General features: G+C 34.0%; 1 pseudogene; it reads right to left on the bottom strand.

Moving 5' to 3' along the window:
• Window positions 1–19,955: 19,955 nt before the first annotated feature.
• LOC124962849 (BUB3-interacting and GLEBS motif-containing protein ZNF207-like) lies at window positions 19,956–52,137 on the bottom strand (annotated as a pseudogene).
• Between the last annotated feature and the right edge of the window lie 19,952 nt (window positions 52,138–72,089).

The following is a 72,089-nucleotide window of genomic DNA, read 5'->3' as shown; positions in this document are numbered from 1 at the left end:
ACACACATTGGTGCTTGTGTGACAACACAATAAATGTGCTGTCCCTCATCTCCAGCCCAGTACTCTGGCCTTGGGATGCCCTGGCCACAGACTCGGCTGTATCAGTCCCCACCATGGAATCTGGGTTCTCCAATCTGGCAGATCCAATGCTGGGAACCCTTTGTCTGACCCCTGGTACTTAAAGCCATCAAAATCCGTTTGTGTAATGGCACACAGCTTCCGTGAGCAAGCAGGCAGATGGAAAGGGATTCCTTATCTTCAAATCTCTTCTTTCTTGCTTCTTAGCTCTTCCTACAGGTTCAAGCACCTCCAGACGCTGCTTCTCTGTCTTCCCCTGCTTCCCCATGTAATATAAGCAGCCCCATTCCCCACAAGTAGTGGGAGATAATTATTTGACAGTTTTCTGCGTCCAAACCTAAATTAATTACTAATCAGGGAAAAGGGTTAAAAGGACCTAAGCATCAAGTTTCTGCTGGAACATTTTAGCCCCTTTCAGATTCAGATCTCAGTCAAGGCTTACTTTGAAATGTAAATGGAGGAAGGTGCACTGGGAGACCAGTCTCAAACCCAAGGAAAAAAAAAAGTGTCCATTTTAAATTTCTCCTGGGCTACAACTCAGAATACTTTTCTCCCTTTCACCTTTTCTCTCCTTCTCATTTTCTCATTGCTATAATTAATGACCATTATCATTTTTCTTCTAGGACTTTTGTTTTCTTAAATGCTATATTTTTGAGCTCACAATTTTGATTCTACATACCTAGGTTAATAATTTTTGATCAGTTCTTTTTATCCAACTCTAGAGTTATTTTTGAACATCCGTTACATTGCAATGGAGATAAGCATTACAAGGCCTTTGCTTTTGTGTTAAATATAAGTGCACATAAAAATTAGAATGTTAAAAATGGATCCAAATATTTTTAATTCACATGATTTAAAGAGGTTCGATTTAAATTGGGTAAACTAATGGAAGTAAAATGTCTTTAAAATTAACTCACAATCTCTAGGTGGTCACACTAATAAAATATTGATGTTTATAAAATGTCTAACATCAATTTTTCTAGGACTTTTCTTCAAAAGGAAAGAGACAGCAAATACTGTTGGTACACTTATCTGATATCTTGGTTTTGTTACAATAAGATGAGTGAATTAGAGTTGACATGTATGGGATTACTCAAATGTGCTTGTTAGGGACATCTAATTAATTTACAAAGTTATTCCATGGAGTAAGTAACATACTTAAAAACATTATTCTTTGTATATTAAATGTGTTCATATTTTCCAGGTATACAAGCCTTTAAAGCAGAAAATTTATCAAGCTGCTATTCTCCAAATTAAACTTGTCTCTAATGGTAAACCTACCATTTAATGTTCTATTATAGGATCTGTCATCAATAGCGTATATGTAAAATTTGTTAAATGTATTTCTAAAATTTATTGAAAGCCTGATTTGTTTAAAGGTTAAGCATGAAAGCATTTTACCACTTTGCCACACAAAAGGAAACTTAAAACTCTCTCAGTCTTTCTTTAATTCATGTTTTAGATAATAATGTTAAATTGTGTCAACTAATGTTCATATAGACTCAGGAGTCAATATATGTAAATTTCTTAAAATGACATTTAAGAAAGAGTGTAATGCGCAGTAGCAAAAAATGGGACAACAGTGACTGAGATTGGGGTCTCTGATGACCTCATGGCTGTGGCATGGCTGGTGCCTGGGAGTGCTCCTGTGCAGGGGCATAAGATGCCTAACTGCTGTGGCAGTACATTGATCTCAGGCACACAGCTCTTGGGCAGGAAGGAATTCTTTTGCTAGCTAACCAGTGTTTCATCAGTTCCCTTCTCTGGTTCCTGCCCACCTTACAGTAACTTTGGAACCTAACATTGCACATACATAAAGATTGCTGACATAACTCTTTAGATCCGCATTTCCATCAAAGAACGGAGCTCCATCTGATCTCAGCTTAATCTTCAAAATCTGTGTTTATAACCCTTTATTTTCTAATACTCCTTTGCCCCTCATTGAACTTGAGAATTTGGTCATGCTGGTCATAGTAAAAGAGGAAAAATTAGCTTCAGGATTAGAACATTTTGCCTAAGATTTGTGAAAAGCCCCGCCTTACCTGAGATAAGGCTCTGCCTCACTACCCTGCTGAATGTCAGAATGGCTCCAAAGTAAGCCAGACTTTAACTTATTTAAAGTTGTATTCAAAAGTTTGATGTTTGTTGTAAAGATTACTGTGATCTCAAACGGGAACTCGGCCAAAATTCAAGATAGCTATTGCACAAACTGAATGTTTTACTGTTGGTGATTCCATTTTGCATTTTCCTTGTAAACTCTAATTGTTGCCTGATCAATATTTTGCAGAAGTACTGCTTCAAGAGCGAACACCATAAATTAACTTGGAATAGTAAGCCATCACCTATAGGACAGATAATGTAAACCCCAATTAGATAAAAGGGGTTAAATAACTGTAAAGTCATACACATTGAAGTTAAAGCCCAGTACTCTTGCTTTATGACTGGTGAGACTGACTTGCTTGATGGTTAAGATCAAACGTAGAGATTGAGATTAAATTCAGAGGTCGAGAAAAGTCCATATTTGGTCTTGCCCTCAAAGTCAGCCTGAACCCAGGGAACAAGAGGACTTCTCTAAGGAGATTTGCAACTCTGGGTCACACAACCTCCTGTGTAAGGTTTAAAGTCACCCATCTCTCCCGTTACAGAAATATTCCGCCTCCCAACCACTTGTCAATCTGCGCTCCGCCCGCCTCTTCCATTACAGGAATTTCCGGCCTCCCCATCACCTGTCAGTCTGCGTTCTGCCCGCCTCTTACGTTACAGGAATTTCCGGCTTACGCTGCCATCATCTTCCTGCCTCCCACGTTACATCCTAACATGTTATTGGTCCATCAGTCAGTCTGCAAGAATTCTCCTCCGTGATTGGTTCCTCCCAGTCCATGAAATTCCAATATCTGTGAGAAGCCGAATGCCATCTTTTCTCTTTCTTTTCTTTTTTCCACCCCGAGTGGACCTTATCCATCCGCATAAATAAAGTCTTTTGCGTGAGATCTCGTGTCTGAGGTGCATTTTTTCTGGGAGCTACCAGAGAGCCACAACTGAGCCAGCGACCCCTAACATCCTGATCAAGGAGATTGATGAGGCCACTAGAGGAAAAGCCACTCAGTGCACCTGCTGCAGAGGAGAGTGAAGGAAAAAGGAAGACATCCCTGGTGCTTTCAAGGGAAGCCACCTCATCAAGGAGACCCTGCCTAACCAATGGCACTAATGGAACTAAGAACCTGCTCTTAAGTTCTCTATGAGTGACCCCTGTGGGAACTCAGCTGACTCTTTAACAGACAAGAACAGGTCACTTTGACCAACTTGATCTTAAACACCTAGCAAAACAGTTAAAACCAAAATATAGCCATTCTTGGGCATTTAAAATAAATAATAGTTAAATGTAACTTAAGATGTACACTTGTGTTAGCTCACTAGAATAAAGACTAAAAGTTACAAAAGAGATTCTTAGGCAAATGTGCCTGATAACTATCAAGAGAAACTGCCAGAGCCATAAGTTTAAGGCCTACAGACAACAGGTAGTCTTAATCTATGTTTGCTAGTAACAGAAGTATAGAGATCTCTACTAAATGTTGTGTTTACATTCCTGATAACCTGGACAATGTTAAACTTCCCAAATAAAAGCCTTATCCTGTCCAGTCTTTGCTAGGTCTTGTTATGGGAACAACTTCTCAGTTCTTCCACCTCCTGGTGAGGAATTATTGACTTCTGTCATCTTTATGATATGCACTGGCATGTTCCAGATTCTGCAACATTTATATTGTATCAATCTCATTTCAGTACTCATGTTTTTTTGTTCTTCTCTCATAGAAGCACCCATCCCCAGATGCCTTTACAACCTGCGCTTCCCCAACCGGACTTCTACCTTGGATCCCTCAATTGTCCCGATTTCTAAAAAGGGAACTCCAAACTGCTTGCCCCACACTGCCCGCTTCCAGCTTGAAGAAGCCAGAGCGGTCATCGATCCCCTTTCCCTACAGTGAAGGAGTTCCTAAAATTAGAAGGGTGAATGAAGTCAGAATTGGGGACAGGCAGATAGTGTAGAAATAGGGGATCAGTCAAATCAAGGAAATGAAGTCCATAAAAACTATCTGCCTTTGGAAGTCTGGAAGGAGAATGGACTTTTTTACATCTCACCTGCAAAACCAGTCCCAGTCACTTAGGCAGGAAGGAGAGAGAAGGCTTTGGAAAGAACTGGAGAGCAAAAGATTTTCTTATAAAAACAGAAATGGGGGAATGTAATGTATAAAGCTGCTCTCCCCACCCTTTCTGATGCAGCCATTTCCCCGCCTCCATCTACTGTTAGTTTGTGAACATCCTAGCTAGTTATTGGTTCATCAGTCAGCTTGCAAGTATCCTTCTCTGTTATTGGTCCTGTTAGCCTGTTATTGGTCCCATTAGCCCAGTGGGATTCTTAAAGATAGCTTCACCGCCATCTTTTCTCACTTGCTTTCCACTCTCTCTAACGTGTGTCCTTTCTCTTTCCTTTCTCTTTTCCTCTCTTACCCTGCAGGGAGACACTCTGTTTGCTTAATAGATTCCCTTATGTGATTTCCCGTGTCCGGCGTGGTTTCGTGGGATTTCCTTACAATTGCAATATTTGGAAGAACCACACCTTCATTCGTTCATTCATCTACTGGATGTTTCTCAAGTTGCAATGATTTTTACTTTGTTAGGTTTTGGGAATTACTTCGGAACCTCCATCTTTTTCTTCCTTCTGACTTATCCCTTTTGGAAAGTAATATCTGTTTTCTGACTGCTCCATTGTGGTATTATGGGAGCACACAACTTGTGTATTATCACCTGTTCACAAATAATCTTTTGTGGAAAACTTCTAGTTTCTAGCCATTTAGGTATGAAAGTATAGAATGAAGTGCTTAAATTAGGAAAAATGAAAGCTATTAATAATAAATAATTTCCTCCCACAAAAAAACACAAAAGTACGTGTGTAACAGTGGTCCATTTGCCCCTTTGAATATAGCTCTGATGCTTATTTTTAAAAGGGACAAGTTTTCCTTTTTCTCTTCTCTCTCTCCCCTCCCTAACCTGGGGGCAGGGAACAAGATTACCCTGAGCTATCTGTGCTCCACAGGGAGGAGATGCCTGCTGAAGATCTGGGATATTATTACCTCCCAAATTAACAAATGAATCTTAGCCCCCCATAGAGGCAGGTGCCCTGGGACTCCCTGTCAAGGCACACCTGGAATATAGCTCTTGAAGAGCTCCTTTAAAAGTCCCCTGTTCCTCCTGTTGAGGGGAATCACAGTCCTTGGGATAGGAGTCCCCTGTATTTCTCCTTTGCTAGCAAAGCAATAAACCTTCTTTTTCCTTTTTCTCAAAACCGTGTCCTTGTTATTGAATTGGCATCGGGGAGAAGGACTGAGCTTTCTGCAACACCTGCAACTGAAACCCAAATCAACATAAGGAATAAAATAATAGATAGGAAGCTGGCCTTCCTGAATGTATAAATAGCACTATTGTGAGTGTAGGTTCTTCAAAATAAGTGTAGCATGTTTTTCTCTCTGTTGTGTACTAACCTGATCTTGGTCATTTTATGCTGCAAAAAGAAGTCCTTTACCAGATGTGTCTTCCCAATATTGGATTTGCAAGAATCCAGAACCATGATTCAAATAACTTATATATTTTATAAAGTTTACCTACTGTTTGGTATTTACTTTACCATGAGAAAATAGGCTAACATGACTGGTTATTTGAAATAAAAAATAAACCTCTAACAATACTTAACAAAAGCAGAAATAGAGAAAACACAAATGATTAATTAATAGGAACATCACTGTGTCCTAGGCGGTTGATAAATCATTGCTTTGAATTATGTGAGCCCTGGACAGTGAAAAGCTGCTCTTGGGAACCCCCGGGTGCAGGGTGCCTGGGGAATGCCCACTTGCAAGGTGATTCCTGTTTACAGGGGAGATTCTGTATTTGCCATGAAACTCACTAGTTCAAAAAGCTTTGATTTCAAAAGCAGCTGCCCATGGGGTAGAGGAAGTAGGTGTAAACTGCTGAGCCCCAAAACAACTTGTTTTTCCCATCTTCATTCTGTTTTCTGGAAGAAGTTTTCCCCACTTAATCCCTTGAATGTACCTACTCTTGTAAATGATGGCGAGGACTCTATTTTTTTGTCAGATTCAGTCTCCATCTGAGCTGGTCACCCACCCAGCATGTCCTGTCCCTGCTTTCAGTTAATAAATGAGTCTTTATTTTATTTCTATAATTTCTGATTAATTTTTCTCAGTCAGTTCACACCCCCATGAGGTTTACTGATCCTTGCTATGTGAGATGCAGCAAGATCACTGCAGTTCGCAGTCATTAAGAAGTATTAAAGTATACTACAAACACTTGACACAAATTTGAAAACGGATGAAATGGACAAATTTGCTAAAAACAAAACAAAACAAAAAAAGACAAATAATATCTGCAACAACTAAACTCAATCAAGCTGAAGTACATAACCTAAACAATTCTCTAACTATTAAGCAAATTAAATCCTTAATTAAAAGTCTCATAAAATTAATTTCCAGGCCTCAATTTTAACTGGAAAATTCTATCACATATATGTTTTAATTTACACATTTTCATAGTCTTTTAAAATGGAAAATAATACTGTCCAACTCATTTTAGAGATCAGTATTACCCTGATACCAAAATTACAAAATGACTAACAGCAATCCAAGGAAAATAACAGACCTTGAACCTAAATGTACATCTAATACATTCTAATGTATTAGAATACTGGATAAAAACTTTTGTAAAATATGTGTACATTATGACCAAGTATGGTTTATTTCAGATAAGTAGAACTTTAAATCACTCTGAAAACCAATCAATATGAACTAGTCTATCAACTGACTAAAAACAATAATAGGATTATATTAATTGATTAATTGATTATATTAATTGATGCAGAGAAAGCTTTATATAATATCCAATATCCATTCATGTTAAAAAAAAAGTAGAAACATTTTCAGCAAGCTAGGAAAATAGAGGAACTAGCTTAACTTGATGAAAGAACATTTTAAAAGATCTAAAGTCAACATCATATTTTGATAGTGAAAAACTGAAACACTTTACTTCTAAACTGAGTTAAGTAAAAACATCTAATCTCACAATCCTTTTTCAATGTAATGCTCTAAGTTCTATTCATAGCAAGTATGAGACAAGTAAATAAAACACATATCAATGTGTCTGTTATACTCATTGAGCATGTATATAGTAATATCAATAATATGAGAAATTAAATGGTCCCTTTTTGCCAATTAAAAGCAAAGATAATATCAAGGAATCTTGAAACAAATCAAAAACAACTCCTTTATCTAATATGTGGTTGAACAAGCTTACAGGATATGTATCAACAGACAAAAATTAATCAACATTTTAAGTAATAACAATGGGTTTGTGAAAACAAAAGTTTAAACAACGTGATTTGCAATAAATTCAAAGAAAATATGAAACTAAAATGTAAATTTGTAGCATGGACAACAACTGTATACCAAGAATTCTTATAGAGTAAATAAAAGTAAATCTAAGTAAATGGGGAAATAAACAGTGACATGGACTGGAATATTCAATCCAAGAGTAAAGATGCAGCTTTTTCCAAGTGATAATTAATTACAAAATTTGTCAGAATTCTTATCATTTTTACATAAGGTCAAGATTATTCTAGTTTTTTTGTTCTAAAATTTATTTGAACAAACATAGACTTTAGATTATTGGAGACAATATTTGAAAAGAAAAATACAATGGAAGGAATCATTCAACCTTATATTAAGGTTTTGCATATAGCTTCCATAATCAAGTAATTTAGTTTGGACTTATAGATAGACCCATAAATTAATAGAACTGAATAGAGATCTCAGTTTTAGACACATACAAATATGCCTAACCAACTGTTTTTATTTAAGGCACTGGGCAGAAATTCACTGGAGAAAGAATAGCCTTTACATAAAATTATTGGAGCAATTGGACATCTTTCAGAAAAAGAGAAACAGAAAAAGAAGGAAGGAAAGAAAGAAAGAGAAGAAACCTTGACATATAACTTACACCTTATATACATATAAATTCAAATTCAAAACATGAACTTGAATGCTGTTATGGTTTAAATATCAGTTGTCCCCTAAAAGCTCATGTGTGAGACAATTCTAGAACATTCAGAGGTGAAATGATTGGGTTATAAGAGTCTGAGCCCAATCATTAAATTAATCCCTTGATGGATAATAACTGGGGGTAACTGAAGACAGGTAGGGTATGGTTGAAGGAGGTGAGCATTGGGGGTGTGCTTTTGAAGTGTATATTTTGTACCTGGACTGGAGTCTCTGTCTGCTTCCTGATTTATCACGAGAGCTGCTTCCCTCCACCACACTCTTCTACCGTGATGTTCGCCCTCACGTGGAGTCCTGAGGAATGTTGCTGGCTCTCTATGGTCTGAGACTTCTGAAACCATGAGCCCCCAAATAAACTTTTCTCCTCTAAAATTGTTCTTGTCAGGTCTTTTAGTTACAGCAGTAAAAAAGCTGACTAAAAGAAATGCCATACTTTACAATAGATAAAGAAAAATGTCAAAAAATTATTTATGTCTAGTGATAGGCAAAGGATTCATAAACTTAGCCTGAAAAGTATGACTCATACTAAGATAATTCCAAACCCAACTCCAAATTTGATGAGACTTTATATAAAACAATGTGAATTAAGAATGTACCAGTATTAAGAGATGTCTTGTTCAGGATTAATATTACTTAATTGCTGAAGCAATTTTATAGCTTTACACATAAAAGCATCTATTTTGGAAGTTCAATACAAAATATAATTGACTTGAGTATGTTCTTTTTTTTTTTTTTCTCCTAGAGAAAGAAGAAAAGATAAACTTTAAGAGATGCCATAGTAAATTTACTATAAATATATCCAGGTGTCATATTCTTAAAGAATGTCCGCTAAATTATGCCAACAACTGTTTTGAACTGAAAATAATTTGTGTCTTATTTTTAGACAATGCAGCTAAAGTCAGAGAACCTACTTGATAATGATATTTCAGGTAGTTTTCAGTGAACATGATTTGTCAGTCCGAAATACAAAAGTAAGATTCTAAAATGCTAGATAACCATCTGTTCTTAAGATGCTTTTATCACAAATGCATTAAAAGATGGGATTTTTAAATTCTCGTAAGGGTATCATATTATTTCTACTAGTATCATAATAATCTTTATGTTATGTAACAAATATATCATACATTATGGAAATATATTCTACTCATGACATTCTGAATATTTCCTATTGATTATATAAATATATGAGAAAAAACTAAGTAGGATATTTTTCAAGAAGGTCAATTACCATGTTGAATCTGAAGATAGGCAAAATGAATTAAGAATGTATAGGGATCATGAAATGGAATAATATAAGAATGGATGACAAAGGATATGACTATAAGGAAAGCAAGTTATTTGTTCAACTATTTCTTTAAAAAAATAATAAAAATAAAACCTGCTTCCTCTAATCACTTCATGAGAACTGATACACTGCAGTGAAAAAGTGAAGGAGAGCACAATAGCAGGATAAAATTGCACATCAATAAATGGGAGAAATTTGTATGATGAATTTATCAAGAAATCACTATACTTTTCTTTTTTCCATATTTGTATTGATGCATTATAATTACACATAACAGTGGGATTCATTATTACATATTTGTAAGTGCAACACTGTATCAATATTATTTGGTCACTCATTCCCCAGTTTCTCACCTTTCCCTTCTCTATACTATTGGTCTTCCTCCTACATGCATCAGATCCCCTCCATTTTTCCTCCATTTTTTTTCTCTCTTGCTTCCACATAGAAGAGAAAACATACAGTCCTTGACTTTTTTGAGTTTTGCTTATTTTGCTAATGTGATGCTTTCAAGTTCCATCCATTTTCCTGAAAATAACAATTTCATTTTTCTTTATAGTTGGTATATTTATATGTAGTTGATCTATAGTTGGTATATGTACACTGTGTATATATACCACATTTTCTTTATCTATTAATCTGTTGATGAACACCTAGACTGGTACCACAATTTGGCTATTATGAATTGTACTGTTATATACATGAGTATGTCTGCAATGACAATTCATTTTAAATTTTGGGTTTTATTGGTGAAAACATTTTAGTGTATATTTACTTAGATATATTGTAAAAAAAAATCTGTACTAATTTTCTCTCATGTAAAACAGGGATGTTTAAATTTTAGCAAATGATATCAGAGTGGATTAATAAGTAACATGGGGGAAATATAAGAATAAAAAACACCAAAGTATTCAGGAAAGTACATATTACTTAAATTTTTAAAAGTCCATTTAACTTCCATTTTCTAAAAAGAAGTTTGCGCTAATATTTGAAAATTATTTTGTTTTATTTTTATATATTATTGGAGTTTCCTTTGAACTTTTCAAGTCAACAGAAATTCATTATACTTAAATTCCCTTGGTAATTTTATCATTTCTCATACATTAGGATAAACACAGAAGAGGGACAAAGCAGTTATATAAGTGGTCAGTTATTTAAAATGTAATCTTGCTGGTAAAGTGTTTATAAATATATGTTACAGAAAATTTCATGTACTTATTTACATACATATTTCAGTAACCACTAATGGTATAACATTGCTCACTAATATTGTGAAAAACTAAGCACATTTGATCATAACATGAGAGATTCAGTTTGATCTTTTTCTAAGGGCTCTGACAGGTAATATTTGTGATCCATTATTTGGCAGATTGGTGCTGTCAACCTGATTTCATAAAAATAGGACTTTAAGTAGAGCACTTCCCAAGAGCAGATGAGTGGGCAGAAAAAATTTGAAATCATATGTCACTTTTTGTGGGGACATCTTAAGACTACCTACAGGCTAGAAGATAGCTGGCCAAGTCACACAGACTACATAGAGAGAATCCCAATACCCCTTTTTTTTTTAAGGTATGGATTACCATCAAAAGTAGGAAAGGCACAATTCTCAGTCTGAAAGTTTAAGAAGAGTTAATGAAATACAAGTCAGCAATTACAGATTAGTTTACTCAAAATGCCTTTTTTTAAAAAATTTGTTTTGAGCTTCTGAAAACTTCAAATACAAAGTATAAAATATAGTTTATCTGTATTTTTTTCTTTCCTTTAAGCCCCCTCCTGTTTGTCCTGCCTTACCTCATTAGCACATAACATCACCATTCAATAGCTCCAAAGTACACCTGTTACTGTTGTAGTATGCATTCTATGATGTCTGTAGTTATTACCAATCTTCATTAGACATGCATAACTATTAAGCAAAGATAAAGTGAAAAAAAAAAAAGTCCTAGATCTCTACAGGTTACTTTTATTAAGAGAAAGGGATGATTATAGGCGAATGAACATTTGAAGCCTTTATGCAATGTTAAACATTTCATAACACTATAATGATATTTCAGTGAAACTTCTAGTTTTGTCTTTCTTTATTAATTTATTTTTTTACTTTATTGTCAAATTCTGTCCCTCACATTGTTTTATAATGGACTAATATTGTTATAAGATTTCTCTGTATTTATAAATAATTTTTTAATTTGAATAATTCTTAAATGATTCAGGACTCATAATATAGGTATAAAATTTCCCAATTTCATATTTTCTATTAGGACTTTTATAAGTTAAAGTAATTGACCGTAGCATCTTTTGTATATATTTTATTAGAAAATATATTTCTATATCTTTATCTTAAAATGCTTTCTGTTTTCTTTCTCCTTTAGTGACTTGATGAACTATATCTTTTTATTTTCAAGTTTTATTTGAAAATTTCAGGAAATATAACTGTTAGAAAAAATAAAATTTTGTTCTAGAAGCAATGGAAAACATTTTCCTTTGGGCAACTAATCTGCCTTTATTTCAGCATACAAAATTATTGTGAAATTTTTATCTGGACCATTACAGGGTAGAAGTGTTCAATCATTATTTATAATAACTTACCAATAAGGAAATTAGAAGAAATAGAAAGGAGAAAAAAAGGAGAAATAAAAAATTGGTTAAGGCAAAGAATAATAAACATGATAAAAGGTTTAGACTAATTATTGAGTCAAGCAGTAAATTCTCTTACAGCACAAATATCCAACATTTATTTTTAAATTTTTATTGGCCTTTGTCTTGTCACTTTAATGCCTCTTTCTTAAACCTTCTGCACAATATGTTGAATTGGTGGTTCCTTAGTGAATTAAGGGTTGGAATAACGTCAGCATTCCTAAAGAAGGAACAACTTATTTAAGTTTAGAATTATAGAAATTATAGAAAAGGATGACAATTCCTTAATTCTATGTTATGACTAGGAAACTAGGAAAAAACATTTGATGTTCATGTGTGTCACAATTTTTCAGTGCATTAAGGATTCCATCTGCAATATTCACACTAAAATCAGAAGAGAGATTAATCCTTTTGAGATTCCCAAATGAGACTAGAATATGAAATTTTAATAACAAATAATATTATCTAGCATGATATCATAACATATGCCAACATCACCAAATGTGAAATTTCCTTTTACTTAAAATTCCCTTCCATTTCTGAGATTTTGCAATAAACTGGAATATATTTTCAGATATATTTTTTATTTTAACGGTTGATTTCCCAAAATAATTACCACCAAATGAATTAAAAAGGAGCATCCATCTTTTGCTTCTGATAATCATTGACCTTTTTTTTTGAAGGGGCAGGTATCGGGGATCAAACTCAGGGGCACTCAACCACTAAGCCACGTCCCCAGCCCTATTTTATATTTTATTTAGAGACATGGTCTCAATGAGGTGCTTAGCTGAGACTGGCTTTGAATTCGAGATCCTCCCCTCTCAGCATCCTGAGCTGCTGGGATTACAGGCATGTGCCACCATGCCCAGTCAATTATTGACTCTTATAAGTTCTTTTTCTGTTTTCATTAGTGCATTATAGTTATACATAATGGTGGGGTTCATTGTGACATTCATAAATGCATATAACATAATTCGTTCTGTTTAATTTCAGTACTTCTCTTTTTCCTCCCCTCCTCCTCTCCCTGATCCCATTCCTCTTATGTACTGATTTTTCTTCTATTTATTTATTTTTTAATTGGTGAATGATGATTTTATATAAAAGTGGAATTCATTTTGATATACACATATGCACATTGCATGTTTTTATATTTATTCAATTTCATGCAAATTTGTTTTACATTTGCTGAAATAAGTCATCGAATGTGAGAAATATTATCTATATAGTACAATACTGTCTTAAAATTTAACCATGTTCTGCATTCTGGGCTACAGGAGGTTTCATCATAGGAGTTAATTACCGTAATCTTTGCAAGAGCCAAGAGATCTACCTGACCATTCAGGGAAAGATGTATAGAATTCTCACAAGGACTAACTCTATCTTCAACCAGGTTGAAAGGCTATTTACCTGCCACTATCTCCTGTCTTTTTCATGGTGGATGCAGAGGGTGAAACTTCCTTGCTAGAAAACAAAATGACCTTGATTGTTTGGCAATATGGAGTTTCAGAAATCTATACTGGGGAGAAATAGCATCTTGCAGAAGTGAGGAGGGAATAAGAGGCAAATATTCATCTTTGACCACCTCTTCTTGGTCAAATTCGGAAACCAGCCTAACCTCTAGCCTTCACATATGTGTAAGATACACAAGTATTTTAGCAAGAATCTTAACTTTCACAATCATGGGAAACGATTTGTGTCTTCTCCAAAGGCAGAAAATTTAAGACTGTCATAGGTAAGATTGCCAGGTATAATCTGACTCTAAATCCTCCTTTTATATTGTCAAACTCATGATGGTGCTAAAAAGTAGGCATTAAATGAACAATTGAATTAATTTAAAATAAAATTCTTGCAATGTTCGGCATCAACATTAAATGAAAGGCAAGAAGGCCTGGTAGTACAATGTTTATTTTTTAAACTATTTTGTAATTCTTGGGAAATGAAATGACACTTAAAATCTTGGAAAAATATTGGTAATAAAAGAACTACTGAAGGAGCTTGGAGTCAATGACCCTCAGTTAAAATTTCTAGCTCCAATGCATAGTAAATAGCTTTAGCCCTTTCATTAAGTTAATCCTGTTGAGCTTCATTTCCCTCTTCTGTGAAATCATTATAGTGTTGGTACGTACCTTAAAAACTGATCACAATTTCTGATGCATAACAAATAAAAATAGCTATTATTACTTTAATTTTTGAGAATGGTATAAAATGAGAAAGTATAAGATGCTTTATTAATAGTCTTTCTAGGACAGAGTATTCATAATACTAGTAATTATTTTATTATTACTCATAATTAAGATAGGCATATAATAAAGGAGCTATCAGACGTAATATAAAAGATTAAATATTTTCCTATAAAACAATTTTAACTCCATTGCTGATAAATATATAAAATGCCTAGGAATAAATTTAGGAATAAATGTGCAAAATACTTATGTTTGCAAATGGAAAGTGATACTAAGTAATAAACAAAATGAATAAATAAAATTGCATAATTTTCAGTTTATATAGGGTATATTTTGTTTCAGTTTTTAGTCTCTGAGTTGTTTTCAATCCTAGAAAAAAGGCGCTCATGTGCTTATGTACTTCTATAATTTTAGATTGGAGTCACCCGTATGTAACGTCAAAAATACTCTCCTGCATTTTTACACCCCATATACCCAGGTTCAAAGATTATGAAAGAAAAAATAAAGCAGGATCTGAATGAATGACATCTTAAATCTTAAAAATAAATGTTCTGCTGAGTGGAGCAGCAGAACAGACCCTATAGGAAAGGTATTTGGTTTAAAAGTCAGAGCACTTGTGCCCAAAAGAGAGGAAGAAGAGAGGAGGTCAAAGAGGAGAATTCAGATCTATCAAAGATCGACCTCTTGGAAAAGTGATTCTTGGAGAAAATAAAGAAAAATTATGTACTACCTCTGACTTTGGTGTGTCTAAAGATCAGTTTGTTAGTTGGACTTTGACTAAATTAGTTGCAAAATAAAGAAATATTCATACAGAACATTGCTAGGATAAAATAATATTCTTTGTCCATTAATGTTGATGCAAGTAAGAGAGAGAATGTCTTTGTATTTTCAACAAGATTTAAGAGGTTATCACAACCTCAGTGGTAACAGAGCAGAAAAATACTTAAAAATACTTAAAAAAAGTATTTTAAAAGGAAAGTATATAATAAATCTGGAGGTAGTAATGGGCAAAGGAAACTACCATTTTCCTCAGGTGGATAACATTTAAGTTGTTAGAATTCATCAAGCACAAGAAAAATAATGAGATTTTCATCAAATTAGTGTAATGGACGAGGCGGCAGCTATTTCTCCCCTGATTCTGCCCCCTCCCCACACACCATTTTGTAATCTAGATTGTTAACTTTCTTGTCAGTCATTGATTCAATTAGCCTGCGGGCTTTCACTATTTTAGGGTGATTCCCCTGCTATTTGCTCCCTTTTCTCTCACTCATTCTCTCATTCTTTCTCTCTCTTTCATCCTTAAGAGCAGACATTCTGTTTGTCTCATAATAAAGTTTCTTGTGTGAGTTCCCGAGTTCAGAGTGCTTTCTGGGTGCTTTTAATTAGAATATCTCAAACTCAGGTATTTGCTTATCATTTCTCTAACATATAACTTCCAAACAGAAGAAAAGAGATTAGTTGCAGATTTATTTCCATTGATCAATATATATTGGATATTGGTAGTGTAATCATTTGAATTGTGGCCCTCTAAATTTGTTTGTTGATCCCCAGTTCATCAGAATGTGACCTTATTTGGAGTTAAGGTCTTTATAAATGTGATCTTGTTAAAACAAAGTCCTTAGCATGGACCCTAATCCTATATGTCTTATATAAAAAGGTTCAATTTGGAAACAGCTGTGCCTTCAAAAATGGACACCTGTGAACATAAAAACAACTATCTACAAGAACAGAGGAAAGGAACAAATCCTAAATCCATAGCCTGCAGAAGAAACCAGTTCTGTCAACACTTTAATTTCAGATATTTAGTCTGTAGAGTTCTGAGATAATAACTTTTTGTTATATTTAAGTCATCCGACTTGCACTATTCTGTTATGGCAGCCCTAGCAAAGTGATTTAGCTAGGTGGAAGAGAAAGATGCATAACTTAAAAATATGAAATCCATCTCTTAGATCCAAAGTAAGATTTTCTTCAGAAAATTAGACAACAAAATAGTAGAAAGTTTACCATATGTGTATCTTTGTAGATATTTTCTTGACATTTTCTTGACATCAGATCTCAAGAAATGCAAGAGTCACAAACTAAGGGATGAGGTAAGAAAGAAATGCCAATGAATATAGAAAATATTCAAAATATTAAAATGTTTTAGACCTATATAATTATCAATTTGCTATTTTTGTTAATATAGTTTAAAAATATGCAAAGGAGAGAATTCATAAGGATTCACAGGAAATATTTGAGAATGCCTGTCACTATTTTCTCATTGTGAAATTCCATTGAATTGATTTTCTCATTTCTGATCTTCTCACTACTTGAGAATTTGCATTTTTGATTTTACCTCTCTACAATATTATTTCACTTTGTTTTCCAAAAATGATGTGATATTTTTGTTTCTGCCATTTTCTCTATGTGTCATCTATACAGTATTTTTCTTATCACTTCAAATAATGACATGATGACTGATTTCCACTCGTTCATATTTCCATTTTCTATAAATCTTCCTCTCCTTATGTTGTCTCTATATTCTCTAAGTTCCTCTGTCCATTTATTTTTCTGTCTTCCATATTAATGTTTTCTTTTTTTCTAAAATGTTGTATAATTATTGACTGTCGATTCAGATAAGTAGCATAAAAGTCAGATTACAATAATTGGGTTCATCTATGACTTGAGAATAGGAGTTGAACACTTTTGTAATAGAATGATCTTTTCTTTTTGGTCAGTTTCCCCAGAGTGGAACCCTTTAGATTCCTACATTTTAACAAAGGCTGCCTGCTTGCTTTAGGTCCCTCCATTTGGAAGGAAGACATCAATTAATTTTCTTAAATTCAGTACAATATCTTTATAATGTGTTTGCCCTCATCTTTATCTAATGTTCCAAGATCAGACTACCTCTGGCCCAGCATTTTAAAGGAGCAAATATCTATTGCTGATTCTAGGTATCTGGACCAATCATTAAGACTAAGCTGAGGCTTCAATTAAATGACAGTTTTTCAAAAGCCCTCTTCTGTCTCACACCAACTGCATTCCCACCTTCACAAAACCAAGTACCCCAGGATCCTTGTCCTTAGGGCCTGCTGTGTTGTAAATGGGTTTACTTCTTGGTCTGGCTTTGGGCTCTCTCTACTCTACTGACATGCATCTTGCCTTCATATGCTTTCTATGTCTTAACCCGTTCGTTTGACCTCTCTCTTGCACTGTTGTCACCTCCCTTTTCATGTCCTTCTTATAGGTTTGTGCTATGTCAATTTGTAATTGCAAATTGTTACTTCTACTGCAAATTGTTACTTCTAGTGCAAATTATTACTTCTGCAAATTGCAAGAGAGGTAGTAACTTTTTAAGATGAAGTGTTGTTTAATCAGTATGTTTAATCCATGAACATCCTTTATACAATTTAAAAATATTTATTCTAAATATCATCAGTAAATCTTATTATTTTCATTCCTTTATCATTTGCTTAGCAATCTTTTAATTTTCTGTGAAGAACCATTATTTCTTTGTGCTCCTCAACAAAATACATATGTATTTCATTTCTTAGATATTGTGTGATGATCTGGGTTTAAATGCAGACATTTATATTCTACTCTATTATCCCCATTTACCAGACATTCTGGGAAAAATCATCTATGATTACATATAACATTCTTTAGTGGTTAAGACCATGAACTATTAAGTATCAAACTCCCTAAATTCAAGTCTTACCACTTGTTAATTGTGAAATACTGGCAAATTACTTAGTCATCCTACAGGTTAATATGAAATTTAATAAATTATTTCCATGCATAGAAAATCAAATGCAAGTAAACACTAAAATATTTAAGGTAAAAATGATAAAATCTGAAGCATGCATGCCATTGCTATGCAATGTGTGTGTACCTGTGTGTGTTATTTTTTCATGTAAAACACATGAGAAACACATGAGAAAAATGGATTCACTCTGTACCATACTCCTAGCAACCCTTGTCCATTCTCTAGAAGAAAGGAAATTAAAGTCAGAGACAAAACTGTTTAAAGTTTATTTTTACAATGTTCACCTTTTGTTTGAGGCTGTTTGCTTGCTAGTTGTTCACTAGATAATAACGATTTGACAAAATTTTAGAGCAAATTTTAAAATACAGTTTCTCAAATAAGAAAAGTAAAGTTTCCCCTGGATATTTCCATAGGTCTTGAAGTTTGCTTTTCAAGAGGAAAAAACCCAAAAAGTGGGGTTCATCGTTCTTATTTTTGTTACTGGAGGGATCCTCTGATACTAACAAAAGTAGAGTTGTAAACCACAAGAAAAGCTCTCTTTGGGGGACAGCACCACTTTCTTTGCAGAATGAACATGGGCTATTCCTGTGACTGCAGAAGCCCAACATCAAGCTAAGGGACGAAAGCTTCACGGGGAATGATGAGAACAGGGTGATATCTGTGCAGGTAACTGTCTTAATCACCAGGATGCAGGCAATTGCGACTGCACCCTCAAGAGCCAATACAGGACAAACAGGACTGCTGGGCCCCTGTGCTTATCAAGATTGTTAAGAGATATTTGTCTGAGGAATGTGCAGCTGCCTGGAAACCTTATCTATCAAGGACAGGGGGAACCAGCCCCGACTCATCTCCTGCATAGTTTATCCCTTCCCTCCTCCCTTCTTCCTCTAGGACCATTCAGTTCTGGTGGGACCCAATGAGAATCAAATAGATTGGTGGGACCCAACCAAAGGAGGACTAATGTTTAGCTGTACAAATGTTAACCAATAACGTACAGTCTTTGTGTGTGAATGCTTGGAAATCTCTTAAATAGAGGGTTTTCTCGCCCCTCAGAGTTGCTCCCCACTCAGCCATTGCAATGGTCTGAGAGGCTGGTTACGGTCCAGGCTCCAGCTTTCAATAAAACCTCCTTGTGTGTCTTGCATTACCATGTGTGCACTTTGACTCTCTGGGGATCAGTCGATATCGGGGACCAGTCGATATCAGACCCTAACAGGGAATACCTGAAGAAACTTTGTCTCATGACTAGTTAGAAGTTGGGGGAGAATAAATATTTTGACTATTTTATGTCTTCTAGCATTCTGTGATTTTTATTGTATGTTGTACAAAACAACAAAGTATAGTTTTATCCAGAAATTTTGTGTATTAATTTTGAATATTTTGTGCATTAATTTTGATGCCCTTAAATTATATATATATATATATATATATATATATATATGGAGAGAGAGAGAGAGAGAGAGAGAGAGAGAATTGTTTTATATTTACTGTTAGTATTTTGGACATACTTATAAATGCCTTTTAAAATTTTTATTTTAAAGTTTATTTTAAAAACTATTGTAAAGTTTCATTGTTTAGCTTCTCTATTGGAAGTTGTATTTCCATTCGATGAATTCCGTTTTTCAGTTCTTTTGTTTATTTCTTAGTCTGAAAAACAATACATATCTAAGTACTTTGTAAGAATTCTTTTTGAGGACTTTTTTTATAACAAGCATTTGAGTTACCAAAATGTTCTTGATACCTCCTAACGTTCTATATTTTCAACTTAGTCTTCTTATTAATCTTATAAAATATATAACTATTGTGAACAACCCAAATAAAATGATTGTCATAGTAACAAACATGGAGGGTGGGAGAATTGGGTTTTATTGTAGTTTGACCCTTAAGGGTCTTCCAAATGCCTATTCAAGGCTTCTTTGCTAGCCTGTGGGGCTATTAGGAGGTGGTGGAGCCTTGTAGAGGCGGAGCCAAGTGGAATCAAGTGAGGTCATTGGAGGCGTGGCTTTGAAGAGACTACCAGCAATCTGCCCACGCAAACCTCTCTTCTGATTTGCTGCCTGAATGTGGTGAGGTGAAGGGCCTCCTCCTACTTGAGCAGGGAGGTTCCTGTTGCCTGAGATCCCAGATGTAAATTCGAAACCCTGAGCCAAGGTAAACTCTTCCTCCTTTGAAGTTGTTCATATCCCATAGTTGTCAAAGTGAAGGGAAGCTGGGTAACCCAGCTTTCCACCTGGGAATCCCAAGTCCTTAGCTACAGGGCTGTAATACTGTATGTAAATTGATGATCACAGTTGTCTCCCTCTTTTGGGAGGTAAAAAGGGGAGGGGCATGGTAAAGTTTAGTTTCTTTCTTTCTTTCTTTCTTTCTTTCTTTCTTTCTTTTCTTTCTTTCTTTTTTTTTTTTTCAACTTTATGGGTTACTTGTAGAGATTCATTCGAAACATAAATTTTACTCCTGAAATGCTTTGGGTTTCTTTCAAGTACGTTGTTTCTTTTTGTTAGAGAATATCCTGTTATACTTTATTACTTCTTTTTTCGTGAAATCTTTTTCTCCTTCTTTTTTCTTTTTCTTTTTTTCCCCAAAAATGCGTATTCACAAATTTTAGAATAATTTACTTCTACAGAGTTTATCATTAAAATGTATCTGAAGGACTGGGGTTGTAACTCAGTGGTAAGAGTTATTTCCCTACCATGTTAGGCCCTGGGTTTGATCCAGCACCACTCACACAAATATATATAGTTCCCAGCTTGAACCCACCTCCAATTTCCTAGTCCTCAAATATATATATATGATTATTTAGATATTTAATTCCATGTTTCCTCAACATGATGTTTTGTATTTCTTCACTGTTCCATTTAAGTTTTTCTTGTTTATTAATATTATTATTAAGTTTCAAATATTGTGGAAGGTCAGGTTTCTTCTCTTTTTCCTTCCCTTCCCTTTCTGCATCTCTCTCCATTTTTTTCTGTTCTTTATATATGCCCATATTGATATATAATATTTTTTCAGTCAGTACTAAAGGTTTTCATAATGACTACAGATAATGTTCAAAAATGAGCCATGTAACAAACCCTAATTATGTTTACCATATCTTCCTCAGTTTTAGTTTTTCATGATATTCAAAATTGTCTAAGATTTAAAGCTTTTAGCCTTTTTTTTTTGGATTAGATTTTTAGGTACTGTGTGTTATAACTCCTAGCTGAAGTGGTTGTACTTTATGAATAGCACACAACTATCTGGAAATTCTTTACCTCTGTTTTTTCTGGTACTTCCTGTTCTTTCTGGTTCACTTTATCAACATTTCCAATATCCTCCTACAAAAATATTCTGGGAAAGTAAATTTACCGAAACATTTCATGTAAGAAAATGTTTTTATTCTGCACTCACACTTAATAATTTTGTTAGACAAAGAATTATAGTCTGACATACATTTAGTTTAGAATTGTAAAGGTTTTTCATTGAATATGTATCATTAAATTAAGAATTTAAATTAATTATAAATTCCCATTGTTCCTAATGCAAATGTTTTTACCTCTTTTATACAACTTCACTAGTGCTTCAAGTGAGTTCATTATCAATCATTTTGCTGGATATATTTAGGAAGCTTTTTATTTAGGTCATTTCTTCTTGGAAAACTTCCTTTAATTGTTATTTTTAAATGATTATCCCTTTCCATTTTTTTTTTTTTCCCCTTTACTAGTTCTGAAGCTCCTGTTTCATTTGTAGTACCTCTTGAACTGGTGGTGCTTTATAATTCATTTAAAGCCTATTTTCAGTGGCCTTTGCTTTTGTGGATGCGTCATGTGGGCTTACCAGGAGCCTAGGTGGTTCAATTCAGAACCTTATAGTACACTACTTCCTCACCTCCTAGCTCCATTTGACCCAAAGATGCACAAGTAATATAACTAGCTATCAGATTTATAAGTGAGCTTAGTCAGAGACCCACCTACAGAAGTCAGTCTAGATGTCTCCAATCCATTAGAGGTGTGACAAGTTTCATGTCCATTTCTGAGAGGTCAGGTTTGGTACTTAACTAATATTCAACAATACTGAAAAAGTTAAGCAACACTATTAAATGATGATTTGAAAAATCATCATTCTTACATAAAAACCTCTCAAACTGCAATATAAAGAAGAAAAAAAACAAACCAAAAATAGAAAAACAACAAAAAAAAATGGACTGTTTACACAGTAATAAGAAGATACAAAATGGAATAAAAACTGCCATTTTCCACATAGACATGAGATATACTGCATCCCAGAATTGAGAACAAAATAGCATTTTAAAAAATGAACTCTGAGAGAATAAAAAGAGCTCTTGGACCAAATATATGAAATCTATATGAAAAAATTAATAAAATTATAGAAGAATTTTCTATGAAAATAGAATATGAATGAATATATGAATGAGCTTATCAATTTTGAGCTTTCCTGAATGGTTTTGTTGGTCATTTGTTCAGGAATGCTTTATGTTATCATCTTTGTATCTGTACTCTCAGCTGTTTTTCAGATTTCCCAAATAAGTCATTTTAAATTTCTCATCAAGAGGTTAAAGGCTTGACTCAAGCCCTTAACTCTGGTGTCCTACATTCATGAGTGCCTTTCTGTATAGTAAACTGTAAAGGGCCTGGAAAGGAAGAGTGAATTATTTGCTGAGACCATGAAGTGGGAAAGAGACTTATGGATCTAATTACTTCCAAACAGCTTATTAGTCCATATTATTTTAGGTCTTCCTCCTACCTCAACACTAAATCTGAAGCACATGGGATTTGTAAAAATCTGAGTCATTTGAGAAGTCTGTGGAATAAATTGAGTGGTTTCTTGGAGTTCCCTTCTAGAATAGATTTGGCTTTTTCAGCTCTATTATGTGAACTCTATCAGATCTTTGTTACCTCTTCTTCTGTATTTATAAACTTCATGAGTTGATGCTTTTTATAAGAAATAATTGCTGTATCAATGAGTTCTTGTAATGGAGTCAGGCTAGATAAGTGAATTCAAAACTAGATCAATGAATTCACCATCTTTACTCAGAATCCACCTGTTGGATATGTTCAGCTTTCAAGATTTTTAAAATCTCTTTGTAAAAAGATGTATTTATTCTAATATATTTGAGGTTAATCAATTTATACTATTTATAAGGCTGTGATTATTCCTGATTCCAGGTGCTCTACTTTTCCCCTTAACCCACATTTTCACCCCTATGGCTCCATGATATTATTCTCTTCACATTTCTACTTCATTTATCTTTAAGTAAAATGGCATTTGTCTAGAATTTCTTTTGATTTTGTAAGATGACTACACATGGAAGACTATTTCACCAACTTTAAAAAGTTCATATGGCAGAACAAGTGACAGATGCTGTTTCCTGTTTGTTATTATTATCCTGAAGGCAGTAAGTCAGCAGATTGATGGGACAAAGCTGCATCTTAGGCATTGTACCTTTAATAGAGCTCACTTTTTGTAATATAACCTTAGAAAGTTTTGTTTTATTAATCTGACTCCTTGAACATTAAAATTATTAATTCTGCCTACATTTTGACTTTGTCATGTTTAGTTTTTGAGATTATTGTGAGTTATTTTATTTATTGATTTGCTTTCCATTTTTATGTATCCATGAACATTTTCTTGTGAATTTCTGAAAGGCTACTTTAAAGGTAACCAATGTCATGGTGATTTTTCATAGGTATTTTTAAATATTTTACACTTGTTAATATGTGTAGTGCTAGCCTATCAAGTTGATACTTGTTTTCTGTTTCTTCCACAAGACAGTGCTCAAACCAAAAACACAATAAATCTTTAAAAAATTATCATAATTTTAATCTTTATAAGAAACCTTTGAAACAGGTAGGAAAATTATGATCTTTACTTTCTTGCTATCAAAAAAAGAAAACAAACCATCTGACCGTTTTCTTAATCTTGTATCCTAATCACGTTTACAGAGTTCATTTTATTTTAAAAAGATAGATGCATATTTATTCTTCTTTGACAACCATTTAGATTTTTATGAGATAATATTTGGTAATGTTCTGCTTTATTTGCATTTTTAAAATATTTTCTATAATGACACATTCCTATAGTGTATCACATATGGAATTTGACTTAAAATTACATTTTGTCTTGATTTTGCTTAACATGGAAAACTCATAGTTGTCATAATTCTGAATTAAATTTTGAGAAGTCAAATTATGATTTTTTTTCATGTGAACTTATTTGATTGATTGATTTTATTTGATTGGCTTTCATTTGCTGTTTCTTTTAAACAAATGGTAGACTGTAAATACAGGGTGATTTATAGAATCTTCTTTAGGTAGGAGGTTTAATGAATAGCAAATTATTTTGAAATATTGAGTAGAAGGGTTAAGTTCACTAATATTAATTTTTCTTTCTTTCTTTCTTTCTTTCTTTCTTTCTTTCTTTCTTTCTTTCTTTCTTTCTTTCTTTTCTTTCTTTTCTTTCTTTCTTTCTTTCATTGGGTGATTGAACCCATGGGCACTTAACCTCTGAGTCACATCCCCAGCCTTTTTTATTTTTCATTTTGAGACAGGTCTTGCTAAGTTACTAAGGGCCTCTCCAAATTACTGAGGCCTTCTTTGAACTGTCAATTCTCCTGTCTCAGCCTCCTGAGCTGCTGGGATTACAGGGAAGTGCTACAGAACCCAGTACTAATGTTAAATTTTTACTGAGGGTTTCTCATTCATTTCAGGTGTTGATAATATCAAATATTTAATGTGATGATTTTTCTCAGTTTACAATTTATCAGTTAGATTTCAATATTTAAACTCAACAAAATTCTGATACATAACACATAAAATACTACTTTTTTTTCTCTTTCTTTTTTTTGTAGGGGTGGGGCGGGGCACTGGGGATTGAACTCCAAGCCACTCAACCACTGAAGCACATCCCCAGCCCAATTTTGTATTTTATTTAGAAACAGGGTCTCACTGAGTTGCTTAGTGCCTAGCTTTTGCTGAGGCTGGCTTTGAACTCTGCTGCCTCAGCCTACCCAATCATGGGAATTACAGGCGTGGGCCAACGCACCTAGCATACTTTTTCCTCTTTTGATATGTAGAAATTAATCTTTTTCCTTTGAGATTGTTTAGTATTTGCATTTGAGAAAAATAAACCATTCTATTTGATTTTTTTTAACAAAGCCTTGTTCTAGAAGACAAAAATAACAGATTAACTTCATTTTCTAAAAAAGGGATAAATTTGTTTCCTCATGAACTAACAAAAATTTTTCCAATGATTATTCTCAGGAAACTTATTTCATTAGTTTTGCTTACAAAATGATGACAGTTTTAAAGATGAGAACAAAACTTTTTAAAATTTTACTTAAGAGTTTTCCATTTTTTTCATTTTGGAAAATAACCTCTGGTTCATATATTCTTATGCTAGATTAAATAGCACAAATTTTGTAAGGCTTTGACTCTGATTTTTAGTAACAAAATTTAGGGTCAGAAATGAATTAAAATTTATAATTCAGTTAATTGAAGGTAATGAATAATAATATTAGTGTATTATCTTCAATAAAAGTCTTAATTGTAGATAAAACATTTATTGTTCCTAATATTTGTGATATGACAGCAAAATAAATTTAAAATTGAATGTCTGAAGTCAGAAACAATTCTGACTTCTTCAATTTTACAGCTGATAATTGGGCCCTGGAGGATTTAAGTCATATAGTTATTCTCTTCACCTGTGGTACCTGTCGCTTCCATCTTTTCTCTTAGCAGTCTCATAGTCAGGATTTTTGACAGAAGCCCTGAGGACAAACACCTAAAAAAAGAAAATAAAGCTAACTTTTGGGGTCAAATTAAATGATCTGGGCTTCATTCAGTTAAGTTATCCTCTTGGGAATTTAATCATTATATGAAAGAAATTTCCATTTTGATTTGAAGAAGAAAAGTTCAGTTTGAACATTAGGCACACTTCTCCATAACTACCTTTTTTTTTTTTCCTCTTCAGAGAGCTTTTAATGCTTTCCCTCAGTAGTCTACTCAAGTTTTACCATGCCTTCTAACCTGGCTGCCCACTTTGTGAATTATAGGGGTTTATACTTTATTATCAGAAATCAGAATACTTCTCATCATCATATATAAAAACATACATCCAGTAGTTAAGACCTAGATATCTGACAACAATGAAACTATCCCCTTCAAACCTCCAGTAATAACTAAAATTAAAAAAAAGTGAAAACTAAGTTGATGAAGATGTCGAACGATCAAGATTTATACATTGGTAATAGAAATGTAACATGATATAGCCATTTGTAGAACTGTATGTCAGTTTCTTACAGAATTAATATCTTCTTTCTGACTTAGCAGTTCCATACAATGTTAACCTTGGAGAGAAGAAAATACAGTTTCACAAAATAGTCTTTGTGTGACAATGTTTAGAGAAGCTGTATTTGTACTTGGCTCTCCCGCCCCTCTTATCCTTTTTCCTCTCCCTACTTAAACTGCCCCTCCTCCTAAAAAGGGAAATGCCCACATGTCCAACATTACAAAAATGGATAAAGAATTGGTGTGTTCAAAAATGGAATACAAGTTTTCAGTAAAAAACGGATGGTCGAATACATGACAATATAGATGAAGCTTAAGAACATTATATTTAGTAAAAGAACCAGGAAAAAAATACTAAATATTGTATTTCCATTTATATCAAATTAAAGGACAGGCAAAACTAAGCAAAAAGAATGACTCCTTCCTTGGGAAAAGGAATTAATTATGGAAAAAAGGATGAAGGCACTTTCTGTGATGTTAGAGGTGGTCTACACCATAGTTTGAGTGGTGATTATGTTAATATCTATATAATTGTTAGAACTCATGGAAATGCCTTTTTACCACTTTTACTCAACATGGTACTGGAAATCTTAGCCAGAGCAACCTAAAAAAAAAAGAAATACAGAATGTCTACAGTGGAAAAGCAGCATTGTGACTAAGCATAACAGGACCTTATAATTTAGAAACACTGAGAACATCACTAAACAACTATTACAATTAGTAAATGATTTCAACAAAGTTGCAGGATACAAAATAACATTCAGAAACTTGTTGCAGTGTTATAAGTCAATAGCCATTTATCTGAAAGAGAAATTAAGGAATGAATCCAATTTAAAATAGCTATAAAAATATCTAGAGATAAATTTAAGCAGAGATGAAAGGTATACAATGAAATCTATAAAACAATAATACAAGAAATTGAAGATAATGCAAAAAAATTAAAAGACATCCTATGTTCATGTATTGAAATTATCAGTATTATTCATGTTATCCAAATGAGCAAAAATTTTTAGGTAAGACTAAAAACAGGAAACAAAATAAAAAATCGAGAAATAGAATTATCAAACTAAAAGATTCTGCATAGCACAGTAAATGACATACATAGTGAAGAGACAACCTACAGAATGGTAAGGAAGGGGCTGGAGATATAACTCGGTTAAGTGCTTGCCTAGCATGCACAAAGCCCTGGGTTCAATCCCCAGCACCACCACAACCACCACCAACAACAACAATAAAAAACAGAATGGTAGGGAATATTTTAAACTATACATATGACAAGGGTTAAAATTTTGAATATATGAGGAACTCTAAATACTCTAAATAAATGGCATAAATAAATAACCTGATTAAAGCACAGGCAAAAGATCCATGTAGATATTTTTTAGAAGAAGACAGAAATGGCTAACATGTATCTGAGAAAATGCTTAAATCCAATGAACATCAGGGACATGTAAATAAAAACCGCAATGATATATTATTTATTTCCAGTAAAGATGGCTATGATGAAAACACTAATTCTAATAGGTACTGGAAAGGATATGGAGAAAAAAGAATACTTGCACACTATTGGTGGGCTTGTAAGTTGGTACAGCCATTATGAAAACAGCTGTAGAGGTTCTTCAAAATATTAAAATAGAACTACCATATAACCAAGCACTACTAGATATATATCCAAAGAAATTAAATCACTATGTTGAAGCGTCATCTGCACTTTCATGTTTATTGGAGTACTATTCACAATAGCCAAGAAGTGGAAACAATCTAAGTGTCCAGCAACTGCTCAATGAATAAACAAAATGTAGTACACATACACAACAATTTTATTCATCCTTTAAAAATGAAATTCTTTCATTTTTCATTCAATATGAATGAAACTGGAAATCATTGTGCCAAGTAAGCAGGCACAAAAAGACAAGTACTGCATTGTCTCACTGATATGTGGAATCTAAAAAATGTTGATTTTATAGAAGTTGAGAATAGAATGGTGATTACCAGAGATAGGGAGAGTAGGGAAGAGAAAAGAATTGGGAAAAGTTCATCAGTAAGTTCACTATAAGGTGACTATAAATAAGGACAATGTTATATACATATATATACTGTATACTTCAAAAAGTTAGAAGAAAGAATTTTGAACATTTTCACCATAAATAATGAGAAATATTTGAGGACATAGGTATGTTTACCCTAATATAAGCTTTAGGGTGATTTCAAAATGTGTATATATATCAAAACATCATGTAATATTTCATAAATGTGTATGTTTTAATTTACCAGATAGAAAAATAAGTTTAAATAAAACACTCATTGAATCAAATAGTTAAGAATTATACATTTTAATATATATAAATTGTATTACCCTAGGACTTTAATAAAAAAGCTAGAAATCTAAAGTTCACTGGTCTGGATTAGAATTTATGCTGCACATCCTTATAGTGGTATGCTGTGGTAAGGTTTACTTAACTTTTCTGTCCTGCATTAAAAAGGTATAAGGGTAATACTACCTATTTAATAGGGTTATAGGAAAATCCATTGCTAGAATAGCAGTTTAGCTATTGTCAGGTTTTCTTGGTCTATTATTTTATTTCTTTAATTACATTTTAATACACAATACAAATTAAACATTATTAAACAAACTTCTGTGAATACTTAATTTTAAGATATAATGTTTTACTTTTAATAAATTTATTTTCATGTATTTTTATATGTGTAGAAAGAGAGAAATAATTTAATAAATTCAGAGTTATATGTTCCTATCTATGGATACAGAGCTTACTAAAAGAATTTAAATTATTTATCTAGATTAAGGTAAATATCAAATGAATAACTTTAGGCAGAAATATACCGCTATTTCATGTAATCTTGTGAAGACTTTTTGATTTTCCACACAATGAAAAGCACACTCTGAAAAGAAATTCCTGTTAGATATTACTGATTAGTTCACCCATTCATAGCATAATTTATATCACCTCTATGTATAGTCAACAATTGATCCTTCTAATTTCCAATCACTGTCACCCTCCCACGCACACACATACACAAAGACACAACAGTAAAGAAAGGCTGTCATTTTTAGGTCACATTTTAGATTTTGTGAACTGTACCATTCTTGCATATCTAACTTAGACATAAGATATTGCCATCAGTACTGCAATTATACCATTGATTCGACAAATGTTCTTTTTCTCTATAAATTTTCATTTTGTTTGGAATTCACTTAAATTAGCGTGTTAACTCAGGAAACAAGACATTTTACAATATTGATCCTTTTTGTATATCATTCATTTAGAAAGTAACTATTTGTCTTAGAATTGTTTGGTGTTTTAATGAAAGGTTTGTATATATTTTATTAGTTTACTTTGATTTTATTATGCTACTGCTGTTTTAATTTGGTTTTCATATCTTATTGCTGCTGATAAAAAAAGTATGTGTTGTGTGTGCACATACTTGTATCTATTGTACATGTTATGTATTTGTACATGAATTGCATTTTATTATATGTATTTGATATTTCTTACATTAGAGGAAAACATTAATAATAATGTGGCATGCTTAATGTACAATATGGGGTTTATATCCTATTGTGTACACATTATATTAACTCCTCTCTAAACTACTCAGATTTCTACCATTCTGCTCTGTGCTATTCTTTGTCAATGTGCATATATTTTATTTTGTAATGAAAAATAGATTTTACGTTATTTCATGGCATAGATTGGTTAATAATGTCATGGAGTGAAACAGAATATTAGCCAGAGTTAGTGGGGCAATAAGTGTATTTAACTCTAACTTTGGGAAAGTTTGGATCAAAATTAGCTATTAATATTTAAGAAAATGAGATCATGGTAGTTTTGATGTACATGCTTTAGCTAGAATAATTTTATACTGAGACTACTTGGAAATTCATTGTAACCTTGTTGATTGTAAATTACAGTCACTACCAGAGACTAGTAAAGATTCATAAATTCATATAGGCTTAATTATTCTGTGAGTACTATTGTCTGGAAGAAACCCCAACTCCAGTAATAACAAAGCAAGACAAAACAGGGAAAGCAAATTAATAATTAACTTTGATTTCAAACAGCATTCTTCAGGGGAATTGTTTCAGGTTTTTCATTTTTGACTAAGAAAATTAGGTGTTAATTAAATATGGTTTTCATACTTAATGTTTCATTTTTTACAAGATGATTGTTATTGCTATGGTAAGTTGAATTCTTCCATATATATTCTAATTTTAAAAATTGTCAGTAATTCAATGAAGTATTTATCACATTTTCTTTTACAGTTAGCTTCGTAGCAGGATATATATAGGATATATATAGGATAAATGCAAAATAAGGTCTTCATTTGCAAATAAGTAATATTTAAATCATATAATCAGTACAATAGAAAGAAATATATCATAATATTTACAAAATATAGGCGTCATAATATATGTCATGAACCAGTGATTTTAATAGTAACTACAGTTTAGTAATACTTCAAGGAGAATAGAGCTGATATATGTTGCAGCAATGGCTGAAGAATTCCTAGAGGTGTATGACCATGATGTTAGGTAACTTTTGGGTGAATAAATAACAGAATGTGTCAACAAAATAAATACACATGAAATTAATAATAAGAATCATATATGTTCATGGGTATTTGAGAAAACTGGGTGAACCAATGAGCTAATTGACCTGAAAGAGAGTGAAGGTGAACAAAATGGGTCTCAAATCCCTAGATCCCTTCCTCGTATTAGAATGTAAGGTGTATAGGTGCTGTTTTTTTTTTTTAATTTTATTTATTTTTATTTTTACAGACTGCATTTTGATTCATTATACACAAATGGGGTACAACTTTCATTTCTATGATTGTACATGATATAGTTCACACCATTTGTGTAATCATACATGTATATAGGGCAATGATGTTTGTCTTATTCCACTATCTTTCCTTCCTCTTCCCTGCCCCAGTTTCCTTATCCATTCATCTATTGAAGGGCATCTAGGTTGGTTCCACAATCTAGCTATAGTGAATTGAGCTGCTATAAACATTGATGTGGCTGTGTTACTGTAGTATGCTCATTGTAAGTCCTTTGGGTATAAACTGAGGAGTGAGATAACTGTGTCAAATGGTGGGTCCACCCCAGGTTTTCTGAGGAATCTCTATACTGCTTTCCAGAGTGGCTGCACCAATTTGCAACTCTACCAGCAGTGTATGAGTGTGCCTTTCTCTGCACATCTACACCAACACCTATTATTGCTTGTAATCTTAATAATAGCCATACTAATTGGAGTGAGATAAAATCTTAGGGTGCTTTTGATTTGGTTGCTAGAGACATTGAACACTTTTTCATATATTTGTTGATTGCTTGAACATCTTATTCCATGAAGTGTCTGCCCAGTTCCTTAGCCCATTTATTGATTGGGTTCTTCGTATTTTTGGTGTAAAGTTCTTTAAGTTCTTTATAAATTTTGAAGATTAATCCTCTATCTGAAGTGCAAATGGAAAAGATTTTCTCCCACTCTTTAGGCTCTGTTTTCACATGATTGTCTCCTTTGCTGAGAAAAAGCTATTTAGTTTGAATCCATCCCATTTATTGATTCTTGCTTTCATTTCTTGCACTCTGGGGGTCTTGTTGAGGAAGGCTTGTCCTCAGCCAACATGTTGAGTATCCTGATTTAATTTTGCTTCTCTTTGGTGGAAAGTCTCTGATCTAATTCCTAGATCCTTGATCCATTTCCAGTTGAGTTTTGTGCAGAATGAGAGAGAGGGGCTTAATTTCATTTACTGCATATGGATTTCCAGTTTTCCTAGCAACATTTACTGAACAGGCTATCTTTTCTCCATGGTATGTTTTTGATTCCTTTTTCTAGCATGAGGTAACTGTATATTTGTGGGTTTGTCTCTGTGTCTTCTATTCTGTACTGTTGGTTTCTCTGGTCTTTTGGTGCCAATAACATGCTGTTTTTGTTACTATTTCTCTGTAGTATAGTTTAAGGTATGGTATAGTGATGCCTTCTGGATCACTCTTCCTGCCCAGGATTGCTTTGGCTATTCGAGATCTGTTATTCTTCCAGATGAATTTCATGATTGCTTTTCTCTATTTCTATGAGGAACATCATTGGAATTTTAATTGGAATTTCATTGAATCTTTGTAGGGCCTTTGGTAGAATGACCATTTTGACAATATTAATTCTGTCTATGCAAGAGCATGGGAGATCTTTCCATCTTCTAAGGTTTTCTTTTAATATCTTTCTTTAGTGTTCTGTTTTCATTGTAGAGATCTTTCACCGTTTGTTAGATTGATTCCCAAGTATTTTTTTTTTTTTTGAGGCAACTGTGAATGGAGTAGTTTCCCTAATTTCTCTTTCAGAGGATTAATCACTTATGAATAGAAATGCATTAGATTTATGAGTATTGATTTTATATCGTGCTACTTTGCTGAATTCATTTATTAGTTCTAGAAGTTTTCTGGTGGAGTTTTTTTGGATCCGCTATATATAGAATCATGTCATTGGCAAATAGTGATAACTTGAGTTCTTCTTTTCCTATTCATATCCCTTTAGTTTCTTTGGTCTGTCTAATTGCTGTGGCTAGTGTTTCAGTTGAATAGAAGAGGTGAAAGAGGCATCCTGTCTTGTTCCAGTTTTTTTTTTAGAGGGAATGCTTTCAGTTTTTCTCCATTTAGAATGATGTTGTGTCGGAGTTTCCGGGACCCCCAGCCTCGAGCACGGTCAAGATGGCGCCTGACGCTGAGCCAAAAGCGGCCAGCTATACAGTAAACAACCAGCGAATTCCAATGATTGGCTAGTTAACGATGTGATTAGAACATGCCCCCCTCGTTTACCTATTCTACACCTGCAGCTGTCTGCGCGTTTACCTCGTGTGCTCTCCCCTGATTGGTTGAGGTGTATATAAGCTTGATGGGCGGGGGAGTAGCAGAAGAAGCTGGGAGTAGGAGCAGAAGCTGAGGGCAGAAGCTGAGGGCAGAAGCTGAGAGCAGAAGCTGAGAGAAGAGGCTGAGAGAAGAGGCTGAGAGTAGGGGTAGAAGCGGAGAAGCGGAATGACCGGCGCAGGCGAGAGTTAAGCGGAGGGAAAGAGAGCAAGAGAAAGAAAAGAGAGAAGAAACTGAGAGTAGGAGTAGAAGCTGGGAATAGAGGCGTGCAAGCGGGCGTGAGCCGAGCGGGAGAAACGAAGCGGCCGGAGCAGGCGAGAGCCGAGCGGGAGAAGAGTGAAGTGCAGGAGAGGGAAAGAGAGCGAGAGAAAGGGATAGATAAGAAGGAAAGAAAGGAAGACTGTACGCAATATACTTCCAAAGCTTCAGACGTTTGTCGTGTCTCTCTCTGCGGGCAGAGGGAATGCGATAACTGGTGCCGAAACCCGGGAAGATGAAAAATAAGATATCTTAAAAAATTTTAACAAGCTAAACCGGTTATAAAAAAGTTAAAGGGTATCAGGATACGCCATCAGCGGTCCTGGGGACACGCGGAATGCGGTCCAGTTAAAAGGTATCGGGATACGCCATCAGCGGTCCTGACGCGTGGAACGCGGGTTAAAAGGTATCGGGATACGCCATCAGCGGTCCTGACGCGTGGAACGCGGGTTAAAAGGTATCAGGATACGCCATCAGCGGTCCTGACGCGTGGAACGCGGGTTAAAGGGTATCGGGATACGCCATCAGTGGTCCTGACGCGTGGAACGCGGGTTAAAGGGTATCGGGATATGCCATCAGCGGTCCTGACGCGTGGAACGCGGTCCAATTAAAGTGAAAGTAGAAACACACTTGAAGCGGTCCAATTAGGGTATAGGTAGTACGTGAAAAGCCGCTATAAAAATTCTAAGGCACACTTGATAGATAGTTTTCCTTTCAGTAATCTCGTTGCTCCTGGCAGCTAGGCCACTGTTTGTTATTGTAACTGCCATAACTAAAGCTATTCAAATTAGTAACAATGGGGTCTGAGATGTCTAAATTCAGAATGCAGCAACCCCTCAGGGAGCTATTAAAAAACCATGAGACGCCATTAAAGGAAAAAAAAGCTAAAGTATTTCTCGATACTGTGAAAAGGGTTTCCCCTTGGTTTTTGGATGAGGGCTTTTTGAATACCCTACAGTAGAAACACTGGGGAAGGACTAGAAAATAAGGAAACCACTGTATGATCATATGTTCAAACCCTAGTAGAAATAAGCCCAGGGTTTATAGAAGAAAAGCTGCTCAGTGTGCCACAAGGGGGATCTTCATGAACAGGATCTAATAGCAACAGAAAAGAACTCTTAAAGAGAATAAAGTGAGGAAAAATTGAGTGGTGGTGACCTAGAAAATAATTGCTCAAAAAATCTAAGAACAAGGGAAAAAAGAGAACTAAGTCTAACACAAAGAACCCCCAAAAGGAATAACCAAGTGGTAGTGAAAACTTAAGAACAAGGGGAAAAGGTAGGAGAAACCTAAGCCTAATAAAAAGAGCTTCAAAATTTGTAGAACCTGCCCGTATTTGAGGAGCAAATGGAGATACCATCAACCATTAGAAAAACTTTAAAGAGGCAGTTAAGACTATTGGAGACAGCTATGCAGAGCAGTGTTATCTGGAGGACAATGTCTAATTGGAGAGCTCAGTGGCAAGAAATAGCTGTTGAAACTGCTTGCAGAAACATAGTGGCAAGGTTTCCCGATAGAAATGTTGAGATGAGAAGGCCAATATGCTTCAATAGATGCACAAAATCGGCAGCAAGGAGATAATGCCCTAACAAAAGACAAGAGACAACTATAGTAAAATCTGTTACACCTCTTAGCTGTTCACTGACTGTGTGCTATCTCTCACAATGCTGGAATGGTTCTTTTGCCACCCGTGCAATTTGCACATTTCTATCTTCCTACCAGTCCTGGTTTCTGTTGCAGATGTAGAATTGCCAGTGCTATTATCAAGAAACAGGAGAGGCTTTGACATTGCAACAGCCATGATCATTGCCATCACAGTCCTTGCAGTAGCAGCATTGACACAACCATAACAACGATCATTTGGCCGAAAATACAGCTGCAGCCTTACAGACCATAGAGACTCTATCAGAGAGTGGACTCATTATAAGAACAAGTGGATACCTTGCAAGAACTTTTGGGACTGGGATGCGTTTATTCCCTGAGAGCTGTTTGTGTTGCCCGTATTGTAACTCTACTGGGATGTATATTGTTTCTGTATTTAATATGGCTATATGGTTTTTCTTCTGTTTATAGATTTGTCAAACAGTGGGCAGGCTTAGGAGCTATGGTGGTACTCCTCTGCCTTGGCCTCCTTCTCTTCATTCGTTTTGGCATGCATCTACAAGCTAGCCAATAGAGAGATCAAATTATCTTTCATCAGGCCATGACCGCCCTAAAGGCCGACAGCCCCCCATTAGTATGGCTCTTGATGCTGGACCGGTAGTCAAAGACGGGTAATGAAGGAGGTGGCTGTGTACCAACCTAAGACAGGAGCTGCAGCATGCTCTGCAGGCTCTGATGACGGGTAAGGACATATGCTGACCACTCAGCCTAAGACAGACACGGTCCCGAGCCTTAGTTTAATAATAAAGAGGGGGGATATGTCGGAGTTTCCGGGACCCCCAACCTCGAGCACGGTCAAGATGGCGCCTGACGCTGAGCCAAAAGCGGCCAGCTATACAGTAAACAACCAGCGAATTCCAATGATTGGCTAGTTAATGACGTGATTAGAACATGCCCCCCTCGTTTACCTATTCTACACCTGCAGCTGTCTGCGCGTTTACCTCGTGTGCTCTCCCCTGATTGGTTGAGGTGTATATAAGCTTGATGGGCGGGGGAGTAGCAGAAGAAGCTGGGAGTAGGAGCAGAAGCTGAGGGCAGAAGCTGAGGGCAGAAGCTGAGAGCAGAAGCTGAGAGAAGAGGCTGAGAGAAGAGGCTGAGAGTAGGGGTAGAAGCGGAGAAGCGGAATGACCGGCGCAGGCGAGAGTTAAGCGGAGGGAAAGAGAGCAAGAGAAAGAAAAGAGAGAAGAAACTGAGAGTAGGAGTAGAAGCTGGGAATAGAGGCGTGCAAGCGGGCGTGAGTCGAGCGGGAGAAACGAAGCGGCCGGAACAGGCGAGAGCCGAGCGGGAGAAGAGTGAAGTGCAGGAGAGGGAAAGAGAGCGAGAGAAAGGGATAGATAAGAAGGAAAGAAAGGAAGACTGTACGCAATATACTTCCAAAGCTTCAGACGTTTGTCGTGTCTCTCTCTGCGGGCAGAGGGAACGCGATAATGTTGGCCATGGGCTTAGCATAGATGGCCTTTACAATGGTGAGGTATGTTCCTACCATCCCTATTTATTCTAGTGTTTTGATCACGAAAGGGTGCTGTTTTTTATCAAACACTTTTTTTGCATCTATTGAAATAATCATATGATTCTTAACTTTAAGTCTATTGATGTGATGCATTACATTTATTGATTGCTGGATATTGAACCAACTTTGCATCCCTGGGATGAAACTCACTTGATCATGGTGCACTATCTTTTTAATATGTTTTTGTGTGCAATTTGCCAGAATTTTGTTAAGGATTTTTGCGTCTGTGTTCATCAGGTATATTGGTCTAAAGTTTTCTTTCCTTGATGCGTCCTTGTCTGGTTTTGGTATCAGGGTGGTATTAGCTTCATAGAATGAGCTTGGAAGGGCTCCATCCTCTTCTATTTCATGGAATACTTTGAAGAGTATTGGAATGAGTTGTTCTTTGAAGGTCTTGTAGAACTCGACTGAGAATTCATCTGATCCTGGACTTTTCTTGGTTGGTAGACTTTTGATGACTTCTATTTCATTGCTTGAAATTGATGTATTTAAATTGTGTATGTCCTCCAGATTCAGTTTGGGTATATCATATGTCTCTAGAAACCTGTTGATGCCTTCCAGATTTTCTATTGTGTTAGAGTATAGATTTTTGAAATTGCTTCTAATTATGATTTGCATTTCAGTGATGTCAGTGGGATAATTCCTTTTTCATCACAAATTTTAGTAACTTGAGTTTTCTGTCTTTTTCTCTGTTAGTGTGGCTAAGGGTTTATCAATTTTGTTTACTTTTTCAAAAAACCAACCTATGGTTTTTGTCAATATTTTGAATTGTTTCTTTTGTTTCAATTTCATTGATTTCAGCCCTGATTTTAATTATTTCCTGTTTTCTACTACTTTTGGTGTTGTTCTGTTCTTCTTTTTCTAGCGCTTTGAGATGTAATGTTAGGTCATTTAGTTGTTTACTTTTTGATTTTTTTCCTGAATGTGCTCCATGCAATGAATTTTCCTCTTAGTTCTGCTTTCATAGTGTCCCAAAGATTTTGATATGTTGTATCTTTGTTCTCATTTACCTCTAAGAAATTTTTACTTTCTTCCCTGATGTCTTCTGTTATCAGTGCATCATTCAGTAGCATATTATTTAGTCTCCAGGTGTTGGAGTAGTTTCTGTTTTTTATCATTGATTTCTAATTTCATTCCATTATGATTTGATAGAATACAAGGTAGTATCTCTATTTTTTTTGTATTAATAAGGGTTGCTTTGTGGCATAACATATGGTCTATTTTAGAGAAGAATCCTATGCTGCTGAGAAGAAAGCGTATTCACTCCTTGATGAATGGAATATTCTACATATGTCTGTTAAGTCTAGATTATTGACTGCATTATCGAGTTCTGTGGTTTCTTTCTTCAGTTTTTGTTTGGAAGATCTATCCAGTGGTGAGAGAGATATGTTAAAGTCACCCAGGTTATTGTGAGTGGTCTCATTGGTTTCTTGAATTGAGAAGGATTTATCAAAATACATGGATGCTTAATTGGGGCATAAATATTTATGATTCTTATGCCTTGCTGATTTATCATTTCCTTAATCATTATAAAATGCCCTTCTTTATCCCTCTGACTAACTTTGACTTGAAGTTCACTTTATCTGAAATGAGGCTAGAAACCACCACTTTTTCACTGAGTTTGTGTATGTTGTATGTTTTTTCCCATCTGTTAGTCTGTGTGTGTTTTTTTCCATGAGATGAGTCTCTTGAAGGCAGCATTTTGTTGGGTCTTTCTTTTTAATTCAGTCTTCCACTCTATGTCTTTTGATTAATGAATTTAGACCATTAACATTCAGGGTTATTATTGAGATATGATTTGTATTCCCAATTTGGCTTATTTTCAGTTTTTAACTTGACTGTTTCTCCTTTGATTAATTTTTCCTTTAGGGTAGTTCCTCCCTTTGCTGACTTTCATTGTTGTTTTCATTTCCTCCTCATGGGATATTTTGCTGAGAATGATCTATAGTGCAGGCTTTCTATTTGTAAATTCTTTTAACTTTTGTTTATAGTGGAAGGATTTTATTTCATCATCAAATCTGAAGGTAAGTTTTGCTGGATATGATTCTTGGTTGTCATCCTTGTTCTTTCAGAACTTGAAATATGTTGCTCCAGGCCCTTCTAGCTTTTAGGGTCTGGGCTGAGAAACCTGCTGATACCCATATTAGTTTCCCCATATATGTAATCTGATGCTTTTCTCTCACAGCCTTTACAATTCTATCTTCATTTTGTATGTTAGGCATTTTTATTTTAACGTACCTTGGTGTGGATCTGTTGTAATTTTGTATATTTGGTGTCCTGTAAGCATCTTGTAATTTAATTTTCCATTTCATTCTTCAGGCTTAGGTAATTTTCTGATATTATTTTATTGAATAGATTGTTCATTCCTTTGGTTTATATCTCTATGCCTTCTTCAATCCCAGTAATTCTTAAATTTGGTCTTTTCATGATATCCCATAATTCTTGGAGATTCCATTCTTGATTTCTTACCATCTTCTCTGTCTGGTCAACTTTATATACAAGATTAAATATTTTGTCTTCATTTTCTGAGGTTCTGTCTTCCAAGTGATCTAGTCTGTTTGTGATGCTTTCTGTTGAATTTTATTTGGTTTATTTCCTTCATTTCAAGGATTTCTGTTTCTTCCCCCCCCCCCAGACTCTCTCTCTCTTTATTGAAATGGTCTTTTACTTCCTGCATTTGCTCTTTTAACTGTTTATTGGAGTGATCATTCATTGCCCACATTTGCTTTCTTATCTCATCCTTTGCTTCCCAGATCATTTTAATTATGTACATTCTGTACTCCTTCTCTGACATTTCTTCTACCATGCTGTGATTGGGTTCTATTAATATAGCATCTTGGTTTGTTTGGGACACATTCTTTCCTTATTTTTTCATGTTATCCATTTATCTTCCCCTCTAGCAGTGCAGATCTTAGGTATTGCAGTTTTCCCCCTATAAGCTTATAGTGACCCTGCAGGTTTCAAATATCTCACCTTTAAGGGAGAGATCCATATTAACAGCACTCAATATAAACAACATGTGGCCATAAGCCAAATAACCCCTATGAAAATGTCAACAGTATTGTCATAATCAAAAGAGAGGATGATTTTGATTATTATCTATAGTATAACCAATAGGTTTGCAATGAGGTCTATAATTTGTATTGGTGTACAAAGAGGATGGGGAGGGGTGTAGGATGTAACTGTTAATGGGATAAGAAGAGATATAGAGGTACTATATCATAGGAAGAGTGAAAGCAGAATCAAAAGAAGTTCCTTGTTAGCATGAGAAAAGGGAGAAAGACCCCAAGGAACAGGTAAATAAAAGGAAAATAGAGTGAGAAAAATGAAAAATTTAAAAATTTAAATTTAAAAGGAAAAAGAAAAAAATCTACAATATAACAGTCATATACTATTCAAATCCCAGTCTTCAGTAGCTTGATGCATGAGAGGTACCTGACAATGTGCTTCTATTCTACAGAAGGGTTCTCAGGATGGGAGTTGCCCCACCTAGAGATGGCAGCTTGTGCTTCAAGGATAATCCAAGATGGCTGCTGTGACTTCAGAATGGTAAATGGGGAGTCACAGTGTGGATGGAGTGCGTGAGCTGAGTCCTTGTGGGGTACAGGCACTGAGGTGCTGAAGGAGCTCTCAAAGTCCTGATGAAGCTCCCAGATGGACCACAGGTGAGCCCGAGTCCTAAAGAAGCTCCTGTGTGGTCTGTGTGTAGGCCAGAGTCCTGATGAATCCCCCCCTAATTGTTAAGCATACAGAAAAAGCATATTTATTTTCACTTGGGAAGATGAAACAATTGTACTATTTAGTAACTGAATTACATGGACTATGATGTGCCTCTGGTTTGTGTCATAATTTTGTGAAATTTTAAGTATTAGTCATAAAATAACAGCATCCAAAGTTGTGTGTCCCGACCCGTGGGACATCAACGCAGAACGGCAAACCTAAGAGAGAAGGAATGAAGGGACAAGAGACACAGGGAGAGGCAGCAAGACAGGAATTCTGATCAAGCTGCAAATTTTTATTGTTCACACAGGGGTATTTATATGCTCAGGGAATGAGGGGTATGACGAGGTGCAGCCTGGTTGGCTGTGTTCTTCTATTGGGCTCCTGATAGGCTGCAAGTTCACGCCGGCGGGAAGGTGAGGTTCGCAACGGCGGGAAGGTGAAGTCCCGGAAGAGAAGCAGGGACGGCACCATAGGCGCCATACTGTCAGAATTATCAGCCAGGAGGGGGGAGGGGCGCTGCTGCTTATTGTAAAGGTCAGAATGTTCTCAGAATGAGAACTTCTTGGTCCCTGACAGTTGTGGAAATAGTAAGAATAACTCCACATCCTTTATCACGTAGCTAGTTTTACAATGTATTGTTGTCACCAATGTTTATAGAACAATTTGTCTAGTTTGGAAAGATTAGTGAGAAAATGAAGAATAAGACTGAAAATATAACAGCTTATGGGTATTTATGTCTGTCGCTGTTAAGCAGCAAGTACAAAGTAAGAGGAAAACACAAGAATGATGCTCAACATTTTACTTCATAGATAGAAGTATCTACTAATGCATGTTAAAATTATAACGAGTTCTGGAATGGAATGATACAGCCTTCAACAATATTCACTTGTACTAGTTCTAAAATAAATTACATGTATGAGTTGATTTTTAATGAAAATGCCCTTACAACATAGAGAAAATGGAAGAAAGGAAGGGTAAAGAAAAAAGCACAGAGGGTGGTTTGGGGCATTCTCAGGGTTCAGACATGGCAGAAAGAGTGGGTGGAGTTCATGCAAATTATTATGGGCCAGAAGCTATCTCTTTTGTCCACACAACGTTTGCACAATGAGCTTTGTGACAAGTTGGGATTGAAGGCAGGGTTTGGTAACATAAAACAGGACTGTATTGTCCTTCCAAAGTTCCAAAAATAGCTTGGGATTTGTCAGAAATTGAATAAAACAACATTAATATGTCTCATGTTGACTTCCTTGGGTAAAAATCACAGAACTGTTTTCATATAATAGCATATTGAAAATACACAGGGCTTGAGAATGATTTGGTATGAAAAGTGGCCCATTTAAATGCAAATGTAAGGTAACATGTCAAATAGACCTTTGATATAAAGTAAATGTACCTTTTCAATGACTTTAGTAATATATCAAACCTTTAGAAGTAATCATTTGGTTCACTTTTACATGGATATATTTTTTAAATTATGGTATAAGTTATTATTAAGCTTAAAATTTCTGACAGGAATATACTTCTTTTAGAAGGTTGTATATAATTATAAAATGCAAAGAAGAACTTACTATCCTGTAAGAAAATAAGTTTAAATATCCAACTGTGTAGGTCAGATAAATCAAGAACCTATTATTTACATTTCAAAAGACTTAAGGAAGTATCTATTATGGTTTGGATATGGTGGATCCCTCTTAAAACTCTTGGTAAATTTTGTTGACAGTGTTATACTGTTGATTGATAATGGATCTCCAGGAGATAATTAGGTGTTTGGGTCCCGTTTTATGAAATGCTTAATATAATCTTATTTTCTTTCTTGAGAAACTGGGTTATGGCTCAAGATTGAGGTGGGTGTTTCAAGAGTGAATTGGGTCATGATATATATATATATATATATAGTATTTATAAGTCAACATAATGCATTACACTAATAACTTTATAGGAGAAAAAGTAATTGATAATTTTTCAGAATTTGCAAAGAAGGTATGTGATACAATTTTTTTTTTTTTTTTTTTTTTTTTGTGGTGCTGGGGATTGAACCCAGGGCCTCGTGCTTGGGAGGCAAGCACTGTACCAACTGAGCTATATCCCCAGCCCATGTGATATAATCTTAATGATATCCTTGATAAAAGTTCTTAATAAATACTTCTTAAAATAGAAAAGAACTACCTTATACTAATAAAGCATATCTGCAAAAAGTCTAAAATTAAACATCATAGTGATCAATACTGAAATGTGGAATCATGATCATTAAAATCAGGATAAAGATAAGGATGGCCACTATGATGATCTCCTTTCATCATTATAGGGGGGAGGTTCTGAAGTGCTTAGGAAGAAAGAAAATCAAGTGAATAGTTGTATAAATTGAAAAGGAACAAACCAAATTGTTAAAGTTGTTAAGAGAACAGTGTTAGATATGAAAAGATTAGTATCCAGATTTTCAACAATCAGTTGTTTCTCTATGCTTAGGGACAAAGAATTTGGTAATACAATAAAAGGATAGCACATTTAACCACACAAAAATAAAGGTTATATTCATCAAATTAATTTCTAGTGACCTACTTGAGAAAAAACACCTATATGAAGAATGCATAAGCAAGGGGAATAAAGTACATTCTTTATGTGTATGGAAAGTCCATATTTTGAATACAAATCTCATCATAATTATATGAAGATTTATGATGTATCATAAATTGTCAGTGATTTGAATGGAGCTTAACAAACTTACTCCAGAATGTGTGTGGAAGAGAAAAAGGCCAACAGGAGATAGGAGTCAGAGCTCTCTTGAAGAACACTGAATAAGCACATAGACAAGTTGACTGGTGGCAGTCAATACAGAGCCCAGAGGCACACTATGCCAATGTGGAACTTCAGGAATCACACAGATAGTATCTGAGAGGAGAAAAGAAATGACTATTCAGTATAATTTATTGTCTTTTAAAAACATAAAACTTACACACACACACACACACACACACACATATATCTTCCATACCGTACAGAAAAAGCATATTAATCAGATAAATTTAAAAGTCAAAATGATTGTTTTCAAGAAAATGTAACAATCTATTATTTAATTCATAGTAAATAATAATTTCTGAAATAAGAAACAAAGGAGGGTAAACATAATTAAAAGAATATTTATAATAAAATTTTCAAGTTAATTTAAGGGTAGAATATGGAAATACCAAAGTAATAGACACTGGAAATTTATACCTGACACATATAATTATCAAAGTATTTTTATTTAAAACATATAAACATGTACCTACATTCATATATTTATAATCTTATACAAATAAAAAAACTTAAGAAAATTATATGCAAATAACCAAAGTAACATTGTTTAGATACAGACTACAAATGATGAATAAATATGTAAAATGGCTATCAACCTTAGTGAAAATTCATTCAGCTATAATAACTAAGTTACTGCAATTTAAACAAATAAATAGTTTTATACCCATTAAGATGGCAAAATGTTTAGTCTGAACATTTAAATTATTGAAAGCTATAAAGAAACAAAAGAACCTCCCTATGCTGGCAGTGAGAATTGAAAAAAATTAATCTTAGAAATAATTTGTCAGAACTGCAAATTCCACAAGTGTCACTGTTTGGAGAACACACATTGAAGTTAGTTACTATTACAAAATTTAAGCTTATACAACAAAATCAAACATTCCAAAAGCAAAAGATTGTTTAACAAAAAATATACTGAACAAAATTCACTAAAAGATAATATTCACAACTATGAAAGCAACTAAAATAAGTATTGTAGTTTTATTAAAACCTCATGTATTGAAGAAAGTATAAAGAACATCAGGGAAATAAAACCTCAAGATCTGTCTGTAGTAGAAATGTAGAAATGAATAAGCTAAGGAAAAAAAGAAATGTATTAGGGACTTGGGTCATAATAGACTTGTTAAGTTTATCTTTTCATAAGGGTGTTCATGAGTTTCAGTTAACCACAAATTAGCCATTTTGTTTATTAAAATTTAGCTTATTTAGTTTTATATGGAGTGTGATTTATACATTTTGGAGTTTGTGGAGATTTCTTTCGTGACTTACTACCTGGTTATTTTTTTTGCCACTGTTCTTTTGTGTTTAGAAACAATGTTTTTTCCACAAGGAGCACACATTGTTATACAAGTGTTATTAATTGAATAAGAAATATTTCCAAATATTTCATTATTTTTAACTCATCTAAAATTTTAAAGGGGATTTGTTTTAGCTATGGTTATTGAATCTCTCACTCCCATTGTGAGATTTTTAATTTCCTGTCATTTTTTATCAGTCTTTATTTTTAGGTATGTCTTTATCCAGTCTTTATTCAGTGTGTATTTTAAGTAGGCTTTATTTTTCAGAACTGTTTCAAGTTTACTACAAACCAAGAAGGTAAAGGTAAAGAGATTTGCCATATATATGTCCCTACTTCATAATTCTGTAACAAGTGATGCTGTTATTAAAATCAGTGATATATGTCTGATACCCAGTATGATAATTTACCTTATGCTTCACTATAGGTGTACACTTTTGTGTGTTTGAAGTGACATGTATCTACTAACATACAAAATAATTCTACATCATAATGATCCTCTTTCTCTCATCCCTCCCCCATTTTACCTGGCAACCATATATCTTTATACTGTCTCCATAGTTTTGCGTTTTCCAGAATGTCATATAATTGGAATTATACATAATGCATCTTTTTCAGATCAGCTTCTTTTACCTAATAATATGTATTTAAATATTATTTGTATGCTTTCATGACTTGATAGGACAATTGCTTTTACTGCTGGAAAGTATTCTATAGTCTCGAAGTACCACAGTTTATTTTTCCATTCACCTACTGAAAGACATGTTGGCTGCCTCCAAATTATGGCAATTATGAATAAAGCTGCTATAAACAGAAGTGTGCAGGTTTTTGTGTGGACATAAGTTTTAAATTCATTTGGGTACATTCCAAAGAGGACAATTGTTGGACCATATGGTAAAAATATGTTTAGTTTTGGAAGAAACTGCCAAACTGTCTTCTAAAGTAGCTGTACCATTTTTCATTCCCACCAGCAGTAAAGGAGATTTCTTTCTCCATGTACGTGCAAGCACTTGGTGTTGTCAATGTTTATCTATAGTATATATTAATGTTTTAATTTGTAATTTCCTAATAGCTTATGATGTAGAGCATCTTATATTTATTTTCCTTGTGTATATCTTCCTTGGTAAAATATCTGTTCACATCTTTTGCACATTTTTTTTTCTTTTTGGTACTGGGAGGGATGGTTTATCCCTGAGATATATCCCCAGATCTTTTAATTGTTTATTTTGAGAAAGGGTCTCATGAAATTGCTGAGACTGACCTTGAACTTGCTATCCTTCTGCCTTAGGCTCCTGAGTTGCTGGGATCACAAGCATGTGCCATTGCACTGAATATTTTGCACAATTGTTAATGAAATTTTTAAAAATTATTTTTAAAATAATTCTTTATCAGGTAAACTCTTGCAGTAAATATTCTCATTCTATGGCCTGTCTTTCATACTGTTTCCATGCTTTTTATAGAGCAATAAATATTAATTTTAAGGAAGACCAGCTCATTATTTCTTTCCTATATACTGCTTTGATATTATATCTAAAAATCTCACCATATCTATATTTTCTCCTATATTCCAGGATTTTTTATACTTTTGTTGTTTACATCTAAGTCTGTGATCCATTTTCAGTTAATTTTTGTGAAGGGTGTTAGGGATATGTGTAGATTCACATTTTACATTTAGGCTTCCATTTTTTCTAACATTGTTACATGTTTTGAAATATAATATTTACTTGAGAACAAGTTGGTGATTGTTATATTCTCTTAGTTCAAAGGTAACTTTTTCTCATTATTAAACTATGCAGAAATTCAAAGCTTTGCTAATTATTCAGCAAAGTGAACAAAGTTAGAAGGTGTGTATATATATAGATATCTACATATGCATATACATATATATACATATGTGTGTGTGTGTGTGTGTGTGTGTGTAATTAATCTATCCTGTTTTGACTGGGTGGTAGCTATAGGCTTGTAGGTTGTGACTGGAGGAGGTGGGTCCTGGCAGTGTAGCCTGAAAGGGTCCCTCCTACCTTCTTTGCTTGTGGGCTGCCATGAGCTTCCCTCCGCCAAGCCATTTTCTCTTGATGTGCTGCCTCACCATGGGCGCAGAGCAATGGAGTTGGCCTCTGTGGACAGAGGGCTGTGAAACCATGGCCCCAAATAAATGTTTCCTCCTCTCAGTTGTTCTTGTCAGGTATTTTGGAAACTGTTTTAGTCAGCGTCTTAACCCACTGTGACTAAAAGATCTGATCGGAACAATTTTCAGGGAGGAGAAGTTTATTGGAGGGCTGGCTCTTGGTTTCAGAGGTCTTAGAAGGCCAGCTTCATTCCTCCAGCCAGGTGAGGCAGAACATCATGATGGAAGAGCGATGGAGGGAAGCAGCTCACATGATTATCAGCAAGCAGAGAGAAAGGGCTCCACTTGCCAGGTACAAATATATACCCCATAGCCACGCCCCCAAGAAAACACTTCCTCCAGCCATAGCCCACCTGCCTTCAGTTACCACTCAGATACTCCCTTCAGGCGTTAATTCACTAATTAAGACTCTTACAACCTAATCATTTCCCCTCTGAACCCTAGCATTGTCTCACACCAAACTGTAACAGTCACAGTGATGCAAAATTAGATTGAAACATGGAGCAAATGGCACAAACCTCTAATGAAAAGCAAGAAAGCACAAGGACTATCCTCTTGGTGTACTATGGTAATTTTCATAATACCAAATATAAAGAGAGGATTTATAAAGGTAGAAAGGTGATTACTAGCAGAGAAATAGATTTGTATTAGATAACATATTAGCAAAATTGGATTCAAGAAGACAACAGAACAAAATTTTAAAGAAAAATTATTTTTGAATTTCTGATTCTATAGTACCCTTTTGGAGTGAATGAAATTTTGTCAATGACATAAAGCTATAAAGATAACACCTGTAAAATACTAAGCAAAATGAAAATATTTGCTATAATTTGTGAGATATCTAGAGAAGCAAAAGACAAAAACTCTAATAATGTATATAGGTTAGATTTAAATTGAGTTTTATTTTTATAGTAAGCATAAGTGTGTTCAATTTCCCTATCAAAAGATATAGTTTATCAGATTACAGATGGAGGCAAACAACTCTAGGGTATCTGAAACAGAAACATTTAAAAGTACTACAAAAGATTAAACATTGAAAAAAAAAAAAAAAAAACCCATGGGAAAAGAAATACCAGAAAGAAACGTGAAAAGTGATTGTATAGGTTATGATTTTAAACAACATAAATAGCAAGCGTAAATATATTGGAAGTGCCATGTAATATTTCTGGCTTGTGTGATACTTTAATGGATACCAATTTTACTCAGGAATAATTTGTATGTAACACATTTTGGTACTTAGAGATACAAATAAAATATAACCTAATCTAACAAATTTAAAAATTATAAACATTTTCATTTAAATAATACTTTATTAGTTATGTATATATGTATATTCTTTTTCTTATGCACATGATTTTGCCCTAGAAATTTTTTGTGTGTTTAAATTTCTCATGTACTTAAATATTTAAACTTAATGTTGAATAGCTAAGTAACTTTCCTTTATACATGATGACATCATCTGTTTGTTTATTGAGACCACTGTTTTGTTTTTAATGTTTCACACCTTTTAAAATTAAAGCATTAATTTCAAGCTATCTTTAGTTATATATCTGATACTATTTAACTTATAATTCATTTTAAAAAAATTTTATAAAGTAGGATGTTGGAATTTTAAAATAGAACATATACCCATAATCAAATAAAAACTTTAATTGTTGATGTAGAGACTTCTATAAATACATTAAAAATATACTCAAAATTGCAAACACACTGAACACAATTTTTAGTAATGTGTATTAAATACCCAAGAAGTAGTCATCTTTATTTTCCCTTTCTTATTGATTCTCACTGTAACAGCAGTGAGGCAGACTTGAGTGAAATTTATCCTTGAACAATTCTCTTCATGAAAGTCTATGGGTGGTCAATTTTCTGAGTCCTTTTATTTCTAGAAGTATTTCTTGTTACCATTGTCTCATGATTGATTATTTAGTTAAATAATTTCAAGTCTGGAATGATTTCCTTCAGCACTTTGACAGTTATTCCTCCTTACACATATTCATTGTTATGGTAACTCCAATTTTCTTCCAGATTTCATCTAGACAGAGGTATCCATTTGCTAGTTTTGACATGAATGTGCTCATCATTTTTCAGGTATGTGCCCAGGTCCTCTTTTGGTGCCAAAGCAGTTTCCTCATTTGGAGTTCAGTTTGATGTGTTTCTATATTGTTTCTCAATTGCCATACAATTCTGGTTCTGAATTTAGATTATACTGTTTTTTTCCTGTTCTATTTCTCCATTTATTAATGAACAAGTTATTTTCTCCTTTATAATAAATCTTATATATTTTAGTCCCATACTAATTATCCTTATTTATTTTTTCCTAAGTGTTTTGTCAAATCCTGAAAACCTTACTTCATAATTTTTCCATATAGTTTTTTTTTCTAAACATTTCTTTTTTTTTTTTTTTTGTCTTCTCATTTTATTACATGACATTTAACAGTAAAGTCACATGACCTTCGTGGGTCAGATTTCTTAAACCCTGCAATATGAGGAACTCTAAATACATTAAATATTGTTATACATTCAGACTTCCAATGTACAGGTAGTTGGAAACAGTTACAGCCCTCACCAAGCTAGGTTGGGGACATTAGGTCCAACAGGATCAGAAATGTTGTGAAGGCATGCCTTTACAAATAGCAATGCAAACTTACAGAAATTGCCTTTATTAAGGTGGTATGTTCGGTAATTCCAGTGCCTTCACAATTTAATGAACCAAATTACTGTACTTCACTTTTAAAAACCTAGATGAAACATGAGAAGCCATTCAGTATAAATTGCAACTTCAGGAAAAGTTTCTGCTTTATTCCAAATAATTTTTCCCATGTAAAATAACTATTCAACAGTTCTTGGTATATGGGAAGATAATGCTAGTTAAAGTCACAATGAAGACTTATTAGTGGAAGCTCTGCTATATAAACAGCATAAGTTGAGAAAAGGTTTAATTTCCAAACCAATTAAACAAGATGAAGCAGGATTAGTAATGGACACCTTGCGAATGGGAATGGCAGGTGGCCCTCCTTGACCTCTAATGGGAATGAGACCTCTGATACCAGGCATGCCACCTGAATTTCATCATCAGAGAAAATACACCCAGTCATTTTGCAGGGTCTCATTCCCATTAGAGGTCAAGGAGGGCCACCTTGGTAAGAGGGTACCATGCCCATATGGTGGCATAGCACCAGGAAGGTAACGGCATGCCTCAATGATGACCACCATATTGGCCATGAGGTGGCATTGGGGGTCTCATTCCTTGCTGCTGTGGGATATTTGACTGTGGTCCCATCATACCTCCAATAAGACCAACTGGTGGATTACCGATCGGGGCCTGTCCTGGTTGAGGAAGATTATGCTGATATTTAGGTAACTGTGCCCTCCTCTCTTCCAGTGATATATCCTCATCTGGATGGACCAATTTACTGGCACTGGTGGTTTTAAGTGTAGTAGGCTTACTTGTTATTGAAGCTGCTGGTTTTGCTGCAGTACTATTTGTTGTACTAGTGGTTGAAGCCGTAGACTGTGTATAAGGAGGGAATGTAGGCTTTTGGGAGTTCTGTGGTTGTTGCAGGGATACTATTTAAGGGCTTGAAATCTGTACCAACAGGTTCTTTCATAGCTGCCTGAACTTGTGCTGTGCTAGGAAAGAGAACTTTAGAAGATGCAGACAGACTTTCTGAATTGGATGAGGCTGTACTTGAGTTTTTCACAGGTGTCCCCATCTGTCTGGGACTAGGGTAAAGAGGCTTAGTAACTGGAGGCTGTGGAGCAGGTACTGTTGCTATTGGTGCAGGTGTTTTATTAAGAATACTTGGTGCTGACACAGCCTGTGTTGGAGACATCGTAGGAACTGCAGGATGCCCCAGGCAGCGGGGCATACCTGGTGGTATACCAGGCATAAGAAGTAGCATTCCTGGTCCAGGTGGCATCCTTCCACCCACTGGCATCATTATGTTTTCACAACAAAATGACTGGGTGTATTTTCTCTGATGATGCAATTCAGGTGGCATGCCTTGCATTAGAGGAGGAACACCTGGCATTAGTTGTGGAGGCAGGTGACAGAGAATGGGAGAGCAGTGACTGAGATTGGGGTTCTCTGATGACCTCATGACTGGTGTGCCTGGTGCCTGGGAAAGTTTCTGTGCACAGGTACAGGATGCCCATGTCTTACATTTACTGCTCCTTCTGTAGGGAACCAGAGGCAAGTTTCAGTAATAAAGTTTATAAATTGTAAGAACTGTGCTCTCCTAATAGAACTATCCCTTTTCTTAAGCTTATCTTTAAGGATAGAAACATAAGGATCCCTTTCTTTGGATCCTGTATTTCCCATTTTTTTACACCTAACTCTGAATTGCCCCTCTGACATCCTTACCTTGATTTTGTTAATTTATTGATGAATCTCAGAGGAGCGTCCCCTCATCTAGTCATACAAGTTCCCTTGTATCTGGATCCCTGTGGACCACCAACTGGTGCATCTAGCATGGTCAAACTGAGGGCTCTGGCAAGGGGTACTGGGGGATTAGAAGAATAAAGACTCACACATGCAGATTTTGAAGTTAAAGCTGGGCTCAGGTGGAGTGCTGCTCTCTGATGGAGAAGCAGATCTAAAGAGTTACACAGTAATCTTTATTATATATGTCTCATTATCAGGTTCAAGACTATGCAAGCATAATTCTTTGTACTCAGGGAAGTTACAGAACTAGAAACACTTATGCAGCTTTTCCACAGTTGCAATGTGCAATGTTAGGAGCTGACTAGTGCTCAAGGAGGTCTATTGTTTAAAGTTACTATTAAGTGGTCAAGCTCAGGAGTAGCAGAGCTGGTGAAACATTGTAGTTGTCTAGCATGAGAATTCCTCTATCCCTGAGAGCTATGTGCCTGAGATCAAGGTTGAAGCTAAGACTCTATGCACAGAGCCTCCTCAGGCAGGGCATTACCAAAGCAACTAGGCATCCTGTACTCTTGCACAGAACTTTCCCACGTACCAGGCACCAGACATGCCACAGCCATGAGGTCATCAGAGACCCCTAATCTCAGTCACCATCTACCATTCTTTGTCACATTCTTCACAATTAGTGGAGATAGGCCTGGAAGCATTCCTGGTGCTCCTAGAACTGGTGGCAGTTCTGGCTGGGTCATCAGGGGACTATAACTTTGCTGAGGTTGAAATGAAGTTGTGGGTTCAGAGTCATCATCATCATATTTATCAGAATCATTGTGTTGCTTCTTTTTTCTTTCTTTTTTTTTTTTTTTTTTTTTTTTTTTTTTTTGACTCTCCTGAAGCTGTCAAGAAGGCATCATCTTTCATCTGTGTCTTTTTCTGGAATACCTTCCATAACATATATTTCCAATTCTATGTTCTTCCAGGTATTGCATTCAGTACAGCATCTATTGTCCTTTATGCACCTGCATGCAACGAATAGCTAAACCAGGTCCTGTATACAATTTCTTATGACATATATGACATTTAAAATGCTTTGCCTTTTGGTGCCAGGTAAGGATCTTCTCATCATCAAAACCTCTATTACAATACCAGCACAGTGACTTCAGCTACTGCTGCTTCTTGTTACCCATAGCTATGTCTTACTGGCAAATTAAAGAAAGGAGAAAAGAAGCAGGAAAAACAAAGAAATAAATCACTCACTTTTCTAACCCAACGGCCACCACTGCATCCCACTGGAAACAGAGACAAAATGCCTATAAACATTTTTATCTTTGAATTCTTTGTTTTCTTTTCTCTTCTTTATAATTTCTTTTACTTGAAAAGTTTAAAGAACTTATAGAAAATAAAATAGACTATTAATTCTCATGCAAAGATAAGAAAGTTAAGGGTTGCTTTTGTTCTCAAACCAATTTTCATGTTTTACTGTACCTATGTTTCAATACTGATATGGATAAAAATGCAAATTTGCAATTACAAATAAGTTATATAGAAAAATTCAATTTCAAAAATTATTTTTATCATCATTTGCTTCGATTTTTTTTTTTTTTTTTTTGTACTGGGAATTGAACCCAGGGACACTTATGCACTGAGCCACATCCCAAACCTGTTTTGTATTTTATTGAGATACAGGGTCTCACTGAGTTGCTTAGGGCCTTCCTAAGTTGCTGAGGCTCTCTTTGAATTTGTGATCTTCCTGCCTCAGCCTCCTGAGCCACTGGAATTACAGGCATGTACTACCCTGACAGGCTTTAAAATATTTTCAAGAGATTGAGCCTTATTTGCCTATTTGTACATTTAAATACTCAGTGTTGTAGCTTTCATAATTTAATATCCTTTTATTATTTTCCTGTAATTTTATTTTAATTTATCTCTTGTTTTTAAAATATTTTTTCAAGGGAGGTATATAATTGCTATAACTTTGAATTCTTGAATCTTCTAAACATTGCTTTGAACTTATGTGTAAACTTTTGTGGTGGTGAAATTATAAAATTAGGATATACTTCTCTCAAAGAATTATAGACATTTCTCCAATTTTTTTCCCCACTTTTCAATAGATTGAAACATTATGTAGTTTCTCCCCATATGAGATATCCCTATTTGTATTTTTCTTATCAACTTTACATGCAAATTTTTGGTAGTTATACGTTCATATGTGTACATATGTAGGCATTTTACATTAAAAGAATTTAAGCATTATGAATTCTTTTAATCATTTTAATGTGTCCTGTTCTCTGTCCCAGAATAAATCAGAGTATCTGACAGCTCATCACATCTTTTTGGTAGCTGTCCAATTTCTAAGTCAGATTGTACCCATGCTTTAGTTACTATACTGTGGTGGAAAAATTTTTAAATCTTGACATTTAGAATTAAATAGAATAGAGTGGGTAAGTAAATTTGAATATTGAAGCAGTTTGTGTTTTGTTTTTTAAATGCCTCCTTATATATGTGGTGGTCTCTTACACAACTACCATCTTGTTAATTACAGAGCAATAATAAGATTTTATGTTTTTATATGTAAAAGCATCTGAAAATACAGGGAAGTCTAACACCTTGTTTACATTTTTAACTAAAGTTTTGTATTATCATTGCAAACATTTAAATATAACTATTTGTAATATAGCTAGAAATAAGATATTTTTTTAAAATGTAAAATAAGTGTTTTCTTTTATTGAACTTGTAGTAGCTGAAGGTAATTTGAACTATGTGTGAGGGTGTTTTATTTGCCATAGAGAGATTTGACACTAATAAGGATGAAGCTCAGTCCATGTGAGAATTACTAACAATTTTATTTAAATCTACAATGGGAAATTAATAACTCAAATACCTGGATATATTAAAAAGTACAGTAGTGTGATTATAGTACACCTACTTATTCCTGTAAAAGTCAAATTAAAAAATATATATGTATTTATTTGACTGTTTTAGTTCCTTTGTTAAAAGAAAAAGCAAAGTCCTTCTTGATATGCTTTATTAACTTGACCATTTCCAGTTTCTTTGATAAATCACTTCAAAAGTCCAAAGTTTTTCTTGTTTAAACTTTTACTTTTCATTTTAAGTACATTAAGTGATTGAAATTCAGTTTTAAAATCCCTTGCTTTTATTTTCAGTTCCTCTGTCAATCTTTCAACAATTCACTTGACCTTTCTTTTCAATTGGTAATAGTGGTGGAAATAATGACTTTCTCCTACAATAATGATCATAAGAGAACAAATAATTTTTATAATGACAGCCTGCACTTAGTGAAGAAATGTTCTATAAAAGAGATTTATTATCATTATTATATAATTTTCTTGTGTGTAAGGCAGTGTAATCATGAGATCTCACTTTTATTTCTGGTGCTTTCTGAAGACGACTGAATGACCTTAAATGTGTTTCTTAAACCTCCTATTTGTCAGACCGATGAAATCAATGTATGTTTCATGCTTTAATTTTTTTTTTTTTTTTTTTTTTTTTTTTTAGAGAGAGTTATATGATTTCAGGATGACTCTTTTCTCCTGTCTTCATTTCCTTAATTTTTCCTGGTACTTAATGAGACTCCATTTTTCACTCAGAAGTGAAGAGTCTGTGACTAATTTTTAAACTGTTTTTCTATTTTTGCTGCTTTCACTCCTTTTGAAGTCTTTGTTTAATATATCTGTTCTCTTGAATTTTCTTATAACACTTATTTTTAAATGTTTTTTCCTTTATTTTTGTAAGGACTCTAGATTTAAGTCAATTTTCTGAAGTAACTACTCTGTTGGAGATGGAATACATTGAATTAAAAACTAGCAGTTAGGTTTTTTTCTTCTTTTAAGGTGAATTAGTATGTTGATTTTAAATTTAAAGGCATATTTGTTTCATTATTTCAACAAAGAACGTAGTATTTTACATCTTTTTATGACCTTGCAATTGGTTTCATCATATTCCTTAATCAAACAGATGGCCTTTTAAAATATTTTTTAATTTGTTCTAATTAGTTATAAGTGACAGAAGAATGAATTTGGACACATTGTGCACAAATGGAGCACAACTTCTCATTCCTCTGTATGTACATGATTCAGAGTCACACCAGTTGTGCAGTCATACATGTCTATAGGGTAATAATGTCCACCTCATTCCACCATCCTTCACACCCTCCCCCCCTCACTCCCCTTTGCCTACTCCAAAGTTCCTCCATTCTTCCCTGGTCCTCCCTCCATATTATGGATCAGCATCCACTTATTAGAGAAAATATTCAGCCTTTGGATTTTGGTGATTGACTTATTTCACTTAGTATGATATTCTCCAGCTCCATCAATATACTGGAAAATGCCATAATTTCATTCTTCTTTAAGGCTGAGTAATATTCCATTGTGTATATATGCCACATTTTATCCATTCATCTGTTGAAGTGTATCTAGGTTGGTTACATAGTTTGGCTATTGTGAATTGAGCTGCTACAAACACTGATGTGGCTGCATTACTATACTATGTGATTTTAAGTTCTTTGGGTATAAACTAAGTAGTGGGATAGCTGGGTCCAATGGTGGTTCCATTCCAAGTTTTCTGAGGAATCTCTACACTGCTTTCCATAGTGGTTGCACCAATTTGTGGTTCCACCAGCAATGTTTGAGTGCACTTTCCCCCCACATCTTGGCTAATACTTACTGCTGCTTGTAGTCTTGGTAATTACCATTCTGACTGGAATGAGATGAAGTCTTAGTTTTGATTTGCATTTTTCTAATTGCTGGAGATGTTGAACATTTTTTCATATATTTGTCAATCAATTGTATATCTTCTTTTGTGAAGTGTCTTTTCAGTTCCTTAGCCCATTTATTGATAGGGTTATTTGTTTTTTTAGTCTTACTTTTTTGAATTTTTTATGTATCCTGGAAATTAGTGCACTATCTAAGGTATGGGTGGTAAAGATTTTCTTCCATTCTGTAGGTTATTTTTTCACATTATTGATTGTTTCCTTTGTTGAGAAAAGACATTTTAGTTTGAATCTATCCCATTTATTGATTCCTGATTTTACTTCTTGTGGCTTTAGGAATCTTATTAAGGAGGTCGGGTCCTAAACCAACATGATGAAGATTTGGGTTTACTTTTTTTTCTAGTAGTCTCAGGGTCTCTGTTCTAGTGCCTAAGTCTTTGATCCATTTTGAGTTGAGTTTTGTGCAGGGTGAGAGATAGGGGTTTGATTTCACTTTGCTACTTATGGATTTCCAGTTTTCCCAGCACCATTTGTTGTATCGGCTACCTTTTCTCCATTGCTTATTTTTGGCACCTTTGTCTAGTATGAGATAACCATATTTATGTGGGTTTGTCTCTGTGTCTTCTGTTCTGTGTCATTGGTATACATGTCTATTTTGGTGCCAATACCATGCTGTTTTAGTTACTGTAGCTCTACAGTATAGTTTAAGGTCTGGTATTGTGATAATTCCTGCTTCACTCTTATTGCTAAGGATTGCTTTGGCTACTGTGGATCTCTTAGTTTTCCAAGTGAATTTAGCATTTAGGTTTTTATCTAGAGAAGTTTTAATTCCAATTTTTTTCCTTCCCAAAATTATTGAAAAAAATATATCAAGGCCCAAGTATGTACTTTAATTAAGTATTTGCAATGATATTTTTTTCTGATTATAACTATTATGGATGTGCTATGTACTCTGATTTGATTATTACACAACATATACACCTGTGTTCAAACATCACATTGTACCAAATAGTAATTACAAGTATTAAGTATCAGAATGTTTTTGAAGACTTTTAACTTTTAGTGCTATTTCCTTCTTATGAGCTACTAGTTCATTAAATACTTTTCTGTTTTGAGTATTTGTAGATAAACACTTTTAGTGATTGGCAAATAGTACAGATTTGGAGTAGAATGTGGGAATCACAATCTAAATATCTGCTAAATATCTGATTCATATAGACCTTAGTTCTAAATAACTTTTTAAATCAATTCCTAGTTCATTTTATTCTTTTTTTTTTCTTCCTTTCACCCTTTTTGATTTGTAAGTTTGGCTTTAGAATGTTCTGGTAATTTGTTGACCTGGGCACATTGGCACATGCCTGTTATCCCAGCTGCTGAAGATGCTGAGGTAGGAGGATTTGTGAGTACAGGGTCAGTCTCACCAATTGAACAAGAATTCATCTCAGGAAAAAAAAATGAAAGAAAGAAAAAAAATTGCTGGTAAAAATCTTTGAATCGAAAAGAGGATGAATAGATTAATATAATTTTATTTTCATGATCATTTCCAGTCTCTTTGATAAATCACTTTGGAACAGAATTCAAAATGTTTCATATTTATACTTGTAGTTTTTATTTTAAGTACATTAAATAACTGAAATTTAGTTCTAAAATTCCTTTTTATTTCCTTTGTAAAAAACTTGTGTGAGATTAACCACAGGTATTATCACCAACATTCCCACTAAAATGATATTGTTATTAAAAACAATGTTTGAATTCTTCATACTTTTATGATAATGAACTTAGTATTTTACTGTGAAAGATGGCAAATCCAATAAGGAACATTTAGCTCTTTAACCACACTCCATGAATTCGCTTATTTCAAAATATTAGCAAACTAGTGCAAGAATGAAAAAAAATCATATAAAATATTATATTTTATGGATAGAAAAAATAATAGGATCAGGTAAATTAAATCTAGCTCTATTAAAATACACTAAGTCTTTCTAATGATAAGAACATTAAATAGAAAATATTCCATTTTGAAAATACTTTCAGAGTCATTATAAATGATGAGAGAAAATTTATATATTACATACAATTTTCCATGTTATTAACTTGATTATATTATAGAAAATTAATAGTATAGGATTAAATTATAATTAAAAATGCAAATCAAGTGCAAATATAAATTGAAGTCAAAATTGGTTATAAAGAATTTTAAATCCAGTTTTTACTTATCTTTATGATTTCGAATTATTTCAGGATAATACTGAATTATGTAGGTATGTGAACATGTATTTTTACTACTATGTACATATTAAGACTCACAAAATGATACTCCAAAGTGAAAGTTTCAGAAGCAAAGTTACTCCCTGACCTTCTGTCCTCTAGCTCCTTCTTTCCCAGGACAAGACAGAAACTGGAATTTTTCCACATAGCAGTCAGAGCTTCTTTTCCTCAAAACAGCCATAAAACATAAAAATATTATTGTAACTTTCCCCCAGTGTTGTTGATTAAAAGTTGACCATAAAGGAATTAAAACCTTTCTTCAGCAGAGTCCTGGCCCCTATACCCAAAGGGAATAAAGGTGACAACAGGGTGGCCCCAAAAAATCTGAACAGGCAGGCTTTGTTGGGTTTCCCTTCTCAATTACTATGAGATCATACTTTTTTGTTCAATCGCATTTTTATCTGACAGCCTATAGTTTATTGAACCTAAGCATAAATATGAAAATTTTACCCTCTCGTTAATTGGTCTTTTGCTGCGGGGGTAACAGCCATGGCCCTTTATAAATGGACAGAAAGGGATCACCCCATTTCTACTCTTACATCTAAATCTCAGGAATTCAAACAACTTCCAACTTATTTCTTATTTTTTATTGATAATTTTGTTTCTAAAATTATTTGTTGGCAAAATATTTGTACTGGTAAATGGATGAAGGGAATATGTGTCCTTTAGTGATCCTAGTTAGAATGAATTTATCTGTTTCTCTGAATAATTGCAATTGAAGGGTTTAATTACAAGACACTATTCCAAATTGGTGGTGACATTTGTAGTGATTCAGCCGTTTGTGGATATCTATGTGAGGTTGGTTCCTAAACCTAGCAGTGTCAAAATCTGTAAATATTCCAGTTCCTTATATAGAGTAGTATTGTATTATATGAGTGGAATGTGGGTGGGATGAATAATGGAATGGAGATCTTTTTAAAATATTTTTATAACCAGTGTGAATGCCCATGTTGAGAAGAAAAAAAAAAAAAAAAAAACAAGCAAGAGATTGCATAATCCTTATTTTAAATGGTGTTGAAATTATTACTCTTGGACAAAAAGAGGAAAGGTTCCTTTATTTTAAAAGTAGATGGGTATGTAAAAGTAAACAGAGTGGAAGATGTATTCAAAAGAATACAATGTTCATTGTAAAGAAATCCTATACTGGTTTCTCAGTACATTTTTCATTGGCCATAGACCAATAATAAGAACATAATCTATCAAAACTTTCTGCCTATGAAAAATATTTCTAAATGTTTACTATTGCATCAGACTCTTTCTTAACCAAATTTTATTGAGCAAAAGCCAGATAAAAATATCAGGAGACTATGTCAGGTTTCTGGAACAAGACATATTAAAATTTGCAACTGTAAATTTAAAGGGCTTAATATTAAAAATGAGGTCTCTCAGGATCATCACTTCAGCTTCTGATTTTGCAGGAAATTAGATACTTCAAATGTTAAGTACTATATATCTTCAAGATTTCCATGCTCCCTGAGTTTTCTTTGAACTATGTAAGTTAATTCTTCAAGTAAGCCCAAATAAGTATTTGCTATCATTGCTTTCAGTTGAAATATTAACACCTGAAAACTTCTGGTTTCATGCATTTTCCTTTGGCATTATATAAATGGAAGCTTTGAGGTATCACCTATACAAACAAGGATTCGAGCTAGAACCAAAAATTTTAAAAAAGGAATTGTTAGATTTAAGAAAATATTTTTAATGTAATGTTAAATATAAGCAGTGAGGAGGCTAAAAGGATAATAAAACATAAGCAGGAAGCAAGTGCTATCTAAAGGGTAAAGATATAAAATATAAGTGAAGGAAACTAAAAGTAGTCAGTAAAAGTAAAGGGTAAAAAATGAGATAAGTGGCTAAAATTTAAAATAAATGATGCATATCTAGAAATAAAATTCATAAAAATGTCATGTAAAATATTAAAGTGTTCTGTATTCTTTAGATTAAAAGCTTAAGATAAATAGGTAGAATATATGGGAAATTAAGAGTAAGTGTTAAACATTAAGAAAATATGAAACACTAAAGATTAGCAAAAAAAAGAACAGAAATAATTTCCTTTTTTTTTTTCTAAAACCAGTATGTTTTTCTGTTATTATTATTTTAAATTCATACATCTTTGGGAGTACATTATGGTAATTCAGTACCTGTATGCATTGTATATTAATCAAATTAGTATAAGTATGTATACATCTCTTCAGCTACTAATCATGAAAATGAAAACATTTCATTTTTTCTAGTCATTTTGAAATATATCATAGGTTATTTTGCCTAATCATTACCCTACTTCACTAAAGAGGAACCAGGAGTGATTTCTCCCCTCTAAATGTGTTTTTGGTGCCCATATTGACTTTTTGCTCTCCCTGCTATCCTTTCTAGTTTCTAGTGACTACTATTCCATTCCATTATTCTGCAATGCTGACTTCTTGGTTTTCACGACTGAATGAGAACATGTGGTAATTTTCTTGTGTGATTTTCTTTTTTGTGTCATTTCTATGTTGCTGAAGATGAGAGAATTTCATTCTTTTATGACTGAATTATATTACACTGTGTAAATATATCACATTTTTTCCACTAATCCAGTGAATGGTATTTGGGTTGATTCTACATTTTGGCAACGGTGAATCATTCCACAATAAACACTGGAGGGCAAGGATGAGTATCTTTATTTTTAAATGATGATTTCATGTTTTTTTAAATATGTAGCTAGTAATGGAATTGATAGTTTGCTAGTTTTACTTGCAAATTTTTGAGGAATCTCCATAATGTTTTCCATAATGACTTTGCTAATTTACATTTCTACCAACACTGTATGAAAGTTCTCTTTTCTCCATATCATTGCCAGCATTTGTTGTTTCTTGTATTTATTGATAGTCATTCTAATTTGGGTGAGATAATATCTCATTGTTTGTGATCAGTATAATGAAATCTATTAAATGAGGTCCAGGGAATTATAGACTGACTCTCCAAGAACAGCAGTGTCTCCAAACAATTTAGAAAGCATCCTATGAAATTAAGAATCATTTTATCTCATAGAGCATCTGGAAGACAAGTTATAATACCAGTGAAAACTTTTTATTTTAAATTATGACTTTCTGACTCTTTTACCCATTTCAACCAGATTAGGTGTCAGATGTTGTGTTGCTATGTGGGAAGAAGGTGGGCAAAAGGGCAAAAGAAGTAAAATGAAACTCCTGCTCTAGATACTGTCAGAACCATTTCTGGAAAGCCAAAGATGTGTGACCCTGAGCAAGCTATTCACTCTTTGCTTCAGACCATCCCCTGTCTCCACCCTGGACTAACTAATGCCTCCTCAAAGTGTATTTCTGATCACCTCAAGCACCCTATGAACAGTCCTTCCAGCCTCTGTTTTATCATTCAGACTCTGTTTAACTCTGACTGTTCTTAACAAATCATCTGATTCAGTCTCCAACCTTGTATGACCCCTGGCATATACAACTAATCATATAAGATCAAAATACTCTATAACATCGTTAGCCCCAAATGTGAAAGTTCGCTTTCCCCTTGCTATATTCCTTTTCAATGACTGTCTCAAGGAAATATTCCTTTTTCTCCTTAACTCCAAATATGACTGCATCTTGAAGTGGTGCAGTTGCCATACTGTTCCACATGGTCTCTTCCTACCCTTTCCTAAAAATCATCATCTTTGAAGCAGTTCTCAGCAAGGTCATTGTCTTTTATTAATGGGTGATTATTATTTCCTCATCATTATGTTTCTTTCCGTTGCTATTTTTATCATCCTTTTGCATCCTCAGCTTTGACTCTAAATTTCTTCAGATTGCTTGCCTGAAATGATATGTTCTCTCCTGGAGTCATGCATACCTTTGATCTAAATGTTTCTAATTTGGTGATCACCTCTACAATATCACTATGTATTTTCTGGCCACTAGCTTCTCTCTTCCCCTAGTACCTCCATTTCATTTACATGACATCCCCATCACAGCTTAAAATCCACTAATCTGCCATTTTCACAGTCCATTGTCATTATTTATTTCACTATTTCTCTCTTTATCTTGTTCTTCTCCCACAAAATATTGTACTTATTTTTTCCTAAATTCTACTTAATTTTTCCTAAATTCATCCTCAGCCTTTTCTCCTCTCACAAAAAATATTGCCTTTTAGCTAAGTACAGTGGCATATACCTATAATCCAAGCTGCTTAAAAGGCTGAGGTAGCAGGATTACAAGTTTGAGGCCAGCCTGAGCAATTTAGACCCTATTAAAAAAAAAAAAAAAAAAAAAAAAAAAAAAAGATTGGTGACCAAGTTTAGCGGTAGAAGTTGGCCCTGTGACCTTGTGTTCAATCCTTAGTACTGTGAAAATAATAATATTTTAAAATAAAAAGGATTGTCTTCTGACTCCTATCCAAGGTGAATCCCTCCATATATTCATTAAATTCCATTCATTCTGTAACTAACAACTCTCTACAACATATTTTTCCTTTCTATATTTTCTTTGTCATCATTATAATAATACCTTTAATAAGAATATTGATGATTTTAGAGAAGGAAAAAAATCATTTGAGCCAGTTGACTTCTTATTTTATGTCCTTTCATAGTAAAATAACTTATATTAGTAAGCATTATTTTTCTACCTTCACTTCTTTATTTCCCACCTTTTAAAAAGTCACATCGGTCTAGATTATTCTCCATTCTGTGTTTTGGTCCATTTTTCAAGACCACCAATAAACTTGCCTGTTGTCAAATCTAATCTTTAGTTTTCATCTTAGTTCCCTCTGAGTAGCAGATAGAAGAACATCAACTGAGCCACAATTATGATTAGTCTATTTTAGGATATTTTGAGTTTACCTAAAAATTTGTATGTATGAATATTTATCTCTGTGTGAATATTTATCTCTGTAAAATAGACTGTGTTAGAGATTAATTTTCATATTTTTTAAGGTATAATCCTTGATACTTTGGAGACTCAAATGGGGAGGAGATGATTAAGGCTTGTACATTTTGATGTGTCTCTGGCTCACCCAAAAATAGTTGTACAGTGGGAAACCATGACCGAGAATATATTTTAGATATTGTACAGCACTTAGGAATAGAAGAGGATACATATAAAATAAGAAGCAAGAAAGGTGAAGGAGGGAGACAAAACTCCAGCAGCATGTAAGAGAGGTTCACTATTGAGAAACCAGTATTACACTGAGAGAATACTTGAAAATAATCCATTTTCACTATTATGGAGAAGTGAGTAATTTTTTTAAAAATGTAGCAAATTCCTTTTTACTGCATCATAGCCATTTCCAATAAAAATTTTGGTTACATTATCTGATAAAGTATGTTAATTTTATGCAAATTATTATTTTTACCTTCAGCCATTATTCAAAATGACCAGATATCATGTGTATTTACAAATGTACGTACGTATCACTGTAAAAATTATTGAGTGTATTTAAAAATAACTTCTGCTTCTGCTTCTACCACCGAATTATTCCTAAATTGAAGAGAAAAGCAGATTCTAGAGCTTGTTTCTTATTATTTCTATAATGATAGGACTGTAATGGCAGTCTAATGATAGTAGTCCCAGTGACTCCATTCTAAGAAAGAAGTGAGAATTGCACATTTATTTTAGCAAATAAGCACGCAGTTAATTATAGCTCTTGGCTTCAGTCCGCCTTTCTCTTGCATCTTTGGAAGTTAGATTCACATAGTTCATTAAAATAGCAGTTTTTATAAGAGTTGCAGTGTTTCTTAAAAAAATAATGTAAGCATAAAAACTCATCTGAAGCTTAAGGAATCTCTTTCATTGTAAAGATCCAATAACTATTTAGTGCTCAAACAAATGGATAACTGAACCTCAAAATATTATCCTTACTGCTATTTATTTAGGTTCCAAATAATTCTGCTAACCACAATACAGTGTTTGCTTTCCATGTGGACCTTAACTGCTTGCACTAGTTATGACCTGTATTTGTGTGTGTTGCTGAAAATAATCATATAATGTATTTTTCATTTTTAAATGTGATCACAGAATGAGTACTCTTTTTATCTAAGTATGGCTAAAGAAGTAGAGGTTACCTCAAAGAGCCTGTAATAACAGAAGACAAAGGAGGGTAAAAGATTCCCTGTAAGCTTAATATGAAGGAGTAGGAAATAAGCAGCCAAGGCTTTGTGATTGGCAACCTAAGGACTTTGATAGAATATCATAAGGAAAAAATAATTTCCAAAAGTAAAGGTAGGAGGTATTCTAAACAAAAGTGGTAGAGTAGTTGGACAATGGCTAAATGTGCCCTGCACATGCAAATCTATACAAGAAACTAAATGGTTGTACATTTGCACTCCACCTTTGATAGCAAGAGCATTGGAAGCATTCTTTTAAAATGCCCTCCAGATGCTTGCTGTGGAGGTTTCTTGATTATTCTGAGGCACTCAATGAGATTGAATAATGTTCTTTCACATTGCCCCAAGACTACAGATCTCATGAATGTAAAGTCCCATAGAAATTAGTTCTTGAAGGATTTGTATTATATTTATTCTATTCCACAATTAATATGGAATTGAGAAAAGGAAGAAGCCTAGTCAGTGTTGCCTACATATTTATTGCAGCATCCAAATAAACGAGCCTCAGCTTTACTGACCTGGAATCAATAATATTTTACTGGACAAAACTTTTGTAAAACTGGAAAGAAATTAGAAGTCCTAGCAATTACTGCATTTTAAAAAAATGTGTATGAAAGAAACATGGAAATGCATATTTCATGTATGATTTTGACTGATGTTGTTCTGTGTGAAAATCTGTGATTGTAGCCTAATATGTTCAGAACTTATTAAGTCCGATACTAGTTTGCATAGAAAAGCTACAAAAATACACACCACTAGTGATAACACAAGCTAAAAGTATGTTCATACAAAATAATGAAGTCACTTCCATTTAAATAATGAAAGACATTTCACAATCCCTTCCCAATTCAGTTAATTAATATCCCCTGAAACATCCACATTTCACACTAATCATTTACATTGCTCAAAGAATAATAATATCTTCATATAAATGGCACTAGCTATAGGTTGCAGTAGGGGGAGTAGCCAGGCATTACTGAAGGGGCTTTAGTAACTTCAAATGCAATTCAGTTGTCTTAATCATTTCTAATACATAAAGTGCAATGGTTTCATCCTTGCTGGTCCCAAGAATGTAAGAAACACATTAGTGTACAATCAGCGTTACAGGGCCCTTGTTATTTGTGAGCAATCTTGTATGTTAGAGTACAGAATACTAGTGTACTAGTCCATTCTCCACAACTTTCAGCCTGAATAATACATCAAGATTAAATACAAGATTACAACAACATTAAATATAATGTGCATGGTAATTTGGGGGAAGATAAAAAAGATTGAAAATACAACCTTTTTAATAATATGCATATACTTAAGTGTACTTGAGAAGAGCAAATATCTATGTAGTGGTTAAACAAAGAAAGTACCACCAACTAGACTATTAACATATTTTATCAACATAAGTAGACTAAAGCAAGGAAAAAAGAAACATCTAGAAGGAACTGCAAGATGATAGTAAAAGCCCTTAGTCCTGAGACTAAATCTAATATTATATTCATTGTCTCTGGCCTATTTGAATAACCTGTATTTGTTGTTGCCTAAATGTCCATTTTCATATCAAATATATCTACTATTCCTTGGTATATTGAAGGCCTAGTTTCTAGTAAAGAATAATCATTTATGTCTAAAGTTTGAAAATTCAATGTCATATTTTATTCTTCCATTATCACATATACATTTATTACTTCATCACATTTTGTGAAGATTAACAAAAAAAGTTGATAATAGAGATCATATTTATTCTAAATAGGGTTCCTTGATGAAAAGTTTGTTAACTAGTACACAAACTCTCTTTGACTAAAATCTAACCAGTAGCCCCCGTAATATGCCTGGTTTGTATCACCTAATACCCTGTTACCCCTTTTAAATTCCAGGTCATTTTCTACGTTTTCCAAAGTTGTCATTCTCAATATAAAATCTATAAGTATTTTACTATGGTAGGCTGAATATACACCTGTACGTTTCTCCTCTAACAAATGCCAACGCCTTTATTGCTAGAATCTGAGAATATATTATCTTATATTTCAAAGTGAATTTTTCAGGTATGTTGATGTTGAGGTCTTTGGGATGGAGAGATTATTCTAGATTTTCAGGGAGATCAAATGTTCATAAGTGTCCTTGTAAGAAAGAGTTAGAGATTCCACAACAGGACAAGATATATGATGATGATCTTTGAAGATTAGGGAAGAAAATTAGACCCAGAAATGCAGGAGATGTCTTCAGGCTGGAAAAGTCAAGGGAATAGATTCATTCTTCAGCCCCCAAAAGTGTGTGAACTTGTCAGTGCTGTGATTTTAGACTTATACATTTTAGAAATTTAAGAGAACACATTTATGTTGTTTTAAGCCACTAAGTTTGTGATTATTTCTGTTGTAAGGGAGATAGAAAACCAATATGGATTTTAGTACCAGTTCGTGGGGGGTGCTATTATAATCTGCACCTAAAAAAATGTGGAAGTGGCTTTGGGATTGGACACTGGGTAGAGTCTAAAAGAATTTTGAAAAGTATCATAGAAAAAAACCTAGATTGCTTTGAACAGACGGTTAGCAGAAATAGGATGTTAAAAAACTTTTCCATGAGGGCCCATAAGGAAGCATATGCATGAGAAAGAAAAACTATAGTACTAAATTATCATAAACAGACTGTTGTTAGAAATATGGAAGTTAAAATCACTGCTGAGGGCTCAGAAAGAAATGAACATGTAATTATAAACTTGAGGAAATGGAATCTTTGTAATAAAGTGGCAGAATCTTAGCTGAAGTGTTTCCTATAGTTATATGGAAAGCAGATTTGTAAGCAGTTAACTAGGATATTTAGCTGGGGCTATTTCCAAAGAAATTATTGAGGATATAACCCATTTTTTCTTAATGCTTATTATGAAAGAGGGGAGATATATTGAGGATGACCTGAGAAGCAAAAGGAATCAGACTTCATTATTTGTGAAATCCTTATCCAAATTTTAAGAGAAATAAAACTAGTAGATTTACTGTCAAGGAGAGTGTGTGGTAGGAAGAAAGTTATGGGCATGAGTGTTCAACAGTTTCTGGTGCCTGTGAAGGAGAAAAAGTCACAGTGTTTAGGTTACACTAAGACTGAGGAGAATAGACCTATGATTCATTTATCTGCTCAGCTACCTCACCAGAAGTGAAAAGTAGGGATGAAATAATTGAGGAAAAACTGTGGATAAGCTTACTGTCTTATCTATGAGATATATGTGGGAACTTCATGGTATTCTTCAGGACATCGTAGAAATATTATCAGCATTGTTTGAAAGGGACAGAAAAGGACAAAATGAAAGAATGCCTTTTTTTTTTTTTTAATCAAAATTCTGACAGGAAGGAAACAGGTTGATAAAACTACTCAACTACAAACACATGCTTCCCTTAGGGAAAAGAAGAGAGGCTCAGAGATCAGAGGTCAGAGCCTTGAGTCCCAAGGTTTCAACTGAGGGCCCCAGGAACTGAGTCTTAGTGTGGGGATCTTTGGACCCAAGATGTGGAACAGGGAGCTACAGATTATTTCCAGGTTTGAAACCTAATAGAGTTTGACCAGTTGGATTTTAAAATTACTTGAGAGTGTCGACCCCTTCCTTCTAATTCTCTCCCAATTTGAATGGGCATGATTACCACTGTGATCTTATGGGAGCAGGTTACTTTCCTTTTAGTTTCATAGGTTCACAAAAGAGTCTCACCCCTCCTACTTTAGATGACTTAGATGAAGAGATTTTGGACTCCTGAAAAGAAAGAGATGAGGTTTCAGACCTTGGGTTTGTGTTATAATGAGTTGAGCTGTTCAGGGGTGTTAGGATGGGATGAATTCATTTGGAATGGATGAGAATTTTGATAGCCCAGTGGTAAGAATGGTGACCCCCAACATTCCATGAACTAATCCTCAAAACTGATGGATGCATTACTTTATAAGACAATAGAAACTTTGCTGATGAGATTAGGAATCTTGAGGTAGGGAGATTCTAGGAGATACATCTGAGGGGCTGAACATAGAGATTTAATACAAGAAAAGTAGATATGGTGGTTGAACCAGAGACTGAACCAATGAACTTTGAATATGAAGGAAAGAACATGAGCCAAAGAATGGAGTAGGGCTCCTGAAGCTAAAATGACCAGAAAAAAAAAAAAAAAAAAATTCTCCCATGAAGTCTGCAAAGAAATGAAATCCTGTCAGTATTATGGTTTTAAACTTCTGAACCCACATAAATGTAAGAGAATAAATTTGTATTGTTTTAAGTCACTAAATTTACTATTACAAAGCAGTTTGTTGGTTTGTTCCTTATTTCTTAAGGACATAACCTAAATGGATCATGACTATAAGATGTCTATATCTCTGTCAAAAATAAATAAGTAAAATAAAAACAAGTCAGGCTTAAAAATATACTAATGAACTCCACTCTAATTTCCTTTGGTTCTTTAATGAGTCCTATTAATGTTAGATAAATAGATTAGGAACGGTTTTCTATATCCAAAGAACTTTCCACAAACTTTACAATGTGCTAAAATGATCCTTTCTTCTAAATTTTAGCTCAGATTTCACTTTCCCTGTATAATTTTCTTAAGCTTTGTAACAAGGATGACCTCCTTCTTTCATATAAATACTGTGATTCCTTCGTACCTTAACTAGGTAATTTGTTTTCTGGCATTTACATCAAAGTTTGCACATCTGGCCCGTCTACACAATGTAGGAATTCTTCATAAAAGGTTATGTTCCCTAATCATTTCTCCATCTGTGCTGATTCACAGAGGGTCTGACATAGAGGATTCAGTGCATACTTTCAGCTATATTTATGAATTTACAGATTAGGAGATGAATAAATGAGTGAATAAATGAGTGAGGGAATAAGGAAGTTTACATACTGTATTCAGATAACATTGTGGTTGAATGAAGTTTCATCAAATATACAAGGAATTTAAAATTATATTTAAAAATATAACTTTAGGACATAAAGAATTAAAATATACATGAAAGATAAAATATTTGAGAGCACATCCAAAAGGTCTTCAGAAGACAAAAACTGTTTCCCATATATTATGACTAGAGTATCTGTAAAATGACAATAGTATACACATATATATGATTTATAATAAAGAGTAATTATTTTCCATTGAGAAAAGAGAATAAGAGAAAATGTACTAAAATTTCCCTAAGAACATTTTTGAATTAGAACTAAAAAATAACAAAGGAAAAAGTGAATTATGTACCTTTATGGTAATTGAAATGGCCTAAATAATCTATTAATTTGTTCTCTTTTGTGTAAAACAGGGAAGTGAGAGTAATTTTCTACCCATATTTTGAGATTCCATTTCCATTCTAAATGAAGTGAGCTATTTTTGTGCTGTGAAGAACCAATGTGCTTTTCAAGAATCTAATTGTGGTATTTTTCAAATTCCTTGAAATAAGACCTTTTCAAGTGTGATTATAAAGTGGCTTAAACTTTTTTGGTACTTAAAATTCATACATTTGATTTTTTCAAAAATACTTATGAGCATCTTTTCACCTAGGCATCATAATAGCCATTGCAGATATGATTGAAAATAATAAAGTACAGTTTTTACCTTCATGAAGCCTGCAGTCTATTGGGAAAGACAAAAAATAAACAATTATGAAAAAGTCTATAAATATAAATGGTGATCAGTCCAATGGAGGGGAATGATACCATTCTATGATAGAATTAATTTTACTTAGGCAGTTTTTCCATGAGAAGTTTACATTTGAGATGTGGATCCTTAATTTGGTCCTTATTAATGTTAGATCTACCATAAAATAAATAATAATTATTAAAGTTATGGTTGTGAAGTTTGATATACTTGCAAGGAAAGTATTTCTAAAATAGAATAAAGAAAATGTCCATAATTCAGGTGTAACGTTAGCACAAAATTATCAGATGACTTAAATCAAATTTTGTTTAGAGAATGGGACAATAGAAAGGAAGGAAAGATAGTAAAGAGATACATGAATTTTTGGAGGCGCTGTTATATAAGATGTATAATTTCTAATTGTATATTTAAATAGATTTGAAAATTTTAAAGTAATTAATGTGGTACAAACAGGACATGAACTATTTTTAAAATACAGGAAAGAAAATAAACCCAGAGGGCAAAAAAGAAAACTCAATAAGCAGAATGACAAGTTTATTGGTTTAAATAAGAACAAGAGTTCACTACAAGGTAATGACTATAACTGTGAAATTGTCCTATGAAAAAAGTACCAAACCTTGTTGTCTTGTTTAGATTCTGTTATATGCTATTTTCAAGATGCTCTTTTTCAAGCAGAATCAACTTTTCCAATTGCTAGGCAGTCTCTAAAGTGGCTCCAAACAATCCCTGCCTCTAAGTATTGATGTCTCGTTTAGCTCCCTGTCCTTGAGCATGGTCTAGATTTGGTGACTGCCTTCTAACAGAATACGATAGAAGTAATGATGTGTTAATTTCATTTGAGGTTTATTTTGCTTCGAAATGAATGTGTCACATGACAGGATCTCTGATCCCACTTGTATCCGACAGTTTATTAAATCTCTATGTCCTTTTTAAAAGGCTCACAGAATGGTAGTTGTATCTAGACCGGTTCAAGAGTTGTGACTATTCTAAGTTAATCTTTCCCATTCTTTGCTTGTAACCCTGCTTTCCATAGGTGCATAAGTTAAGGGACATTTGAGGTAGATAAGAAATTTACTACTTTTCTGAAAATAAAAAAGATAGAAATAACCAGTAATGTTCATTCCTGTTCTTTGATTTTAACAATAGATGGTTGAAGTCACAGTACCTACATCATAAACACCAGGAGAAACCAGTGATAGCACCGTTATAAACAATCCAAATCCAGTGCCAAATCCAGCATTGGTGCTTTCCCCTCTTTCACATCATATGAGAAAAAACAAGCCCAATTTTTATAATGTCACTGAGAATAAGCTTCTGTATCTTATTGCCCCAGATAACTTGATTTGTTATTCTTGAAAATATGTACACTTGGGTAGTATTCATGAATCAGGATCTTGTCTATTCCATAAAGATCTGACAGAAAAAAATGCTATCTGTAAGTAGTCTGGGATAAAATCCAGCATCCTACATATACCATCCATTTGTCTATCTGAATAAATTGTTCTAAATATATAATGTATTTGATACCCCAGTGATATAATGGTTTTTGTTGGTTACAATTGTTATTTCTGGCTTGTTTATTTTTAGAGATTTTATTTCTTAATTTTTTTTTCCAGTACTGAAAGTTGAACCCAGGGGCACTTTACCACTCAACTATATCCCCAGAACTTTTTATTTTTTATTTTGAGACAGGGTCTCACTAAGTGGGATAGGACCTTGATAAATTGCTGAGTCTGGCCTCAAATTTGTGATCCTCCTGTCTCAGCCTCCTGAGTTGCTGGATTACAGGCATGTGCCACTGTGCCTGGCTTCTTAATTCTTTCACATTCTAAATGTAGAATCTGGGGTTTTACCCCAAGCCAAAATTCTGAAACTAACTATGACCTATCTATTTTAAAATGCAGATAGTTAATATATGACAAAAGTATGCATTATTAATTATATTAGATTATAATATACATTTAAATTAATATAATCATGTGACATTTTACAGTATTTATAAAAACTATAGTTAGTCTGAGAATGAATGAAAGCAACAGATATATCTGGTTCAAAAATTCTTTCTTTACCCTTTGGAGATATTAAATGGACTGATTAAATTGGGGATTTTCACATTCATTAATCTTTAGTGGGTTGCTCATAATCATTAAATATTCAGACTTATTTACAAGCCATTACAGAGTCAGAATAAAATAAACAGTAATTTTGAAGAATTATTTATCCAAGTATCAAGTTTGGATGTTGATTGATGAGGCTATTTAATTTTCTAAGTAAATTTGATTTAGATTCTGTGTCACCACCGCATGTTTGACTAGAATTGAGGGAGGCAGCATAGTGTAGGTAAAGAAACTTGATTTATCTTTTAATTCTGACGTTTATTATTTGTTCGAACTTGAGCAAAACTTTCCTGAGCCTTCATTTTCTTACATGTATAAATAAGTAAAATAATGACTA

This window comes from Sciurus carolinensis, chromosome 13 (assembly GCF_902686445.1).
Source record: "Sciurus carolinensis chromosome 13, mSciCar1.2, whole genome shotgun sequence".
Classification (NCBI taxonomy): Eukaryota; Metazoa; Chordata; class Mammalia; order Rodentia; family Sciuridae; genus Sciurus; species Sciurus carolinensis.
The sequence above is the reverse complement of the archived record's forward strand: the minus strand, read 5'-3'. Positions and strand labels throughout refer to the sequence as shown.